Raw genomic sequence first — 69,670 nt, 5'->3', positions numbered from 1 at the left:
TAATATAACAGGGGGGAATCCATAGGGGATGGGTGGAGAAAGAGAGGGATAGATTATAAATTGACAACTACTAGGGCTGGGCAAAAGACCCGTGGAGGTTATCATACTCTTCTACTTTGTTTTGTATTTGGAATTCTCCATAATCACAAAATACAATAACAGAAACCTCGGTCAGCAAAGATGTCTTCTAGATGGGGTTACTTCTGGAAGAGAAGGGAAATGGCACTGTGGGTGCTTTAGCTCTATCTGTAGCCTTGTATTTACACACACACACACACACACACACACACACACACACACACCCCACGCAGAACTTTAGAAACATAGATAAGCAAAATCAGTCAAAATACAAAAATGTCACCACCATATATATAACACGCATGTGTGTGCATACATTCCTGCTGTGGTCTAGATGTTTATGTACCCCCCAGATTTGCAGCCTGGAAGTTAATACCCATGTGATTGTATTCAGAGGTGGGACTTTGGGATTGTCGTGAGAGCGCCACCTTCAAGTATGGGATTAGTGCCTTTATAAAGGGGTCGAGCAAGCTCCAGGCTCCTTCCAACAAGTGAGGAGACGAGTCTCGCCCATGACCCGCACAGACGGAGATGATCTGGGTTTAAAAGGGCTGGCTGCAACTTTGAACTAAGAAAGCGGCTAAAAATCACCCAACGCAGACAGAAGTTTTTCAAATCAAGGGCAGGATGGCTCTGCGACATTAAGGGTCAGCTTCCATGCTGGAAAAAGAGCACTGCCCAAGGTTCCTTTATCTTATAGCAGGGGGCATCAGAGGCAGGGATAAAGTCTCAGGGGTGGAGTCTTGCTTCCTGATGTCTTGTGGTCAGCAGGTTGATTGACATCTGGGCAGGTCACACCCGTCTCAGGTGGCGCGCGGGATCTTAGGCAGAGCTGGGGGGCAGGCGCACCTGCCTCATGTGATCAGACAGGGAGCCCGAGGTGCAGGCCTAGCCCCTCAAGAGGCCACGATGCACAATAGTTCACACACACAGCCCACGACAGCTCGTGACAAAGGACAGGCGCCATCTTGAAAGCTGTCAGCCCTCAGCAGACACAGACCCAGGGGCAGCTTGGTCTTGTGCTTCTCGTCTGCAGAACCTTGAGCATGTTTCCGTTGTCCATAAGTCACCCAGTCTCATGTCGTTGGTGACAGCAGCCCAAATGCGTGCAGACAATGCAAAATGAATGCATGTGACAGACACGTCTTCCAGGCAGTAGGTTCCCTCTTTCCGTTCCTGTAAAGGTTCACCTCATTCTTCATTTTCAAATTCCCCCGCTCACCCACAAATGTCCTCTAGAGCGGAACTGGGTACTCTGGGACCACCCCCCACATGTGGTTAGGACCTTTGGGTCTGCTGTAGACTGCCACAATCCCCTGTTCATGATCCTGGCGAGACTCCCCACATCTGGGTTGGCTCTTCAGTGGAGCACGCCCTGCTCCTTCCCCCACTGTGGCCCCCGACTTGCAATGGATTGGCTTATTTTTATGTATTTATTATTTTTACTTTATAATGGCATAAGAGACTATGCATTAGAAGGCGCACTGTGAATTTGGAATTCTCTTTCCCCGGACTAGCCACGGGCGATCCAACACTCTCTCCTCATGCTTGGCATTGCTGGTGGACAGCAGCTCCCGGTCACAATCAGGAGAGAAAACAATGGAGAGCGCCTACATTGTGCTGTTGCTAAGCCATGATGCTCCATGGATTAGGTACAGTCAGTGCATATTTGACTGGTGGTGTCAATTTACAATGGGTAGCCCCATTGTGATTTTTTTTCTGTCCTGGGGATGAAACCCAGGACTCCCACCTGCTAGGCAAACACTCTTACCCCTGAGCCATCATATGTTTTAAAGAGCATCTGTATTGCAAGGCGAGACTGGACGTCTGAGCCATTCAAGAGCAGGTGGACGTTGTGCAATACATCAAAAGCCACCGCACTGTGCCTTTGCTCAGGTGACCAGGCCTCAAACACCTCATTTATCCACCCAGCACCAAGTCAGCAGTGACCCGGGAATGGCCCAATCCTGCCATTGTGTGGTTCCGTGTCACCTTCATGACTAAGGCCATGAATACGGTGTCACTTTGACCCTACACCCATCTGGTTCCCACCCACCATCTGCCTAATGCAAGGGCACTGACTGAAAATTTTTGTCTGCATCAAACATTTTCTTGGTTCCTCTGAACCAAGTCATTAACTTAGGCAGTGACATGATATTTCTATTAAAAAGATCTGAGCCAGGTGCGGTGGCCCACGCCTGTAATCCCAGCGACTAGGGTGGCTGAGGCAGGAGGATCACAAGTTCAAAGCCAGCCTCAGCAGAAGCAAGGTGCTAAGCAACTCAGTGAGACCCTGTCTCTACAGAAAACACAAAATAGGGCTGGGGATGTGGCTCCGTGATCAAGTGCCTTTGAGTTCAATCCCTGGTACCAAAACCCCAAACCAAAAAAACAAAGATCTGAGGCACTTTTGGCAAAATAATAAATTTATTATATATGATCACCAGATGCATTCTAGATACATTATATATTATAGCTGACAGATTACTCTCTTGCTGTTCGGAAAACAAAATGTCAAAATGAAAAATAAAATCATTTTAAATATCACACAATTACAGAGGTCCTTGAGGATCAGGGCTGGACTTGAGGTACCTCCTCATTTCCCAGGGAAGCCCGTGTGGGCAGATCTATCTCCAAACCCTGTCTGAACCTAGGTGACCTTTAGCTTCAAGGCCTGGGTCCAGCCCTGCAGCTCGGAAGGCCCCGGAGGTCAAGTTCACCACCCAAGGCAGCTGCAATCTGGCTAGAAAGAGTTCAGAGTCCAGTGCAGGGCTTCCCCAAAAGGACAGCTAAGTCCCTGGAGCAGAAAGGAGAGGGGACAGGGCAGAGGGGGCTGTGCCGAACTGCTGGTGGGGGGAAGAGGGGCGAGAAGGCCCCCTCAGGCATCACCTGTGGGTCTCCATTGCGCAGTGCTGTGCCCACCCAAAGCAGCAGACTGATGGAAGACCAGGCTTCCAGTGGTTTCCAGAACCTGAATGCGCGGCCCAGAAGGACCCTGGCTGGACCCTGAAGTTCTCAGAGTGCTGGGGAGGTAGAAGCACTTGGTTAACAAGGGGTCCCAGCGCCTAGACGGCATGGTCAGGCTCTCTCACAAGGAAGGCGTCCCTGGTCTAGGACTGAGAGACCCGCAGGATCACGCTGGAGTTGGTCACACGGGCTCCATAGTGGCCAGCCCAGAACTGCGTGTCCTGCCCCCAGTGTTCAAAAGCCACAAAACGGACGCCTGTCTTGATGTTGGAGAACACATGGGTGACCTGTAGACAGAGGAAGGGGTTGGTACTGTTATGTGATGGCTGAGATGGGAGGCAGAACCTTCGGGAAGGTGGTATTTTCCAAAGATGGCAGCAACATTATCTACCCTCCTACAAGTTCTTCTAGAATCTCGCTACTCCTTCATTAATTGGTGGAATCCAATCCCCTTCTCCTGGGATTTGGGTGGGTTTGCTTAGAACCAAGAATTTGGTAGAAGTGATGCTGAGTAGATTTGGCCAAGTGACTTCCCAGGCTAAGTCAGAAAAGGTGACAGACTCACTTTTCTTGAACCTCACCCCTGAGCCACCATGGAAGCAGCCTGACTGCCCTGAGGCCGCCATACTGTGAGGAAGCCCAAAGCAGTCCAAGCCCAGAGACGCCAGGGAAGCTCCGGGAATCAATGAAAAAAGAGATTCTTGGCCAGTCACCAGTTGCCACCCACACACATCACCTGTCACCCTGTCCTTCAGCTCCAGGCCTCATCTGCAGGCCACTGTCTGAGCATGAGGGTCTGGAGCCAGCACGGCCCACCTCAGCCTTTCTCCAACTACTGACTCAGGAGATGTGAGAGGCAACAAAAGGACTGCTGTTGATTTTAAGTCACTAAGTTTTGGGGTGATTTGTTACATAGCAATAAGTAACCAGTATGGACCCCACCATCCTTTCCCTATCCCGTCAGACTCACCTGAAAACAGATATTGTTGTTCCACTGCTCAATGGGGTCAGGCACAGCAGAGAAGGTATCTAGAATGGTCTGGTCAGCGTCTAGAAGTTGGACAAGGAGTCGATACTTACAGCCACAGTCGTGTCTGGCTCCCCACCTGTGGAAGGAGAGAGCCCTTGAAGGCTGGACCAGCCCCTCCATCTCTCTGGGTGTCTGCCTGCTACCTGAAGGCCTTCCCCAAATATACAAATCCAGCTCCTCAATGTTCTTCTGAGCGACCTCTGGACCCCTGGAACGCTGTGTCTGAGAGGTGTCTTTGTTTGATGGAGACTTGAGGATACTAGTGTCATAGGGCAGGGGCGGGTCATGCCTATATAGCTACAGGTCACTCCAGAGTGGGAGCTGGTCACTCCAGAAAGACCAACAATGAGGCTTTGGTAGCTTTGAGTCAATGTCAATTGATCTGAAGGCTGAGATTAACCACACAGTCAGGCAGTGAATCGATAATGCCTATCAGATGAAGCCCCAATAAAAACTCTGTAGATGAAACTCGGTAAGCCTCCTGAGTTTCGCCATGAAACTCACGGTGAGAGTCCATGAGTCTTGTCATACATCAGTGCTGGGAGGGTGACAAGTACTAACGGCAGGGGAAAAGACGAAGGGAATTTCTGTTTTATTTTTTGGTACCAGGGATTGAACCCAGAGGCTCCTAACCACGGAGCCACATCCCCAAGCCCATTTTATTTTTAATTTTTTCTTTCATATTTTTTCTTTTTAATTTTTTTAATTGTCATTTATTTTTATGTGGTGCTAAGAATCGAACCCAATGCTTCACACATGCTAGGCAAGTACTCTACAGCTGAGTCACAACCCCAGCCCTTATTTTATTTTATTTTTTTTTGACATAGAGTCTTGCCAAGTGGCTTAGGACCTCACTAAGTTGCTGAGGCTGGCTTTGAACACATGATCCTCCTGTCTCAGCCTCCCGAGTTGCTGGGATTACAAGTTTGTGCCACCTCGCCTGGCCCTATGTGCTTCTTTTGACTGATTTTACTCTGTATCTTCCTTGCAATAAACCATAATTGTATAATAGTTTTCTGTGGGTCCTTTAAGTGAATTGGTGAGAGTGGTTTTGGGAGTCCTCTAAACGTGAAGCTGGTATTAGAAGTGAGGGTGGTCTTGGGGACAGTGCCTTCTAACTCTTGGCTTTAAATTCTCATAGACATTGATGCCTGGCACTCACCCTCAGAAACATGGTTTAATGGACATGCGGGAGTTTGAAAAGCCACCTGGGTGATGTGCAGAAAAATTTGGAACCCACTGATTCTTTCTTATTTATCTATCTATCTATTTATTTATTTATTTTTGTAGTACTGGGGGTGAGTGCTCTACCACTGAGTTACATCCTAACCCTATTTTGAGATAGGGTCTTGCTAAGTTGCTGAGGCTGGTGTTGAGATCCTCCTGCCTCAGCCTCCTGAGTTGCTGGGATTACAGGTGAGCACCCTGCTTCATTCTTTACAGTCAAATGATGTACCTGATCATAAGAGACAGGTATCACAATTTGACAAATAGTAGTTAAATAAAAAATAAAATTTATTGGAAACGTATCTCTTAGATAAGTTTCAGGTAGGGGTTATGTTGCCTTGACTATAAGTGAAATTGCTAAGACCCCAAATTCCAAAGTCAGTTGGCCTGGATCCCCATTAGTCTTTACATCTGGGGACCACAAACGACAGTGAGGACTTTTTTTTCCCCTTGTAAAGCTGAAGAAGGGGAACTGAGGAAGAGAGAGGGAAAAAACAACCACGATCTTTCCACCACAGACAGGATCTGCAGCAGATGAATTTCAGAATCGGCGATATACAGCCATAGAGACTATGGGGTTTGGCTTCCTTAGAATCACCTGAGTCATGTACCCGCCCCCAACCTTCATATACTTCTGTTTCAACAAGACTGAGCTGGGCCCAAGGCCCAGTACTGGATCCAATGGGATGTTTTCCAATCCAGACCCCTTTGGAGAGGAGGAAAGGGCTCCAGGGTAGGATCACCTCTTCCTCCCTGACCTGCAGTTCCCTTATCTGTAAGGGGTTGTTAGGAGCCCACATTGAGCTGCCCATCAAAGGCCAAGCCACAGGCCGCCAGTCTTAGACAGGGGCTGCTTGTTACCACACTCACCAGTCAGAGACACAGATCTCAATCCTGCCACTGTCCAGCAGTTCTGGCCACAGACCCTCCTCCTCCAGGTCCAAGACCTGCTTCTTGCGGCACCAACTAGGAACGTGGGAGAAGGGTCCATGAGAACGAGCAGATCTTTCTCCTCCCCCACCTCCCAATCCTTGGAGAGTAGGGGCTTTCACCGGAAGGAAGTTACGAAACAGGTTTGTGAAGGGGCCCCCGGCACAGTTCTCTTGTTTTCTTCTACCACCCAGCCATCTCCACCGTGCTGCACCATCCATTTCCGGAGGCCTTCTGTTAAATAAAAGGATGGTACTGGAGGCTGACACAGGAGGACTGCAAGTTTGAGACCAACCTGGGCAATTTAACGACCGTCCCAAATTAAAAAAAATTAAAAGGGCAGGGGATGCAGTTTAGTGAAGATGGAATCCCCAGAACCGGAAAAACAAACAAACAAACAAACAAACAAACAAAGCCTCCCAAACCCCTGAAGCCTGGGTCCAAGCACTTTCCCACGGGAGACAGCACTGCCTCGCCCCAGCCCGGCCCACAGCTCAGCGGACCTCGCCCCTTCCCACCAGCTCCCTGCAGGCCCCGCCCCCAGGCCCAGGCGGACCTCGCCCCTTCCCACGAGCTCCCTGCAGGCCCCGCCCCGCCCCGCCCCCAGGCGGACCTCGCCCCTTCCCACCCCCTCCCTGCAGGCCCCGCCCCCAGCGGACCCCGCCCCTCCAGCTCGCGGCCGGCGCTCCCACCCTGGCCGCAGGGGTTGCAGATGAGGTTGCGTCCCAAGGGTCTGCGCACGCAGAAGCGGCCCAGAGGACAAGGCCTGGCGTCACAAGCGGGGGGCAGGCAGTGGCGGACGAACGACGTCAGGGCGCGGCCAGCGGCGCCATGGTCCCGGGCCAGGATCAGGAGCCACAGGGCCTGGCCGTCCACCAGGGCGCGCCACTCCCGGCACACCCGGCGGCAGCGGGTGAGGAGCGTGCGCGGGGGCACGTGGCTCAGCACCACCAGGAGCAGCTCGGGTGGCAGTTGGCTCAGGTCCAGCGCCTCCTCGGGGTCCAGCTTCGGCCCGGGGACCCGGGTGGCCTGGCCCCTGGAGGCGGAGGCGCCCATGGTCCCCCGGCCGGAGCCAGCTGCGGCTGCGGGCGAGAAAGGGTCAGGGCGTCAGGGACCGGCAGCCTCCGCGGCGCGCCACCTCCGCCGGCCCCGCCCTGGCCGGGCGCGCGTCCGAACAGCCCCAAGCCCTCGGAGCCTCCCGCCCGCCCTTCGCACCCCCATGTGTCCCCAGGTCCCCACCCTCAGCCCCCTCCTCGCCAGCCCCCATCTCGCTCACAGGTCCCCGCCATCCAGCCCGCCCTAGTGGCCCGACTGTCCCCCGAGTCCTACTCCGGAGCCCGCCGATGTCCCTCGCGTGGGCCGCGCGGTGCGGCTCTCGGCCTCCCGCTCCCTTTTTACTCGCCGGCCCCTCCCCTCGGGCTGGCGCTCCTCTGCCGGCCGCGGTCCAATCCCCGGTGCCTTCCTCTCCAAACCCACCCCTTCCCGCAGGCTGCGGGCGGCAGGGGGACGACTCAGCCCCTGGGACACCGCAGACGCGGCCGGGAGCCGGCGGCGGGAATCCGGGCTCTGTCCCTCGCGATCCGCACCTTGCAATGTCCCTAATTCTGCAGAAGGCGCCTGGCACTGAGCAACCGCAGTTATTTCGGTCCAGCATGCGGGCAGGAGACCTCCTTGCGTTATCTCCTTTAAACTTTTCCATCACCTTTAAGGCGGGTCATGGTCATCCTCTTTCCCCAGGAAAAAAACAGACTCCAACCGCCAAAAATCAGCGTTCTAACCCCAAACACCAGACAGTCTTTAGGGACAGTCTCTCACTGCGGGCCCGCGTAGCAATCCCATGAAGTAGGCACTGCTCTGTTCCCATTTTACAGATGAGAAAACAGGCCCAACAGAAGCCAGGGGACTTGCCAGTGGTCACCAGACTAGTAGTGACAGAACTGGGAATTGAACCCCGCTGTCTAGCTCCAGAATCCCCGATTTTAACCCATGTATCAGCTCTGTTCAATAAGTTTTTAAATTTCTTTTTAGTTATTCATGACATCAGGATTCAGTTTTCCATAATTAAAAAAGCAGACTATGATTTGTTCAAATTTGGTTCCCAGTATTTCCCTTTCCCTTCTCTCTCCATCTTTCTGTTATTTACTTTTAGATTTTTTTTTTTTTTTATGAATGTCTTCTGGATATCCATGATGGTAAGACTCACTGTGGTGAGTGAGACATAGGAAAGTTAGGTCAGATTGATTCCTCGGTTCTTCCCTTATCCAGCCCCCCCCCCCATTCCCCTTCCTCTAGCCCAGGGGCTTTTTCTATTTTGATGGCGTCTCCCCTGCCCCTCCGCACTTTCTTGCTCTCCTTATTTTGGACTGGCTCCCACATATCAGAGAAGGCACTGGACCTTTGCCTCTCTGGGTCTGGCTTATTTCACTTACCATCACAGTCTCCTCAATCAAAGATACGATGAGTCATTTATGTCATTTTAAACACCAACAAACAAAACTGGACATGGATTCTTGGCCACATGGAACTTTCCTTCCAGAGGGAGAGGTATCGTGAACAAACAGACATAATAAGCGAATTATATAGCACTGGGGAAATTAAAAATAAGACCTCTGGCCAGTTCCCCCAAAATACTCTCCACAAATGTGGAAAAGAATGAAAGCTTTAAAAGTGAGTAGCATTGAGCCAGACCATAGAGGGCATCGGCCGTGAAGAACCAACTGGCAAGGAGTGAAGGACATCTGTGCTAGGCAGGGATCAAAGCTGCGGAAACCTAGCAGGGAAGGGGGGGGCCAGGGCAGGCGGAGTGTGGGGGGGGGCAGACCTCGGGTCAGCCCGCTTCTCTTCATCAGTATTTAGCGGCAGTCAATTGGTGGAACCCTAGCACGGCTCATTTTCGGAGCAGAAAATAGCGATGGGCTGAAGCAGTGGTCTGGGTTATTTAGGGTGGGGCAGGAGGGCGATTCCTGGGGTTCATTGTATTGGGGTCCTGCTGATCCCTTAGAGTGGAACAGGGATTTGAAGGACATTGGGACTGAAGGTAGATGCACTCAGTTCAAGACCCGTGGAAAGGATGGCCTGAGTTCTCTCTCACTCCCAAGCTTTTTTTTTTTGGTACCAGGGATTGAACCCAGGGGCACCTAACCACTGAGTCACATCCCCAGCCTTTTTATATATTTTATTAGAGACTGGGTCCCACTGAGTTCCTTAGGGCCTTGTGCTAAGTTGCTGAGGCTAGGTTTGAGTTCGTGATCCTCCTGCCTCAGCCTCCCAAGTTGCTGGGATTACAGGCGTGCTCCTGGCCTCACTCCAGTCTTCACACCAAGTGCAGAATAAAGCTGTGATGCCTTTGACTTAATATCTCCAGGAAGGAACTGGAATGAGAGAATGAGACTGTTGTGGGTCGCCACAAAAGGACGGTGTGTGCTTTCCTCCACCCCCACCGAGGGCCCGCAGAGCAGCTGAACAGCTTGGTTTAGTCACGAGGCCAAGGTGTCTGCAGGATGGCAGCATCCACAGCAATTCCTGGGGTAAACTAAGCACCCATTCCCCAAGGCCAGGTTTTGCGCAAGAAATAAAAAATCTTTTAAAATTGTGCCTCCAGCTGATGAAATATTTTAGGCAGAGTCTCAAAATAGCTGGGGCTATGGCTCCGTGGTGGAGACCCCTGGCTTCACTCCCTGCAACAAACAAACCAATATTGTCCCCGTGGGGGGGCTTGAGGAGGGAGGGAGCATGAGGAGGTCTCTCGAGGGCTGAAGGAAGGCTCTGCTCAGATCTTCTGGGCTCAGGACACATCACAGAAGAGAGTTTAAGGATGGGTCGGGTTTTGCCAGAGAGGACAAGCTTGACTAGGAAATGAAAGGTGATCTGCTCTCCAGGCAGTGTCCCTGCTAAGGTGACAGGGAGACACTGGCCAGGCTTAGGGTCAGGGTTTCTATTAGAGCATGGAATTAGGTGGGATAGGTCTGGCCTGGAGTGCTGAAGCCAGAATGAGACAGGCAGGCAGTGCAGACAGGTAAATCAGTCAGGAGGATCCAGGAGGCCAATTTTGAGTGAATCTGGCAAGTTGGAGACTGTCCCCTCCCGCCCCCGTAAGAAACAAGTAACCATGGAAAAAGGCATCCAGTTGCAGTTTGGTCAATTAGTGAGCTAACCTACCTCTGCAGGCCCAACAGAAGTATTGCAATTTATAGAAACAAAAGCTAGGAAATCTGCATATGTAGATGAGGTCGGCGGTGCTAGCTAGCTAGGTTATAACTGGTTTCATTGGCACCAAGTGGGGCAGATTTTCCGTTTCTCTTCTCAGTGTGGGAAAGCTGGGATGGAGAAATACTGGTTATCAGGAAACTGAGGACTCGGAGCTTTCCATTCCAAAGGGGGCTCTGTCACACTCCTATTATTCCATGTCCTGTGCATTCTCTTGGAGGAGGTGTCAAAAGACAAAATCATGACAAATTGCAGTGTCAAGATCTCTACTGGCCGTTTTTGCAAGTCTAGAACCTGGGAACGCCTCGGCCTATAAAACAGAATGGGTTTTCCCATCAGCTGAGCAGAGGACTTTGGTTGATAGGAGAGACGAAGTCCAGGAGTTCAGGAAAGTGAGGCAGACTGGTTGTTTCAAAGTTCCTTTTCTTGTAAAGCAGAGGGATTCCTGGATTTGGCCTTTCTCTATCACTTTCCCGATGACTGGGAAGGATAGATCACAACTCAGTGTCAGCTTGGTGACTTGGGACTTGGGCATGAGTGGCCCTGCTTTGGTTGGTCTCTGGAGCTCAATCCAGCCAATGGTCTCCTGTACCTTTTATTTCACAGAGGAAAGCTGTTAATCTGCACTTAGAACCCAACAATGTCAAAGGTGTTAACAGATGCTGAATTTTCTAGAAATGTAAATGCTAGGTTCACTGAATGAAGATTGTCCTTGGCTTTTCTTGGGACTTTTATCAGTTTTTGTTTTTTTTTTTCTGCTATGGTTTGGTCATGGTTTAAGTATGTCCCCTGAGGGTTTATGTTGATAAAAGAAAAATTATGAAATGTCTTAAATTTAATTATAAAGGGCCAGAGGATGAAAGGGAGGAGGTATGGGGGAGGATGATCTGTTAAAAAGCTATGGGCTGAACAGAGCCACATACACATTCTAGAATGTGTATTAAAAACTGAACTCGTTGGCTAGGTGTGGGGGTGCACGTCTGCAATCCCAGCCACAGGGGAGGCTGAGGCAGGAGGATCTCAAGTTCCAGGCCAGCCTAGGCTCTTTAGTCATTTACAATTTAGTAAGACCCTGTCTCAAATGAAATAGGCCAGGGATTTAGTTAGTGGTAGAGTACCCCTGGGTTTAATCCCTGACACTGCAAAAAAAACAACCCCCCCAATAAAAGAACAATAGAAAAACTTAATACATCCTATCACAACACCTTAATTCATCCTGTCATAACCCCAAATGATGCAGAAACAATTAATTGCTTCTTGTGGACTTCCCTCCTATCCCAAAGCTTTCCCCACTCTGTGTAACCATCCTTCTCATCTACAGATCTATAGTCAAAGTGGGCTCAATGTAAACATTTAAAATCTTCCTTCCCCAAATTTTCTTTTTATTATTAATTAATTAATTAATTAATTTTGGTACTGTGGATTAAACTCAGGGGCACTCGGTCACCAAGCCACATCCCCAAACCTATCTTGTATTTTATCAGAGACAGGGGCTCACTGAGTTGCTTAGCACCTCGCAGTTGCTGAGGCTGGCTTTGAACTCTCGATCCTCCTGCCTCAGCCTCCTGAGCCCCTGAGATTATGGCATGGGCCACCTCCATCATCCAAATTTTCATTTTTAAATACTCTGTTGTTTAGATCCAGTGGACACTTTCCCAACTGCTACATAACCTTCCTGCTGGGGCTGCAGAAACTTGTCCTAGGACTAGACTAGTCCCTTCTTTCTGGCTAGCGTCTGTAGAGGCTCAATAAATCTTTCTTTTCTTTTTTTCTTTTTTTGTACCAGGAATTGAACCCAGGGGTGCTTTACCACTGAACCACATCCCCAACCCTTTTTATTTTTAATATTCATTTTTTCTTTTTTTTTAATTGGTTGTTCAAAACATTACAAAGCTCTTGATATATCATATTTCATACATTATATTCAAGAGGGTTATGAACTCCCATTTTTACCCCAAATACAGATTGCAGAATCACATCCGTTACACATCCACATTTTTACATAATGCCATATTAGTGACTGTTGTATTCTGCTACCTTTCTTATTTTTAATTTTCAGACAGGGTCTCTCTAAGTTGCTTAGGGCCTAGATAAATTCCTGAGGTTACCCTCAAACTTGCAATCCTCCTGTCTCAGCCTCCAGAGCCATTGGGATTATAGATATGCAACACTGCATCTGGCTCAATAAACATTTTTTATTTCGGAAATCTCTCTGTCTCTCAAGAGTATCAGTTTAAGGCGGGTGAGGTAGTGCACGCCTCCAATCACCCTGCCTGGGGAGGTTGGGCAGGAGGATCACGAGTTCAAAGCCAGACTCAGCAACTAAGTGCTAGACCTCAGTGAGAGCCTGTCTCTAAATAAAATACAAAATAGGGCTGGGGACATGGCTCAGAGGTCGAGTGTCCCTGAGTTCAATCCCCACCCCCTTTCTTACCCCTGGAAAGGACTATTGGTCCTTTCCTATTTAACAATGTATTGAAATTTCATCGCCATGGCAAGGTATTAAGAAGGTGAAATCTTCTTAATGGTGGTGCACACCTGTAATCCCAGGGGCCCAGGAGGCCAAGGCAGGAGGATTGCAAATTCAAAACCAACCTCAGCAAAGCCAGCTTCTTTGGCACTTTTTCTGCACAACTTTTTTGACACAAAAAAGAGAGTTTAATCTCTGGTGCCAAAAAAAAAAGAAGGTGGAATCCGACTCTGTTTAGAGGTGGAGCCTTTGGGAGCTGATTAGATTAGATAAGGTTATCAGGGTGGAGCCCCCATGATTAAACTGCTGGCTTTATAAAAAGAGAAACCAGAGGACACAGGCATGTGCACATGCACACACACACACACACACCACATTTTCTGTTTCTTTTTTTATTTTTTAGTTGTAGATGGACACAATACCTTTGTTTTATTCATTTATTTTTATGTGGTGCTGAGGATTGAACCCAGGGCCTCACATGTGCTAGGCAAGTGCTCTGCCACTGAGCTACAGCCCCAGCCCACATTTTCTGTTTCTTGCCTTGTGATTTTCTGTGCAAGCAGCCAGCAAGAAGGCCATCACCATATGTGGGCTCCAGACCTTGGACCTCCAGAATGAAAGCCAAAACAAACTTCTTTTCTTTATAAAAGAACCCAGCCTCGGGTATTTCAATATGGTAATAGAAAACAGACTAATACATCCTTCCGTTCAGTAAAACATCTCATGTAGGCATACCAGCTGTGGGTTTTACAGAGTCGTTGCTTCAGGGATTCCACATAAAAGGGCAAACATTCTGGGGATATACTAAAAGCACAGGTTCAGAGTATTGAGGTCTGCATTTGGAACACATTCCCAGGAGGTGCCTGAGTCATAATCATATCAAAACAAGTCTCTCTTGCATGTTGATCTACACACCTATTCTTTGAAGTACAAATTTTCTCTCCTTTTATTTTGCCCTTAGCTATAGTTAGGTCATTTTATTAACATTTGAAGAATTACCCATGAAAACAGGTTTTGTTATTTAAGGACTTCATCTCAAGGTAGGAGAGGAGATGTGCGGAATTATTGGCTGGAAATCAAGGTCACTGGCTGGATCAACAAGGATGGTGAGGGAAAAGTGGGGTGGGGGGTGCAGGGCAGGATCCCTGCTGGAGGGGATGGGTGGGAGGCTGGAGGGAGAATCCTGCCTGTCTGGTTTGCAGAAGTAGAAAATTCCTGGACCTGGGGATTGGGAAGTAAGTGGGCCACACCCGTTGGCCCAGGGAGCTCTGTCTCCCCAGCTTCCCTGCCCCGAGCTTCTCCCCAGAGCCCACAGTTACCAGCCCGTGTGTCGTGTATGTGTGACTAGAAACACAACTAGGAATAGATGCTTCTGGGTTGCAAGGGTTGGAAGCAACAGTTAAACAGCATCCAACCTTTTCTGCTCTCAGAAGGCAGGGAAGGGGTTTGGAAAGAGGCCAGTGCCCGAGAGGAAGGACCCAAGGAACCAGCCCCGGGCAGGTGGGCTGCGGAGGTGGTGGTATATATTCAAACTCCTCCCCCAGAGAGTCAGTCAAGGAGCACCATCTTGGTGTGAGTCCCCTGGAGAGGAAGGAGACCCAGAGAACCTGAGTGTGAGATGGCTCAGTCCCCATGTGCAACCCAGCCTCCAGCACTCCCCAGCGCCTCAAACCAAACCAGGACCACAAAAGCCACACACTTTTTTTTTTTTTTTGGTACCCAGGATTGAACCCAGGGGCGCTTACCACTGAGCCACATCCCCAGTCCTTTTAAAATAGTTTTTTCATTTAGAGACAGGGCCTTGCTGAGTTGCTTAGAGCCTCACTAAGTTGCTGAGGCTGGCTTTGAACTCATGATCCTCCTGCCTCAGCCTCTCAAGTTGCTGGGATTACAGGTGTCCACCATGCCTGGCTGTTTTGTCTTTTGGAAGAAACCTCATGATCAATTTTCTTTTTTTTTTTTTTAAATATATCCTTCCACCCAATCCCCCATTGAGTTGTTTTTTTGTTTGTTTGTTTTGTTTTGGCACCAGGGTTTGAACCCAGAGGTGCTTAACCACTGAGCCACATCCTCAGCCCTTGTTTACATTTTATTTTGAGACCAGAGTCTGGCTAAATTACTTAAGGCCCAGCTAGATTGCTGAGGCTGACCTCAAACTCGCAATCCTCCTGCCTCAGCCTCCAGAGCCACTGGAATTACAGGCATGGCCCCTGCCCACCACTGGGTTATTTTAAAGCAATCCAGGATGCATCATCTCCTCTAAAACGATTTCAGCATATATCTTTAAAAGATAAAGATTCTGTCTCCCTCTTAAAATGTAACCACAATACGGTTGTCACAGAATTATTAGTGTTTTTTTTAACATATAGGATCACTTTACCAGCACATGGTCATGCTGGTGGCACTCCCAGGATGAAGAGGACGACTCCTAGGGGTGTCCTGCTTTGGACCCTCCCAGCCGTTCTGCAGGCTGTAGGTAAGGTGGTTTCCTTAGGCGGGAGGTCCCTGTTACCTCTGCCTCCTTGACCCACCGGGTTCTTTTCCAAGCCTGCTCCATGAGTTTCCCATTCTGATGGGCCAGTTTTATTATTTGTTTTATTTTACATATTTATTTATTCTTGTCGCGGTGCTGGAGATGAACCCAGGGCCTCACACATGCTGGGCCAGCGCTCCACCACTGAGCTACATCCCCAGTCCTGGGCCAGTGCTTTGCTCTTTAAAGCTTCTTATTTTGTTATGTTTAACCTTGAAAACTGGCTCTGATCAAACTTCTCGTAAGGTCCTGATTGTTGGTTGGTATGACTTCAATAGGAGGAAGCCCCTCTTTAGGGCAAAGAAGGTGTGTGGGTGGCTGTTTGGGGCGGCACAGTTTGTAATCCCAGCAGCTCAGGAGGCTGAGGCAGGAGGATCATGTGTTCAAAGCCAGCCTCAGCAATTTAGAGAGGCCCTAAGCAACTCAGTGAGACCCTGTCTCTAAATAAAATGCAAAACAAGGGCTCAGGTTGTGGCTCAGTGGTTAAGTGCCCCTGGGTTCCATCCTTGGTACCAGAAAAACAAAACAAAACAAAACAAAACAAAACTAATTTAGTTTAAGGCTCCTAACTGGTTTTTATTTGCCAGTCTGGAATCGGGCAACGCCTCACTCGCCAAGATGGAGTAATGGGATGAGCTGAGCAGAAGGGCTGGCTTTATAGGCAGGAAAGAGTTGAGCAAAGAGAAATGGAACAGAAAGCAGAGTGGTGGGTCAGGTTCCTCAGTTACTTTCCTTATTATTATTTTTTTATTGGTTATTCAAAACATTACAAAGATTGCAGAATCACATCGGTTACACATCCACATTTTTACATAATGCCCTAATAGTAACTGTTGTATTCTGCTACCTTTCCTATCCTCTACTATCCCCCCTCCCCTCCCCTCCCATCTTCTCTCTCTACCCCATCTACTGTAATTCATTTCTCTCCTTATTTTTTCCCATTCCCCTCACAACCTCTTATATGTAATTTTGTATAACAATGAGGGTCTCCCTCCATTTCCATGCAATTTCCCTTTTCTCTCCCTTTCCCTCCCACCTCATGACTCTGTTTAATGTTAATCTTTTCCTCCTGCTCTTCCTCCCTGCTCTGTTCTTAGTTGCTCTTATTATATCAAAGAAGACAGTTGACGTTTGTTTTTTAGGGATTGGCTAGCTTCACTTAGCATAATCTGCTCTAATGCCATCCATTTCCCTGCAAATTCCATTATTTTGTCATTTCTTAGTGCTGCGTAGTACTCCATTGTGTATAAATGCCACATTTTTTTAATCCATTCATCTATTGAGGGGCATCGGGGTTGGTTCCACAGTCTAGCTATTGTGAATAGTGCTGCTATGAACATCGATGTGGCAGTATCCCTGTAGTATGCTCTTTTAAGGTCTTCAGGGAATAGTCCGAGAAGGGCAATAGCTGGGTCAAATGGTGGTTCCATTCCCAGCTTTCCCAGGAATCTCCATACTGCTTTCCAAGTTACTTTCCTTGTAAAGGTGACAGCAGAGAGTTCCTTATCAGGACCAGGAAAACTGGCCTTTTGGAATTGGACTTTTATCTCTCTCTCTTTCTCTCTCTCCTGGAAGATCAGATAAACAACTTAGTTTCCATTCATGTTTCAGCGTGAGTGACTCCATTTTGATTTGGTCCACTGGGTCTGGGGCAGGAGCTAGGCGCAGACCGACAGCCACCTACCCACTTTATCTGACAGCTCCAATAAACCCGGAAAGGGCGCTCAGCCCCTTCAGTCCGCAGAAGAATGCAAACTGGAAGAAAGGATTACTCATACCTGGAATCTGGAATGGCTAAGAACACCGTCAACCAACAAACCCTCACTGTTGGTGAGAACATGGAACAACAGGCGACCTTTGAAAGGGTTTGTGGGAGCGGGTGACTGTCCTGTGCCTTGGAAAACTGCTAAGCAGCACCTACGGGAGGCAGGCCTGGCCGTGACCTTGGGGGCGCTCGGGGTGTACATGCGAGCTCCTCTGCACAGAGGACGGACAGGACAATGTCCACCGCAGTTTGCTTTCTCACAGTCTCAAATTGGAAGCCAGTAATGTCCTCCCACAGCAGATGGATCAGTCAACACTGTGGAGCCATGAGAAGGTTCCAGCTTCAGCTAAATACAGAATGGACGGACACTGGAGGCCGACAGTTAAGGAAATAAGTCAGACACAAAGGAGGAGCAGGATGGGTTTTTTTTTTTTTTTTTTGGGTACTGGGGATTGAACTCAGGGGCACTCGGCCACCAAGCCACATCCCCAGCCCTTTTGTGTGTTTTATTTGGAGACAGGGTCTCACTGAGTTGCTTAGGCCTTGCTAAGTTGCTGAGGCTGGTTCTGAACTCATGATCCTCCTGTCTCAGCCTCCAGGGCTGCTGGGATTGCACCCGGCACATGCTGTGATTTCCTTTAATATATTTAGGAAAAGAGTGATGTTAGGGGCCAGGATGATAGTTGTCCTGGGGACACTGGCTCACTGATGGCTAGAGACAGGCTCCGTTTGGCTTTTCTGTATGTATATGTGTGAGAAACAGAAGGTGTGGTGGTCCATTTTTAGGATGGAGTATTTAGCCTGAAATGTAAACTTGGGATGTACGAAAGGCAGGGGGAGGGGACATGGAGCAGAAGGGAAAGTCCCCAGTAGCTGCCATAGCCCACAATGTGGCAGATCCAAAGTCCAGGCCCTGAACAGCCCCTGGAGGTGGGAGGGGTCGGCCCGACCAGCAGGGACAGGGGTCTCTGTTAGGAAATAGTAACCTGGGGAAGGAAGTAAGAGCCAGGCTGGGGCTGGGGCTGGGGCTGGGGCGGGGCGTGGTGCCACTTCTGGTTTTGCCAGGTGGCTCTGGAGAAGTCCTCAGCACTCCAGGGACAATCTCCACTTATTTGTTCTGCGGCTATTTGGGACCTGGAGGGGGCCATTCTTTGCCCATGGGGCGACTGCTTCTGCTTGGGGGGCTGTGGTCTCTCAGGGGATGACCTTTGGCCTGGGGGGCTCCGTTTTTCTGCAGGCCCAGGACTGAGGACTTAAGGCGCCACTCCAGTGGGTCTGGGCAGGAAGTTGTCTAGGTGGCGGCTGGATGTCCCTGCAAATCCTGAGAATGCCGCCAGTACTGGGATCTCGGTGCCTTGGGCTTTGGATGACTCACAGGCCACACGCAGAGCCCAGCAGGGGCCTGACCCCAGGTCAAGACCCCAGACAGGACCAGCCCGGGCGGAGCCACGCTTCAACCCGCTCTTACCCGCCGCCGGGACCAGCAGGCCCAAGTGAAGGGTCAGGTCCCCTTTGTCCCTCTGGAGGTCCCTGAAACTCTTAGAACCTCTCAGAAGCGGAGTGAGAGGGGCTGTGGCTGTGGCCCAGTGTAGGGCGCTCCCCTAGCAAGAGTGAGGCCCTGGTTGGATTGGGAGCCCCGCAGAAGATACGTAAATAAATAAAATAAAGGTTCACGGACCACTAAAAATGTAGATATTAAAAAAAAAAAGTGGTGTTAGCAGAGGTTTCCCCACTTGGTACTTTTAATCCTGCAAATCAAGTCATTTTCTCAGAAAGAATGTGCCACAAGCTGCCGGAGGAGGACGCGAACGTGACTGTACTACCCCCTGGTCTCCACCTCCCCTAACCCGGGAAAGGGGAGGAAGCCTGCAGCCAGACTGCGCCTGCGCAGGCTCCTCCCCCTGCTGGGAAGACGCCCCGCCCCCTCCTGAATATGCAATATCCTGCCCCTCCCCAGCTTCAAGCTGGTACAATCTCCTCATTCACTGTAAATAAATGTCACTCTATGAGACCCTGTGCTTGGTGTCTGCTTCCTGATTCCCTCCTAGAGGCAGAGCCACTGAGCCTCTGACAGTGTTGGGAGGCCTGGGAGAGGACTGCAGGGCCGGGCCTCTTCCTCCTTCTCTCTCTCTCTCCATTTCCCAGCCAGGAGGTGAGCCCTGTGCCCGGGAGAGCACTCCTGCCTCAGTAAGCTGCCTCCCCACAGGCCCCAAAGCCAGGAAGCCATTAGATCATGGAGGGAAGGAAACAGCCAACACTGGGACCCATTTGTTTTCTCTTTATAAGTTGATCGTCTCAGGTATAATTCGTTACAGTAAGGAAAGGCCGACCTGGACCAACTGCAAAAGTAGTGTTTCCCTGACCCTCTCCCCTCCCCACGGAGCCCAACCCCATTTCTGCCTCCTCTGCCTCTCCCAAAACACAGGGAGGGTTTTCTGAGTTTTTCCCAGAGGTTCCCTTATCTGACTAGAGGAAACCCCTCCGGAAGGACTGAGCTGTCTGCAGCCCCATCCGGGCATTCCATGCAATGGGAAGGTCAGCCCTGAAGAAGAAGAAACTGAAAGCCATCACCCAGAACCCCGAGAACTTTGGCCTGTTCTTTGGGCGCTGCGGATCTTGGAATAAATCACTGAGTAAAGTTGCCTATGGCCCCACCCCTTCTGGGAACCAGGGCGCGGGGAAGCTTCTGTGGCTTTAGGATCTTGGGTGCCACTTCCCCTAGTGCTCCCTGTACCTGATAAAGGTGCTGCTTTTCCCCTGTCCCCTAGGGTCAGTATGTTTAGTGGCCTTCATGACCTACAGGGCAGAGGGAAGGAGGGAGGCCCCTCACCCCTACAGGTTTAAATATCTAAACTTCCACGTCAGGAGCCACCTGAGGGCTGGGTGAGGCCTGGGTGTGGACTGTGTGGCCCGCAGGAGCCCCTCGAGGGGACAGGCCTGGCTCCGGACCTCCCAGTCAGGGACTGATGGCCTGATGCCGGTGCCCCTCCCCCTGCAGCTCTGCCTGAGACCCCACCCAGCACTGAGATGGGCGTGGCCAGCCCAGATGTCAATCAACCTGCTGACACCAGACGTCCCCGCGAAGGCTCCGCCCTGGAAGCCGTATCCCCTGCGGTGTCCCCACCACAGAAGAAAGAAGATGCGGGCTCGCGCTCTTTTCCAGCGGAGAAGCTGACCCCTAAGGTCGCAGAGCATCCCTCTCTTGATTTGAGAAGGACTCTCAGTGTCGCCTGGTTCTGAGCTTAACGTCGCAGCCGGCTCTTCCGAACCAGGTCGCCTCCCCCGCGCGGGTCGTTGGCAGACTGCCACCAAGATCCAGGGGTTCCACCTCTTGGTTTCTCCCCCTCGAAATGAGAACAGGGTCCTGAACAGCCACGCCCTGCTCCGGGGAGGACCTCGGTCCAGCAGGGGCAGCAGCCAGGGGTCCACCAGCAGGTGACCACGAAACTGGAACGTCTAAAGAGGAGTCGGCCTTGAGTGGAAGGAGATCGGGACAGGCGACAGCAAGGGTGAGCCTGGAGGCCGTTACTGTGTCTGAGCCAGATTCTGTCCCCTGTGAGGAACTTAGAGGACTGAGTTGACAGAGACCCAAACTGGGCCCGGGCGGGAGGGGGCAGGGGGCGGTGCTGGCTGATGGGGCTGGAGTTTCAGTTCTTCAGGGGGAAGAGTTCTAGAAAGTGACGTCAACACCCGAAAACGGTAAAAATGGTCAATTTTATCTTATCTGGATTCGACCATGGTTAAAACTCTTAACCGCAAAAGATCAACAATGACATTTTTCTATAAGCAACGATAGCTTTAAGGTAGCGCAGCATAAACCCAATAAAAAATGAGCGATGCTCTATGAGAAAATGTATGAACTTTACCAAAGAGCACAGAAGGAGAGCTCGGTGGACTGAATGGACAGAGCGGTGCCTGGGTGACCTGGTGATATTGTGACACAAGGACACGAGGTCCTCCCCCCCACATGGACAGATCCAGAAAGCAATCCTCAGTACCAACGTCAAGGTGCAGGTTGTGACCACGCCCTGCCATTTATATAAAATTTATATAGAAGCACACGCAGCAGTGCGGTGTCATAAACGTGGGGCACTTACCCCAAGAGGACCACTCTACCTGAAATGTGTACCCTGTCCATTTATCTCGGGACAGTGGGTATGCCCTGGTGGGGGTGGGAGAAGAGAAGGTGCTGTGGTTTGGATTAGAATGTCTCCCAAGGGTGTTTAAGGCTTGGAACCTTTGAGAGGTGGGGCTTAATAGGAGGTCTTTAGGTCACCCCCTTGAAGGCAATTGTGGAGCCTGACCCCATCTTCCTTCTCTTTCTGCTTCCTGTCCAGGAGTTGAGCAGTTCTGTGACACCACGCTGTGATGAGCTGCTCCACCACAGGCCCGATGCCTCAGGACCACGGCGCCATGGAGTGAAATCTCCATGGCGGTGAGACACCATCAGTCTTTTCTCTGTATAAGTTAATGATCTCAGGTATTTGGTTATAGTAACAGAAAGCTGACTCACCCAGAGTGTTCGGTTTATGTCTCTGGAACTTTATTTATTTTAGAAAAAGAAAGCAGAAAAATATGTTAAAATGTTGATCATATTCAATCTGAATGTTAGATCCATAGGTATCTCTAGAATATTATTTTTGGTCATTTTCTGTAGTTTATACTTGAAGAGAAGAAATATATTGTTTTTCTCTAACCCTCATATGTTTGTATGGGATAAAACTCTTGAAACAAAAGGCAGATTAACAACGAGAAAACCAAATAAGCTTATTATATTCAGTGCTCATTTTGCAGGAGAAACTTCAGTTCATTATGATTATGACTATTGTTACTGGAGATTGAACCCTGGGGGTCTCAACCATTGAGCCCTATCCTCAGCCCCTTTTTTTTTTTTTTTTTTTTGAGACACGATCTTACTAAGTTGCTGAGGCTGGCCTCAAATTTGCTATACTCTTGCCTCAGCCTCCCAAGTTGCTGGGATTACAGATCATGGAGGCCACTAAACATACTGACCCTAGGGGACAGGAGAAAAGCAGCACCTTTATCAGGTACAGGGAGCACTAGTGGGAAGTGGCACCCAAGATCCTAAAGCCACAGAAGCTTCCCCCACGCCCTGGTTCCCAGAAGGGGTGGGGCCATAGGCAATTTTACTTAGTGATTTTTTTCAAGATCCGCAGCGCCCAAAGAACAGGCCAAAGTTCTCGGGGTTCTGGGTGATGGCTTTCAGTTTCTTCTTCTTCAGGGCTGACCTTCCCATTGCATGGAATGCCCGGATGGGGCTCCAGACAGCTCAGTCCTTCTGGAGGGGTTTCCTCTAGTCAGATAAGGGAACCTCTGGGAAAAACTCAGAAAACCCTCCCTGTGTTTTGGGAGAGGCAGAGGAGGCAGAAATGGGGTTGGGCTCCGTGGGGAGGGGAGAGGGTCAGGGAAAAACTACTTTTGCAGTTGGTCCAGGTCGGCCTTTCCTTACTGTAACGAATTATACCTGAGACGATCAACTTATAAAGAGAAAACAAATGGGTCCCAATGTTGGCTGTTTCCTTCCCTCCATGATCTAATGGCTTCCTGGCTTTGGGGCCTGTGGGGAGGCAGCTTACTGTGGCAGGAGTGCTCTCCCGGGCACAGGGCTCACCTCCTGGCTGGGAAATGGAGAGAGAGAGAGAAGGAGGAAGAGGCCAGGTCCCTGCAGTCCTCTCCCAGGCCTCCCAACACTGTCAGAGGCTCAGTGGCTCTGCCTCTAGGAGGGAATCAGGAAGCAGACACCAAGCACAGGGCCTCATAGAGTGACATTTATTTGCAGTGAATGAGGAGACAGAGGGAAATCGCTTCCCAAATTGTACCTCCCTGAAGCTGGGGAGGGGCAGGACATTTGGATGGTGATGCATATTCAGGAGGGGGCGGGGCGTCTTCCCAGCAGGGGGAGGAGCCTGCGCAGGCGCAGTCTGGCTGCAGGCTTCCTCCCCCTTCACCACACCTGCATGGAGCCTCAGTTCCAAAGTAACCCAAAGCTGGGCACATGCCTAATCCCGTGGCTCAGGAGGCTGAGGTAGGGGGATCACGAGTTCAAAGCCAGCCTCAGCAGCTCAGGAAGGCCCTAAGCAACTCTCTAAATAAAATACAAAAAAGGTCTGGGGATGTGGCTCAGTGATGTTTCTTGGTTCAATCCCCAGGACAAAAAAAAAAAAAAAGTAACTCAAAGCAGTGGCTTCGGGTCCCACCTTAAGTAGTATTTAAATAACAGTATTTTAAAGAGCAATAAATCAATCTTAAGCACAGTGTCCACTCAGCTCCAGAGACAGGAGCACTGTGGGGAGGAGTAAATTCTGTTCCCAGATCTGAGCTAATAAGCAAGTGACACAGGACATCTCTGTCTTTAGATGGGCGAGGGGAGGGAGGTGGGGGCCTTTGTTCTTGTGAATTGCTGTCCTGCTGGGGGCACGCAGGGGAAAGGACTTAACTATCTTCAGTTCCACAGTCCTCAAGATTTTAGGGAGAAATATTTTGGTGTCTGCTGAAGTTTGGGTCCTAAGTGTCTCCCAGAGACCCACGTGTTGGGAGCTTGTCCCCAGCAAGGCACGAGGGGGGGGTGGTGGCATCTCTACGAGGTGGGGCCTCATAGACGGGTCAGAGCAGGACTGACCCTTGGTCCCCAAGTTACTGGGGAAGTGCCCTTGAAGGGACAGTGGGAAGCCCTCTTCCTCTGCATCTCTTTCATCTCCCAGCCGAGATGAGCAGTCCCACCCTGCAGCGCTCCTACCCTGATGCTCTGCCTGTGGGAGGCTCAAAAGCAACGGGGACAGGGCTGGGGCTGGGGCTCAGGGGCAGAGCACTTGCCTAGCACGTGTGAGGTGCTGGGTTCCATCCTCAGCACCGCATATCAATAAATGAATAAAATAAATGTCCATCAACAACTAAAAAATATATATATATTTACATATTTTTAAAAATCAGGTCATTCAAAAAAAGCCATGAGGCCAGGCCCTCGGGGACTAAAAGTTCCCAAACTGTGAGCCACAATAACCCTCTTCTCTTGTAAGTTGATTCTCTCAGGTCATCTGTTACGGTGTCGGAAAGCTGACTAACACAGATTCCTTTATACTTAAAAATAGGTAACACTCAAAATAACCTCAGGAGTGCTCCTGGGGATGAGAACCAGCTCAGAGTCCTCAGACTGACTCATCTCTTCTGAGTGCTAGGAGGTCCCTGGAGCTGGCTGGCAGGTGCTCTCAACTAACCTCCTCGAGGTATCACACCTGCGCTGGTGCGTTCTGACCCTGCCCCGGGAGAGAGCAGGGATTCAGTGTGGGCCGCTGACCTGGAACCTTGGGGTTTGCAGAGTGGGTAGAGAAAGATGGTGCCTACAGCAGGCAGGAGTGTCCAGTTCCCAGGGGAGGTGAGTCCTCAAGGCCAGCAGGACTGACCCCCGAAGCCAGGACAGAACAGGCCCGGATCGTTAGTTCTGCTCACCAGCTATTTCCACTTTCTGTCCGAATTCTTGCCCTCATGAACCTGAACCTCCTGAACAGCCCTTGGACACCAATACCACTAACTCCATTTTACAGATAAAAACCCCAACAAACCAAGACACAGCAAAGTTAGCAAAAGTCCCCAGGTTCCACTCTGGCTTCTCAGTCTACACTTGTAACAACTCCGTGAGGCCCAGAAGGAGTCAGGAATGACCTGTTCCAGAATGTTCTGAATCGGTACTTTGATTTTAAGCTGCAAGCTCGTGAGCAACTGGATCCAGCAAGGACTCTCTGGCCGCCCTTTCCTCCCTTCAGCAAGTTGTAAAAATTCTTATGAGAAAGCTGCCTCCCCTGGGCCAGCTCTAGAAGGTGACACTTAGCACGAGTGACTGAGAATCGGTGCTGCAGTGGGTGTGGGTAGGTGAACCCCCCTCCCCCCACTAGCCTTGCACCCCTCCATTGGCCTCCTAGGGGCCCCCTGAATTCCCATCCTTAGCCCACGCTCCTCTGTCTTGTGATTTCTTCACAGAATGTATCATTCTTTTTGCAAAAAGTACAAAAGTTTCGGCTCCATCCGTTTCTTGAGGTTCCTACTGTCTCGTGTGGGTGCCCAAGGAAAACCTGTGTTTTCCTCCTGTCAATCTGCCCTGCATCGATTTGCTTCCTAGCCCCAGCCAAGGACCGAACTTGAAAACTGAAACAGGTGGAGGGGTGATTAAGTCTGTGCTAAGGTCTTGGATTTCTGGTGGGGAAGGCCCCAGGCCCCAGGGGACCTGCTTCCACTTAAACCTCCTGTCAATGACACTGTCTCCTTTGTCCAGTGACCAGATGAGCCAACAGCAAGGAGGAACCAGCTCAGGTGCAGCCCTCGGGAATCCAGGTCTGGCTCCATCACCAGAGGTGGGCTGCGGCCTTCCCATCTGTGAAACGGGAGAGTAGCAATTCCTCAATTGAGGGGGGGTAAGAGATCTGATGGAAGGAGGCGGATAAGATGTTCAGGCAAGACCCTGGGGTGAGAGGCAGAGGGGCTCGGGGAGCCCAGCTGTCCTCCGAGGGTCACCTCAGTGACGGTATATACCAGGGACAGAATTCCCACCAGAAGCTGGCTTCCCCGGGCCACCAGACCACCACCACCGAGAGAGCAGTTCTTTCACTGGGGCATCACGGTGCCAGTGTGGGGGACAGGGACCCTGGATCCGGAGGCGGAGCACCCAGAGCCACCCCTGCTGAGCTGGGCCAGTCGCTGGTCTTCTGACAGAAGCTCACGTTCTTCCTGGGTTCAACACAGGACACCCCTGTTTGTTTCTGAGCCGGGCAACGACTTCCTGGCGGAGCTCATAACTGTCATTACGTGGCCGAACCACGCAGCACCTAGTTCAACGGAACCATGACACCACGAGGAAGTGACAGTCACTCGCATTCCACAAGCATTTATTGACCACCAAATATTTGCCAGGCCCTGGGCAAGAGAGAGCAAACAAACTGTCGGTGGTTGATAAATATGGGGTGAGGGGTTGCAGTTTCAGGCAGGGCTGTCGGGGAAGGCTGCACTGAGAGGCTGACTTCGCAGCTGAGATCTGGAAGGGATAAAGGATTAAACCATATTGATATCTGGGGAAGAGGTAGTGCAAAGGCCCTGTGGCAGGAGCCAGGAGCAAGAAGACCCATAGGGCTGGAGCAAAATGGAGAGTGGTAGGAATAATACTTGGAGAGGTGAGGAGGCAGTGGGGGCATCCTGGGCCATAGGGGTGACTATGGGAGGATTCTGAGTAGGGGAGAACTTGATCTGATTCAAATGTTGATACTGAAGTAGACCAAGTACCCCCCACTTCACAAAAGACTCTTACCATAATTAAGCTTTTCCAAAGACCCTCCCCATAGGGACTGGGGAGATAGCTCAGTTGGTAGAGGGCTGGCTTTGCATGCACTGAGGCCCTGGGTTCAATCCCAGCACCACACACACACACACACACACACACACACACACACACAACAAAACAAAACAAAAAACTAGAAAACCCTCCCCTTAAGTACACTTCTTGTCTCTAGGATTTCACAAAGAGTTTCAACAAGAGTTCACAGGATCCTGCAGAGAGCTCAGGGTGGTTGGGAGCTTTCTTGTTCATGCCAGGTTTACAGAAAGAAGGTGTGATGCATTCTGTCTCAGAGACAGCTTGTTGCTATGCTGAGATACTATCTCTGGTTTCTTGGTAAAAACGTGTGAAACCTCTGATTAGCCTAAGAATGTGGGACAAAGAGTAATTGTCATGTACCTGCCGATGGGTGTCATGTCACCGCCCTCCTCTCCTGAGTGTAAATCTCCAAGGATTCCCAGACTTGGGGACCAGAGACTTTTCAGGCATTAGCTGCCCAGCGTCAATACACCTGCTTCCTGGAAATCCCTGAGTGCCCGCCTCCTGGTCCCATCGACACTGTGACTCACAATAGATACACACGGTGCTCGGTGCTCAGTCTTTTCTTTCCCCTGTTCCCACACACACAACCCCTGTGACTCTTGGAATCTCCACAGTGATGAGGTGATGTGTCTTTGTGTTTTGGGGGTTTTGGTGCTGGGGATTTGTCGGGAGCCGCTCTGGAAATACACGCCCTTACGTCCTGAGCAAGAGATGCTGAGCCATGATCACGCCCCACAATAACTTGGGGAGAAGCCATTCAAATGAGGCCAGGGGTCAGGTTTCAGGGGTTGCGTCTTGATGTCTGCTGTCCGCTGGTTGACTGACCTCTATCATGGTTGTGCTTTCTTTGCCATTTTCCTAAGTGACTGGAATAGTCAGGTTTTGTGAACCCAGCATTAGGTCCCCAGCCAGGGTAGATGGCGATGCTTTTCATTTAGAGACAGGGTCTCACTGAGTTGCTTAGGGACTCACTGAGTTGAACTTGGGATCCTCCTGCCTCAGCCTCCTGAGCCACTGGGATTACGGTGTGTGCCATCATGCCTGGCTGATGAGTGTCATTTTGCGTGTGAATGAGGTGTCTCAGGCTGGGGCTTGTGGGCCTCAGGATGGGGGCTGGTTGCCAGGGAAACCAATGTGTGATCGGAAGGTGGAACTTTCAGACCCCCAACCCCTGCACCTCCCTAACAAATGAGTGAGGGCAGAGGGGCTGAAGATCAAATTGATGAACTGCTAATGTGTGCCCCAAAGGTTCATAGGCTGGGAACCTAGCCTCCTAATCCATATGCTAATGGTATTTGGATGTGGGGTCTTTGGGAAGTAATTAGGTTTAGATGAGGTCGTAAAGATGGGGCCTCCCACGATGGCATTAGTGACTACATAAGGAAAGAAGAGACCTGGGCTAGCATGCGTGTTCTGTCTCCCCTGTGATGCTGGGCACCATGTTACGACACAGCAGAGAGGCCCTCACCGGAATCCAGAACCATGAACCAAATAAACTTCTATCTTGACCCATTATCCGGTCTCAGGTATTTTGTTATAGCAACAGAAAATGGATTAAGACATAAACCCATGCGGGTGACATGAGGCCTCCATAAAAATCCAACTGCACAGGGTTGGGAGGACTTCCAGGCAGGGAACATAAGGAGGGTCCTGGACGGTGGCGGGTCTAGATGGGACACAGAATTTCTATGCCCCTTTCCCCACACCTCACCCGAAGCATCTCCTCATCTGTGTCCTTTGTAATTTCCTTCATAACAAACGAGTGAGTGGAGGTCAAGTGCTTCTCTGAGGTCTGTGAGTGTCTGCCACAGGATAGAATCCAAGCAGGTCATTGTGGTGTTTTTAGTCACTTTTTCACAGCTGTGACGAAAAGACTCAACCAGAACAACGGTAGAGTGTCGCAATCTTCAGGACTGAAACCCTCAGGGTCACTCCAGGTGAACTGGGCTGCACGAAATCGTCACACAGAGACAGAGATACCTTTTTCTTTGGGTCCTGTGGCATCTCCTCTGACCTTAGGGGTGAAAGACAGACAGAGAGCACGTGCTGACCCTTTTATTGGGGAGAAGCCATTCACATGAGGCAAGGGGTCAGATTTCAGGGGCTGAGTCTAGCTTCCTGATGTCTGCTGTCAGCAGGTGACTGACATCTAGGAAGGCCACACCCAAAGGCAGAGCAAGAGCAGGGGACACAAAAAGGGAGTTTCCTTGGAACATTCTATCCCAAACAGGGCAAAGGGGTAGGATTACAAAAGAACAGGTGAGTGTCGCTCAACCCCAGGGGTATGGCTCCTCAGAAGACTGGCCTTGCTATGGGGGGGGAGGGGGAGGGAGAGACAGGAGTCACCGTTCATGGCACTACCCCTGGGACAAGTGACCTTTCAGACGGCCTGCTGCATCAGCATTGGAAGGTGGGGTAACTCCATGAGCTCCCCACAGTAGAGGGGGAAAAGTTTATTTGGGGGCTCAGGGTTTCAGAGGTCTCAGTCCATAGACAGCAGGTGACATTCCCGGGGGCTTAAGGTGACTGGAACATCCTGGTGGAAGAGTGTGGTGGAGGGAAGCGGCTCACGGGATGATCAGGAAGGAGAGAGGGAGAGGGAGAGAGCAGGGCGGGGTCTCCAGGGGCCCGACCCCATGTGCACCCAAAGCCACGCCCCACGCCCCCTCCTGCAGCCGCGCCCCGCTCCAGGTCCCACTCAGTGACTCCCACAGGTGACTCGGTCACTGAAAGGTTGAGGCTCTCCCCACTCACCCCTTCTCCCCATCCTCCTGCCTGGCCCACACAGGAGCTCTGGGGGTCACCTCCCCTCCAAACCCTGACGCGTGGGAACCTCCACTGGAGGCCCTGGGAGGCCCAGGTAGCTGGCAGGAGGACGCCGTTGACTTGGGGTCGACTTGGGGGACCTCCGCGGGTGCCCGCTGCAGAGTCGCTTGGTGTGAGGGGAGGGCCCCCTCCTGAGAAGTCACCCAGGGGGGAAGGAGGACCTGCCTGGGGGCTCCCACCTGCCCACAGGTGTCCATGGCCCCGCCCACGACACCTGGGAACAGCCGGGGGCGGGGCACACACAGGAAGCTGCTCGGGATCCGCGGGGCGACCCGGTGGGCTGGGCCGGGACAGGGGCGATCCACTAAGGGACAGGGTGTGGGGTGCAGGGTCCCCGAGATGGGTTTGGGGAGCTCAGGGCGGTTGTGTGAAGCCCCGTCTGTGCCAACAGCGCCCTGGGGGATCTGGTGACAGAACTCATGGGGCCCAGTGGGGCTAGGGACCCCTCCGTGAAGATGTAGAGCCACCCAGAGAGGCGACGGACTTGAGTGTCCACTTAGGAACCTGGGCACGTCAAAGTCTCCCAAGTGACCAAGCACCAACTCTTCATGTCCTTTATTGTCAAATGTGTCATTTCCCGGCTAATTTAATGTCCCTCAGCAGGCAGGAGAGATGGTGACACTGTTAAGCTTCATGCTCTTCTTGCTCTGCCAATCTCTGAAGCCATTTATTTAAATGCTGGCGACCTAGGTGCCCCGAGGCGCCCCCCTGCTGTGCCATCCCTGAGTACCAGCCTCCAGAGACTCTGGAAGGTTTCTCTGGGCTTGGTTGATGGGGATCCCCAAGGTAAGACTTCACCCGAGTAATATGAGTGAGAATTTTTCTGGTCGTGTTAAATAATCATGTTTGGAATTGTGTGGTACAAACGTAGAACCACCCATATTCCACTCGGGCTGTTTTACCCTCTTTAGGCCGTAAGCCCTGCATGTCTAGTCCTTCCACATTGACCTTGCCTCTGCCTTTGACCCACCAGTCCCCAGTGAGGATGAGAGAAGTCAATAGCGTGGCCTTGTGTCTGCCCTCCCCCAGCTCAGCTGAAGATTGGTGATAGATCTTCTGTCACCATCATCTGGAAAGGCCTTGGTGTTGGGGAATCACGGTTTGAAAGTCTCTGGAGGAGAGAGGCTGTGTTAGTCAGTTTCCTGTTACTATAATAAAATACCCGAGATAATTAACTTATACAAGGAAAAGGTTCCTCTGACTCATGGTTTCGGAGATTTCAGTCTAAGATCCGATGGATGCATTGCTTTTAGGCTCTGAGGGGGCTGCCGGGTGGTAGTAGGATGTGGTGGAGCAAAACGGCTCACCTCATGGCTAGGGAGCAAGAGAGAGGAAGGAGGAAGAGGCCAAGGTTCCACAGCTTCCTGTGAGGGCAGGCCCCTGTGCCCTAAAACCTCCCAGGCCTCCCCTCCTAACAGTCTGAACATCCCCCAATAGTGCCGAGCCGGGGACCAAGCCTTTAACACGTGAGCATTGGGGGGCATCCAAGATCCACATGACAGCCAGGCACAGTGGCACACGCCTGTCATCCCAGCTGCTCGGGAGGCTGAGCAGGAGGATCAGGAGTTCAAAGCCAGCCTCAGCAACATGGTGAGGCGCTAAGAACTCAGGAGACCCTGTCTCTGAATAAAACATAAAAGAGGACTGGGGATGGGGCTCAGCGGGTAAGTGCCCCTGGGTTCAATCTCCACCCCCCAAAAAAGATCCAAATGATATCAGAGGCCTCGTAATTTACCAGTTATGGGGAAGAAACTGGCAGGTCCTTAAGAGCCATGTGTCTCTTCCTGGCAGCAGGAGCTACAGGCCATGCACAGTTTCCGTGGTGGAAATAAAGGGATCTTCATCTACAGCAGGGAAAGGTGTAGACAGCTTCTCCTTCACATCGTCACCTCTGGTAAATCTGTTTCCCAAGTAGTTAGCTTCAGCCTTGGACATGAAGGACAGCCAGATTCTCAGATCACAGATCCGGTTCAGAGGAACCAGAACCGAGCCCATGTGTTTATATCTGCATTTTATCAGGCAGCACAAGCAGATTTTGATGATGCCTCACTCAGGCTGCAGGTTGTTATGTTTTAAGTAATAAAACTCAGTCTTCCTTCACGGGATTTAAAAATAAAATACAAGCTGGGCGTGGTGGCGCCCGCCTGTCATGCCAGCGGCTGGGGAGGCTGAGGCAGGAGGATCCAGAGTTGAAGGCCAGCCTCAGCAATTTCGAAAGGCACTAAGCAACGGAAAACAACCAACAACAAAACAATCAGGAGCCCTTGGGGGAGAGGCCAGGAGGGTCTGACAGTTGGCTTGGAACTGGGCAGGGGGTGAAGAGGCTGTCCTGGCTGCCTGCTGGTGGCCTGTGCGGGTAGTGGACCCCTGTGCTGCCTGCACCCCTCAGGTCGTCTGGAGGCGGCCCGGTGAGGACAGGGCACAGGGCAGCAGGTGGACTCTCAGTGACCTAGATCGCTGGCCTCTCCCTGTGAGCAAGTAGGGGCGTCCAGAGCCAGCCTGGCCGTGCATTCTGGTGGCTGGTCAGTGGGGCCATCCCTTGCAGGCTGCTGTCCCAGAACTGGGGTCCCGTCCTGGAGTCGTGTGGTGCTTCCAGCCAGCCATGCCGAGAGCGGATGGCACCCTAAAGGGAACCGGGAGGCCCCAGAGAGCCTGTGGCCCTGGCTGGACCCAGTTCCTGGGCGGGAACCTCAAATCCTAAGGAAATCCCTACAAAATCCAGCCCCGCCCCCACCTGCACCGAGGACGCTCCCGCTGGGTCCCCAGAGAGGAGTTCCCAGGAGACCCCGCGACCGCGTGGCAGAGGCAGGGAAATCAGGCTTCATTTCGGGGAAACTGAGGCTCGGAAAAGTGAAACCCAGGGCGCAGGGCAAGGGTGCAAAGCCACTTCACCTGGTGACCCCAGGCGAAGCCCCCTGCCCCGGGTCCCCGTGAGACCCCTCACCAGTCGGGCTGCTGGGCTCCCCTTAGGGAGACACAGGAGGCTGGGGAGGCCTTGAGGGGAGGGGACAGGTCTCTGTCCCCTGGGAGGCCAGGCCCTCTGAGGCTCCAACCCCTTCCTGTCTGGACCTGGTCCTTGGGGCAGGGGAGCTGAAGGTCCCCTGTCTGTCCCCGGGCGCAGGGCTCCTTCCTGCTCACTCCCGCGTATCTGCTCTGCTCAGGACAGCGCCCCGGGGACCCCAGCTCAGCCCCCTGCACAAGCCCGCGGGACAGGTGTCCAAGGAAAGTGTCACCTTACCCGGGGACACCGGGAAGCAGTCCCTATCAGCCCATCGGTACCTCCAGGACTCCGGGGCCAGGAGCAGGCAGCGTGGTCCCTGTGGTGCTGTCGAGGGCCACCTCCCTGTGGACTGAGCCCCAGGCTGGAAGGGGCAGCAGCTCCAGGCCGCCAGGTCAAGCCACGGCCACAGCCTCTCCAGCCTCTCGGCAGACCCCAGGTCCAGCCCCGCGCAGCCGGGGCCGCACCTGCCCAGCCCCGCCCCCCGCCGCGGCCGCCCCGCCCTGTCGACGCCACCCTGACCCCCAGGACCCACCCCGTGTTCTGCCGCCAGAGGGCGCCTGTGAGCAGCTGCGTCAGATCACTCCTCCGCTCAGAGCCCTCCCAGGGTGTCATCCTGCTGAGTAAAAGACAAGTCTTCCCTGTGACCCACAAGGCCACACATGACCTGCCCGTCACCTCTCTGACCCAGTGGCCTCCCACTTGCTCCCTTGCTCACCTGCTGCAGCTACTCCTTGTGATTCTGTGACCACCTCAGGCGTGTTCCCACCCCAGGGCCTTTGCATCGGCTCCTCCCTCTTCATGGAATACTCTCCCTCAGATCTCCTCATGGCTCCCTCTTTCCCCTGCTCCAAGTCTTTGCTCCAGTGGCACCTTCTGGGCCCAGGCTCCCCCTGACGGCAGCCTTGGCTGTCACTACCTGTCCTTTCTGTCTCCCTTACCCTGCTGGGCTTCCTGGACGTCTCCACCAGCTCCGTCTCAGGATCTCAAGGAATCGCCATTGAGTGTGGCCACCCTCCCACGATTCCCCACGAGGGCTGGTTGACTCCCTGGCCCTGTTGGTGCTCTGTGCCTGGCGGCCTCCAGGGAGTGCTGACATTCCCTGGCTGGTGGCCACATCACACCAAGTCCCGCCCCCAGCACAGTGCCTTTGCCTTGTCTGGACTGAACCTCTCTCTGACCCGCATTTAAAGACACTTGCAGGGCTGGGGACACAGCTCAGCTGGCAGAGTGCTGCCTGGCATGCACCAGGGCCTGGGCTCCGTCCCCAGCACCACCACCACAACAAAGATGCTTGCTGTGACAGGGCCACCTGATGACCCAAAATCTCCTGTCCCCATCCATCCACTCATCCCTGCAAAGATCCCATTTCCCTGGATCAGTGCATTTACAGGTGACAGGGATCAGGCTCCGTCTCTTCTGGTTGCCATAACAAAATGCTCCCACCAGGTGACGTTTGAACAAACGAAGTTTATTGTCATAGAGTTAAAGACTTCAAATCTAGACAGGTGCAGATTTGGGCTCTGGAGAAGGCCACTTGCTCACAGTGTCTTTTCCCGGGTCCTCACCTGGTAAGGGAGATTTCCTTTATGATGTCACCAGTCCCATCAGGAAGGCTCCGCCCCCATGACAAGTCAACTCTCAAAGGCTCCACCCCCAATACCATCATCTTGGCTGTTGGGATTTCTATGTATGAATTTTGCAGAAAATGTAAATATCCAAGCCAGAGTGGACCCAGACCTATTTGGGGCCATTATTTAGTCCACGAATATTCAGGCCCTGACAGATAGTTATTGGCATTAAAAATAGTTCCAGCCAGACATGGTAGCACAGGAGGCTGAGGCAGGAGGATCACAAGTTCATAGCCAGCCTCAGCAACTTAGGGAGGCCCTAAGCCACTCAGTGAGACCCTGTCTCAATTTTCTTTAAAGGGCTGGGATGTGGCTCAGTGGTTAAGCACCCCCAAGTTCATGCCCAGTACAAAAAAAAAAAAAAAAGTTCCAGAATAGATCTTTAGGGATGGGGATCTGGGACTCACCTGCTCCAGGTGAGTTGGGTTTAAAGGTGCCCTCCACCCTGGTGCCATGTTAGGGGACGTGGTGTCGCACAACATACAGAAACAAAACCATTACTTGATTGTCTCCTGTGGTCACCTGCCACTAACAGGCTCATTCCACTCTACGCTGCTGTCCTTGTCCGTCCCTGCGGGTGCTAGGCCTGCGCTCCACCACTGGGTCCCCTCAGCCCCAGTTCTCCCTGTTATCCCAGGACGCAGGGCTGGCCCGTCAGATCCGAGCATGGAGGGTGCCCCACTGAGCACCCACAGGGTGGAGCCTGGCCCAGCTCACGGTCAGTCCTGGTCCCTGTCCTCTCCCTTGGCGGGACTAGCCCGGGAACGGGCGCCCCACCCAGCTCTGTCCAGTGGGGCGCAAGGAGGTGTTTAAGGGACGATTTTGGAAGAATTCAGAGTAAAGGATCCCAGGTTCCCAGCTGAGAGTGAGGATCTGTGTTCACCCGAACCTGTCACCCGCCGCCCTGGGGAGGGCAGATTGACGGCCACAAAGAGGGAGGTAAATGGCGGGATGAGGGGTTTCCTTTAGGAACATAAGTCGCGGGACACCTGGCCTGGTGACTCCTTACATTGGGAAATCGCGGGGGCTGTCGGATGGGCAGTCGCAGAGCCAGCGGAGGGTCCTTTGTGGCTGCGACTGGTGCAGCACGACACAGGGTCTCCTGCAGGGGCGACAGGCGACGGAGAAAATCAGAGACAAGGAACCTCAGAGCGTTATTGCGCGGAGCTGGTGCAGGCGGACGGTGCCTGCTGATGGAGGGGAGTGGCCCAGGGCTGGCTCCGCGGCTTACCCCCCAGGGCCTCCAGTCAAGCCTCGGGAGTGATCGAGAGGCTTCTCTGTGCACTCAGAGGTCACAGGGCTAGAAGCGTTTTTGCGGCTGCCCCGCTGTTGCAGTGCCGGGGGCTCCTGCTGTCACCCTGCTGCCCCCGGGAAGCCCACTGTCCTGGGTCATCTGATCACTGTGAGCGCCGGAGGTGAGGCTGTTAGCATCCTTGGCTCGGCTTCTTGGCGAGGAATGTTCCCCAGATGGGAGTTCAACAATCTGACGCTGCAGGGTCAGCCGACGACGGGGCTCACCCCTCTCCACCCAGGACCCTTTCCTATAACCAAACAACCGAGGCCGTCGGCTTTGCGAAGAAAACAGGTCTGTTGTGGCTCACGGTTCTGCAGGCCCAAGACCCAGGGGCCGGGTCTGTCGATGGCTGTGTGACTCAGCTTTTGGTCACTGTGAGCAAAACCCCCGACAAGAACAACTTAGAGGAGGGAGAGTTGATCCTAAAAGCGTCGGGGGCTCAGGGTTTCAGAGCCCTGCGCTCGGGTGAGGAGCTCCCGGGTGTCAGGGGAGGGAAGCGCTCAGGCCCTGGCGGCTGGGAAGCAGGGAGGTGGGGTGCAGGGAGGTGGGGTGCGGTGGGGGCAGGAGAAACCCTTCAGGGCACACCCCGTGACCTACTTCCCTCCCCTGGGCCGCACCTCCCAGGAGTCCGCCCGCCGGCAGGGGGTTAACCCAGGTGAGTCCCAGCGCTCAGGTGCAGTGGCGCCTTAGGCTCCGCCCAGGCACCTTGCTGCACCTGCTTTTCCTTTTACACCAATTAATCAAAGCGCTGCCCTTTTCCCAGGATGGACCCTGGTTCATTCATGAGGCTGCGCACAGAGCTCCACCCGCTGGCCCTGAAGTCGCCCTGGACAGACAGAGCGGCTTTTAAGGCGAATCAAGTCGAAACTTCAAGAAAAATATTCAGCGAACAAGAGTCAAGCCACCATGAAGGCTGCGAGGTTCTCTGGGCCCCCCCCCCCCCAGCCGAGGTTCAGGACGCCTGGCCCAGGAGACACCCTGCGCCCGTTCCCTCGGGGGTGACTTGTCGCTGACCAGCTCTGGCCTCAGTTTCCTCACCTGGGAAATGGGAATGGCGAATGGGAAGTCGACTGCGCGGCCCTTGAGCACCGAATGGGGGAAGAGAGAGAGAGGCCCGGTGCTGGATGGTGTGGGGGACCATCAGACAGGACCCGAGGGCTGTGAAGAAACCCACCCTGGGCTCCCCACAAAGGCAGTCTCCTGGGAAGTGAAAGTGCCTGTGGAGGGGGTTGAAAGGCACAGACAGCCCCCACCCTGAACGGCTGTTTTTTGGTACCAGGGATTGAACCCAACCCAGAGGCGCTTAACCACTGAACCACGTCCCCAGCCCTTTTAATTTTGAGACAGGGTCTTGCTGAGTTGCTGAGGCTGGCCTCAAAGTTATATATAATTAAAAAAAAATAACAGAAATAATGTCAGCACAGTGGCCCACACCTCTAATCCCAGCAGCTGAGAGGCTGAGGCAGGAGGATCACGAGTTTGAGGCCAGCCTCAGCAACTTAGTGAGGCCCTAAGCGACTCAGTGAGACCCTGTCTCTAAATAACCATATAAAAAAGGGCTGTAGATGGGGCTCAGTGGTTAAGCTCCCCTGGGTTCAATCCCTGGTTCCCTGGTACAAAAAAAAAAAAAAGATAAAAGAAATAATATTGGAAAATGCCAGGCATGGTGGTGCGGCTCTGGAATCCCAGCGGCTTGGGAGGATCACAAGTTGGAGGCCAGCCTCAGCAACTTAGCAAGACCATCTGCCCCAAGGCCCTCCCACTGTGCTTCCCGGTGCTGTCTGGGGGGGGTTCTTTCTGCAACAGACGCTGGATGGAGATAGAGTCATGCAGGAAGTGCTGGAGGTCATCTTTGAACGCGGAGGCGACACCTTCCAAGATGAGATGCCATCGTGCTGGAGGTGACAGAAGAGGAAATGGGCAGAGGTGTCCCTCGGTGCTATTGCTGAGCCACCGTCCTGACCCACAAGTGGCCCCCCCTCAACCCTCCCGACTTTGAGTGATAATAAATGTCCTCATGGCAGAAGGCTCTTGGCACTGGGTCTCCTTTCACTGGAGCCCAAAACACCTTGGGTGTTCTGCTGGGGTCACCAAGACCACCCTTGGGTTTGGTGAGTCACTAGAAGGACTTGTGGATCTCACGGTTCTAATTCTCTACATTGAAACAATGTGAAACCCATCAGAAAAGGGAAGAGGGACATCGGGTACAGTCCAGAGGAAGCAAGCACCAGCTTCCAGAATCTTCCCCTGAAATCGCCTAAGAGGCACTTACATTCTCCATCCACAATATGTGACAACACAGGAGAGGCATTTTGAACCTGGGAGTCCAGGATTCTTATTGGGAGTTGGTTACAAAAGAACTGACTGCAGTTACTGAAGCTCCAGCAGCCCTGGAAGGAGAGCAGATATGCACCCACAAGATACCTTGTTTGACCAAACGACCCGGCCAAACTAGTTGTATGAGTCCATTTTCTGTTACTAGAACAAAACACCTGGGGTGGGACCCTTTATAAAGAAAAGAGGTTGATTTAGATCACAGTTCTGGAGATTCAAGAGCATGGCACCAGCATCTGCTCAGTTGTGGCCAAGACCTCTCAGGCGCATCCCAACGTGGGGGGTGGCACCACTGCAGGGTTGTGTGTGTGTGAAACGGAGAGAGCATGTGGTGAGATAGGAGCTAGAGGGACCCAGGGGCTCGGCTTTCTCTTTTTATAACAACGCACTCTGGCGGACACTAGCAGGGGTCCCACGAGGGCTTCATTCATCCCTTTCAAGGGTTCCCATGACTTCATTAAATCTCATAAGGCCACGCCCCTTAGAGGCTCCCCACCCGGCCATCACCACCTTAGCCACCAACCGCAGCCTGGGTGCCCTGCAGTTCAAGGCCCAAGTGTGCAGCACGTGCTTAGGAGGGCATTGGAGGAGCTCAGTTCCGGGCACCAGCCAAGGAACACGGGGCCCTCTAGGAACGAGCAGGGACCTTGCTGAGTCAACTCTTCTCTGTACGAGTGACATCATTGCCCTCATTTTTTTTTCTTGGAGGAAATGGAGATCTGGAGATTAAGAAATGTTCCAGGGCCAGGGTGTGGCTCAGTGGTAGGGCAGCACCTGGAAAGCGAGGCCCTCACTAGAGCTGGTACCATGCTGCCTGGGCTTTCAAGCCTCCCAAACTCAGATAAAACCTCTTTTCTTCACAAGGTTCTCAGACTCAGGTATTTCATTACAGTAACAGAAAACACACTGATATGCCAGGGGAAGTTTTTGTTGTTGTTGTTGTTGTCCCAGTGATTAGGAAAAGTCACCAGCACTTCCTGGGCAGGGAACCAGGATGCTAGAGGTTCCAGGAGGCATCCCATGGTGCCCCAGACAGGCAGTCCCATACTGTGTGCCACTGGCCATGGCTGTAGGTAGCCCAACCCTGAACTCCATTTTACACATAAACAAATATTTGACTTTCTGGAAGGTAGCTACTGGGTGAAAACAAGAGAAGCCTGTTCATGGGTCATGATTTAGGTGCCTGCACACAGGCAGGACAGTGCCCGTCTGTCTTCATTTGTGATGGTGCCGTCAGCATTCGGGAACATTCTGCCTCCAGCACCGATTCCCAAGCCCCGTGTGATGTCTTGGAGCTTAATCAGGCTCAGTCTTCTCAATGTTTTTCTATAAATTACTTTCCTCTTATTCTTCCATTATTACAATAAAGGACATTATCTTGATTTCAAAAAAAAAGTGAGGTGTGGGTACGTGACCATTAACCATAAACTGTACTTCAGGGTGATAAAAGCAACATAAAATATTTATTGTAACATAATTTATAATGATAAAAATCAGGGCATCAGTTGCCCCAGGGCCTGAGTGATGGCAAAAGGAACAGGGCCATTTAAGCAGGTGTATTTTTTAAAATATTTTTTTTTTAGTTGTAGATGGACACAATTTCTTTATTTTTTATTTTATTTTTATGTGGTGCTGAGGATTGAACCCAGGGCCTCACACATGGGAGGCAGATGCTCTCCCACTGAGTGCACCCCAGCCCTGTTTTGTATTTTATTTAGAGACAGGGTCTCACTGAGTTGCTTAGCACCTCCCTGTTGCTGAGGCTGGCTTTGGACTCCGATCCTCCTGTCTCAGCCTCCAGAGCTGCTGGGATTACAGGCGTGCCAAGCAGGTGTATTTTATGGTGATTGTAAGATAAATTATAGCTCACTCAAGTGGAATAAAACATTAATTTTAAAATATCTGTATAGAAATTTTAAAAGTGTGTGTTAGAAGAAAGAAATGTGGATCTGATGAGGTCCAGAACTGCGTCTGGGCCCTGGGTTTTACACACACACACACACACACACACACACACACACACACCCAATCTCAGTAGTGCCCCTATTAGGGATGATAGGACATAATGAATTTTGCATGAATTATACAAAACTTTCAATTCTGTAATAGATACATTTGTGTGTCTGTCTGTCTGTCTGAGTTTTGCTGGTCTGTGATGGAAATACGTTTCTTGTTTGAAACTGTCGTAGTCTAATATATGTTTTATTTTTTGGTACCAGGGATGGAGCCCAGAGGTGCTCATCCACCAGGCCCCAGCCCCAGCCCTTGTTAATTTTTATCTAGAGGCAGGGTTCACTAGATTGCTTAGGGCCTTCCTACGTTGTGGAGGCTGGCCTCGAACTTGCCACCCTGAGCCTCCCTAGCCACTGGGATGTACAGGCCTGTGCCACGGCACCCAGCTCAATACATTTTTTAAACACCCTAAAATAGTAGTTGCCCAACTTCCAAACATGCTCCCCATCTCCCGGCAGCACGCCCACCAGGACCGGGGGGAAGGAAGCCCCTCACACACTCTCCCTGGGGACGCCTGGTTCCCCAGCCTCAGCCAGGATCCAGTTGTCATGGTTTACCTGGAAGCCCGCCAGTTAGGAGCTTGTGTTCTAGGGCCCACGGGGGAGGAGGAGAAGGCAGAAGTCGTCAAGTTGTCATCGTCTTGACAAGTTCATCGCCATGTCTCCGTGTGACGGCCCAGGAGGACAGGGACAGAACTGGGGAATACCATGGCGTCGCGTGTCCGGGGCTGGCGGTGCCTCCACCTGCATCAGGTCTGAACCTGCACCTCACAGACCGGGGAGGCGAGGAGCGATCCCCCCAGGAAAGAACGCAGCGGATGTGAACAGGTCGTCCATAGAGAAGGACATTAATGGCGATCACGGTATCCGAGTGAGCGAGGAGCTGCCTGGCAGTAAAATAAGTGCAGCTTCAAACCACACTGAGCCAGGCACACGCCGGGGCCCACACCTGGAATCCCAGCGGCTCAGGAGGCTGAGGCAGGAGGACCGCAAGTTCAAAGCCAGCCTCAGCCATGGCGAGGTGCTAAGCAACTCAGCGAGACCCTGTCTCTAAATAAAATACAAAAAAAGGGCTGGGGATGTGGCTCAGTGGCTGAGTGCCCCTGAGTTCAATCCCTGGCACCAAACAAACAAACAAAAAAAAAAAAAAAAAACACTAAAAAATGGGATTCCTGTGTGGCATGGGGGCGCACAGGGATTGGGAGGCTGAGGCAGGAGGATTGTGGGTTCAAAGCCAAACTCAGCAACTTAGCGAGGCCCTGAGCGACTGTCTATCCTATGAACCACTGCAGCCACCTGTCCCCGGTGCCTCTGCTGGGTCCCTACCCCACCGTCTGTTCTCCTGGCGCCCAAAGAGCACAAGGAGACAAGTTGTCGTGAAGGTGCAGAGCTCTGGGGGTGGAGAGCTCTCACCAGCTTCCGGGGGCCACGGGGACAGAGAGTGATGATCACAGCAAAAGGCCAAGGAGCAGGCGGTCCCTGACCTCTCAGGAGCAATGTTGCAGACCGGGGTGGGGGGCGATGCTTGCAGAATTCCGAGAGAAACTGGTTTTTACGCCTGGATTTTCTACTCAGCCAAACTGTCAATCAGGATGGCAGGGTCTGAGTGTGCAAGGCTCACCCACTTCCCTCCCAGGAACTGTTCCCAGGAAGTGACAGGCAGGACGAGCTCGCCACGAGGGAGCATCACCCGAGAGGAAGGACGGGCCCAGGGCACAGGGGACCTGACGCACAGAGGTGACAGGGGAATCCCCGCCTGGGGCTGGGCATCCGGCTCCGACCCCAGGACTCGGTGAACACGGGCCACGCTCTTGGGCCCCAGGTGACCTTGGGTGACCTGGACTTGTCCTGACTCGGGCGCCCTGGGGACACCGTTCCCTCCCACAGCTGCTGCTGGGCCGACCCTGGGAGGGAAAAGGGAGAAACCCCAGCTGACAGGGACCCCCGGGGTGGCCAGCCATGTGCCTTCTGGGATCACTCACGCTCTAGCCCACAGATTGTTCCAGAAGGCGTGCGTGTGCGTGCACTCCCAGGGACACGGGTCCCAGGCTTGACTTGGGTTTGGTTCTGCTCATTGTCTCCTAGAGGCTGTCCCTCAAGAGTGGCCAGAGGCTGTCCCTTAAGAGTGACCAGACTACCCTCCCCCCCACCCACCCACACACAGGGCTCTTCTCTCTGAGCCACCGGATCTGGGCTCCGTGGCGCCCGCCCAGAATCCCAGAGGTTTGGCAGCCTCCACAACTCAGTGAGGCCCAAGTAACTTAGAGACCCGGCCTCTAACTGAAAAATAAAGAGGCCCAGGGATGTGGCTCAGTGGTTAAGGGCCCCTGAATTCTAACCCTGGTACCAAAGTAATAATGATGATAATAATAATGATGATGCCCAACCATCAGCGCAGAGTCTCCTGCAAACCCATCGCTCCTTCCCCTGTGATCCAGTGGTCATGCTCCTTGGTGTTCACCCGGGAGCCGGACACTTATGGCCGCAAAAACCTACAAATGGGGCTGGGGCTGTGCTCAGTGGAGAGCACTTGCCCAGCACGCGTGGGCCCTGGGTTGGATCCTTGGCACCACGTGAAAATGAACAAATAAAATGATGGTGTTGTGTCCATCTACAGCTAGATTTTTTTTTTAAACTTCACAAATGGATGTTCATAGGAGTCATTGTCTTCTTCTTCTTCTTCTTCTTCTTTCCTCCTCCTCCCCCTCCTCCTTCTCCTCCTCCTCCTCCTCCTCCTCCTCCTCCTCCTCCTCCTATTTTTGAGCTGTCAATGGACCCTTATTGTCCACTATTTCACGTGGTGCTGAGGTTGAATGCTTTCTTCTTCATGGTGGAAGCAACCCCATGTGCTCCAGTGGGTGAGTGGATAGACAGACAGTGGGACTTCCAGAGAGTGAAGGAGTGGTGACCTCAAGGGGCATGAAGACACCCAGTGGAAGAGGCCGGTCTGAAAGGGACTCCCTCTACTATGACATCCCGGAAAGGACGAAGGTGAAAGGGGGCAGTGGCCGCCGATGGTCGGGGTGGGTGGCGGGAGGGTGGGACTGAGGGGCAGCAGAGCCGTTCTGTGGGGTCCCCGAGGGTGGACACGGGTCATCAGACGTTCGTGGAGACCCACAGAATGAACGGGAGTGGACGCCATGCGGACAGACGGCACCCACGGGCCGTTCTGGGGGCTCTGCGAGTGACAGGGGACCTCAACACAAAACGACTCTAAGAAAACGACGACTTTAGAAAAATCACAAAGAAACCTGACGTGGAAGATGGGTGAGATCCAAAAATAGTCGGGAGTCTTCTTAATAACCTGATAGCAGTGTGACTTTCTCAGTTTTGACACATGTGTCGCGTTCCGCGAGGTGTCAACGTGCGCGGGGAGGCTGCGCGGGGAGGCTGCGAGGGGAGCGTGGGATTCTTCGCGTGTCTTTACGCATCTGTGGCCAATCTAAAGCCCATCCCAGGAGGAGGCCAGAGAAGGGCTCAGTCCATGTCGCGCAAATCCACATCCACGGGTGAGCTGGGAAGAGAAGCCAGAGCTGGCGCCCCCCTGTCACCCCAAAGCCCTGGAGGCCGAGGCAGGAGGATCAGGAGTTCAAAGCCGGCCTCAGCCCTTTAGCCAGGCGCTGAGCCACTCGGGGAGACCCTGTCTCTAAGTAAAAAATTTAAAAAGGGCTGGGGATGTGGTCCCTAGTACCAGAAAAATAGGAAAACAAAAATCGAGAAGCATGAGTAATTGACTAAATGTCACCATAATGGATACAGGGACTTGGGAGGGACTGGTAGAAGTCCTGCTTCCTTACGGAGGAAATACGCAGGCTTTAAAATTGCTGTTCCCCCACTGCACCCCGGGCTTCTCCGCTCTGTTCCACATGGGGTGGAAAAGACAATAAAACCTTGGGACAGTGTCTCAGGATGCTTGGTTGTCACCTAGGTGCAAGGCGACACTCCCAGGGAGTGTGCACACAGGGGACGCCTCAGTCCTGTGCTCCCTGGGAAAGCCCTTCCCTCCCAGACACAACCGACTCCCCAGGGCTGTTCCACCCAGTGAGCACACGGGGTCTCTGTTCCTTCTCAGACGGATCCCCTTCCCCAGCGGCCAGGGTCCCAGCATGGACAGCTGATCGTTCTGTTTTAGGGTGTTGGGGAGCAAACCCAGGGCCTTGCACATGCCGGGCAAGTGTGTACCACTGAGCCACAGCCCCAGTTCTTTTAAATTTTATTATTATTATTATTATTACTTTATTTTTATTTTTTTGAGGCAGGATCTCACTAAGTGGCCCAGGCTGGTCTCAATCGCTTTGCCTCAGCTGCCTGAGTAGCTGGGGTGACAGGTGTGCCACCCCGTCCGGCTCAGGCATATCTCCTTTGAAGATGTCATAGATCCTAAATGCAAGCCAGCCGGGTTCTCTGGTGTCTGCATTTTCTAAGACTCATCCAAACTAGTGTCCAGTGGCCCACGCCAAGGCCGGAGGGAAACCCAGAAGTTCGCGGGCAGCTTACTCAGAGACAGGAACTCTGTGCTGGCTTCCTGCACCTGTGAACTGGGTGCATCCCAATCCCCGCCTCACGGCCCTGCTATGAGGATGTGTGAAGCCCTGGGAGCAGCGGCGAGCGCCGAGCGTCCTGGGAATGTTGTCTAAAAAAGACACTTAAAGAGATTTTAAAAAGGTAACTTTTTTATTTGTTTATTTTTGTGTGGTGCTGAGGATCGAACCCAGTGCCTCACTCATGCCAGGCGGGCACTCACCACTGAGCTCCAGTCTGTGCCCTAAAAAGGTAATTTTTAATGATTCCTATTGACTTTAGAATCCTCCACCAGCTGGGGGTAGCAGTGTCACAGTCCTAGTCATCCCAGTGGCTCAGGAGGCTGAGGCAGGAGGATCTCGAGTTCAAAGCCAGCCTTCACAACGTTGAGGCTCTAAGCAACTCAGGGAGACCCTGTCTCTAAATAAAATACAAAATAGGGCTGGGGATGTGGCTCAGTGGTTGAGTACCCCTGAGTTCAATCCCTGATACTAAAAAAAAAATCAATCAATCAATCAATAAAAAGGGCAGGGGGTGTGGCTGAGTGATGAAGAGCCCCTGGGTTCAATCCCAGTAGCCTCCCCCCCCAAAAAAAAAGCCCTCCACACCCTTGACTTGATTCCAGTGGAGAACGCAGCCAAGCCAACACCGAGGTGACAAGAATAAGGGCAAACATTATGAAATAGCTCTTATTTGTGGAGGCTTACTCCATCCTGGGCCTCAATTCCAGGTCTCCTGGAAACTTCTTCCTCACCCAGGACAGGGCAGGGCTGGGAGATGCCCCTGAACTTGAGGCCTGAAGTCCAGGATGCAACGGCAGACTCTCCAGACACAGAGACACTTTAGGGACAGTGGAGCGCGGTGGCTCCGGAGCCAAGCCGGCTCTTACTCACAGTGTGAGCTCGGGTGAGTGAGCTTCTCTGAGCCTCGGTTTCCTCTTCTGGGAAAGGAATTCCCAGGAGAGCGGAGGCCTCCCCCGTCACGCACCCGTGAGCGCTGGGTCTGTCACGGAGGCTTCTGAGCTCCGGGTGAGTCACTCTTCCTTCCTGCTGTAATTGGGAGCAGGGTGGCATGTCCCCGGAGGTGAGCTGTGCCCTGGGCACGCCCCTCACCTCCGGTAGCTCACGGCCCCTGATGCAAGACGGCACACACAGTCAGGATGAAATCATGGAGCCCAGAGTTTGGCACAGAAGGAAATGGATCTGTCCCCGCCTCCTCCTCCCTATCCCAACCAGAGGAGGACCGGCTACGGTCACTAGTCACAATCACCCCTGGTGGGGAAGGTGACCTTGGAGGACAGCAAATAAAGAATACGTTCATAGCCAGGCTTGGTGGCACTGGTCTGTAATCCCAGCACCTCAGGAGGCTGAAGCAGGAGGATCACAAGTTTCAGGCTAGCCTCAGCCATTTAGTGAGGCCCTAAGCAACTTAGTGAGACTCTGCCTCAAAACAAAAAGTACAGAAAGAAATGGGGGTGTAGTACCCCACACCAGGTACCACCCAGCCCCTTTTATTTATTTATTTTTTAAATTTTAAGACAGGGTCTCACTAAATGGCTAGTGCTGGCCTCAAACTTTCGATCCTCCCGCCTCAGCCTCTTGAGCAGCTGGGGTTATAGGTGTGCACCACGTGGCCTATCATTTATTTTCAGTTTCTCCCAAGAACACTCGCACCCCAGGCTTTCAAATCAGGCCCACCAGGCTCCTACTCCTGCCTGGTGACCTTAGGTAGACGGCCCAGTCTCTCTAGCCTCGGTTTCCCCATCTACAAAGTGGGGTTGCTAACGAGGGTGCAGCATCAGTGCAATTGTTCATGCAGAGCACTTAGAATGCCCAGTGCCGTGGTGCACACCTGCAATCCCAGCAGCTTGAGAGGCTGAGGTAGGAGGATCACAAGATTGAGGCCAGCCTTAACAACTTTGTGAAACCCTGTCTCAAAATGAAAATAAGATGGGCCAAGTGTGTAGCGCTGTGGTAGAGCACCTCTGGGTTCCATCCCCCGTGCAAAAGTAAGACCTAAAACACCAAACCCCCAAACACTTAGAAGGACGAACAGCACACGGAGTGCTCCAGACACGGTGGACACGGAGGATTCTTCCCCAGGGGGACCCCAAGACCTGTCAGTCCAATGTGAGTCCCAGAGGTACGTGCCACCTTTCCTCCTGGCAGAAAGCTGTCTCCCCACACTCACGTCCTTCGCACCCCACCAGGTCAGTGGCCTGAAGTCACACGGATTTCTAGGCTTGTCCAGCCTCAGTTTCCTCATCTATAAAATGGGCTCCTAAAGTCTGCATCACAGGGCTCGGGAGTGCAGCTCAGAGCACTTGCCTCACACGCATGAGGCCCTGAGTCCCGTTCCCAGCGCCACACACTAAAATCATACCCAAAATAATCAGGTCATTGTTGGCCCTTTAAATGGCCCATTCACACACAGAGCGCCCGGCTCGCACCTCGGGTTGGCTGCTGCCCTGGCTTTTCCATCAGGACTGTCACCAGCAACAGCTGTGTGGAGGTCCTCAGGGGGGTTTCCCAGAATTTTATTATGAACATTTCCAAATGTGTGGGGGCAAAGGCTTTTGCTGGGCACCGTGGCGCACGCCTGTGATCCCAGCGGCTCCGGAGGCTGAGGCAGGAGGATCGTGAGTTCAAAACCAGCCTCAGCAAAAGTGAGGCCCTAGCAACTCAGGGAGACCCTGTCTCTAAATAAAACACAAACGAGGTCTGGGGATGGGGCTCAGTGGTTGAGTGTCCCTGAGTTCATTCCCCAGGACCAAAAAAAAAAACAGACTTTCACAAGGGACACACACTTACCTACCACCTGGATTCTATCATTAACATTGTAGTATTGTTGCTTTATCCCACATCTATTGATTCCTCTGAGTATCCAACAATTCATCTTATTTTGTTAGGGTGAATTTCCAAATCGCAGAAAAATCTATTAAGATTTTTTTCAAGCAGGGTCAGGTACACTTTCCTGTCATCCTAGTAGCTCAGGAGGCTGAGGCAGGAGGATAGCAAGATCAAAGCCAGCCTCGGCAACTTAGGGAGGCCCTGAGCAACTTAGCAAGACCCTGTCTCAAAATCAAAAATAAAAAAGGCCTGGGATGTGGCTCATTGGTTAAGTGCCCCTGGGTTCAATCTCTGGTGAGATAAATGTGTGTTTTTTTTTTCAAGGACTCAGTTTATACCCAGTGCTATTTTGAGCACTGTTCTCAGTTGATGCCATCCACCCATCTATTAGTCTAAATCTCTCCTCAACTCTCTCTCGTATGTCAAGCATGCCGAATGGTATATCATCCCCACTTCACAGATGAGAAGACTGAGGCACAGAGAGGCAAAGGGCTATCATTTGCTGAGCTCTTCTTTGTGCCGCACCCTGAGTTACGGATGCTGTATCTTTCCAACAATGGTTGAGGTGGGCACTGCTCTAGCCATTCTAGACACAGGACACCGAGGCTACGAGAAGGGCAGGCCCTCCCCCAAGGTCACAGTATCCAGGAGTGTCAGGACAAGTCAGTTCCCTGAGCCACGAAACCTCCTCTGCTCTTTCTCCTTCTAACTATGAAGTCATAAAAGGATATTTTTTTTTCATAATTAAAAATAATTTAAAAAGTGAAGTCTCCCTTAAGAAAGTTGGTTCACTTTAAAATAAATGTCAGCCAAGAGCGTTTACTCTGAGAAAAATTAAAATCCCTACCTCACACCACACACAAAAGTCACTTCCAGGTGGATTGCCAGCCGACATGGAAGGCAACAGGGTAAAGCTCTAGGAAAATAACGTAAGAGAACGTGGGCACAGTGGCGCACACCCGTGATCCCAGCAGCTCAGGAGGCTGAGGCAGGAGGACCGCGAGTTCAAGGCCAGCCTCCGCAACTTAGCAAGGCCCTGAGCAACTTACCGAGACCCTTTCTCAAAATAAAAGATGAAAAGGGCCAAGGATGTGGCTCAGTGGTGAAGTGCCCCTGGGTTCCATCCCCAGTACCATGAAAAGAAAGAAAGAAAGAGGCATCAACAGCACATAAGCTGACAGATGGCTCGTATCCAGAACATGTAAAAATGGACAACTCAACAGAAACCAGCCGAGACACTCGAACCAGCACCTCACAGAAAAAACAAAAGGACAGACAGAGGGCCAGTGTGGAAAAGAAAGACCTTCTATGTCCTGACTCATGGGAAACGCAAATTAAAATGACAGTGAGCTGCCACCTCACGCCCACCAGGATGACTTAAAGAGAGACAGCCGACAATGCCAACGTTGTCCTGGAGGGCCCAAAGCGATGGAAATGTCCCCAGGGGGCTGGTGGGAGAGAGATTGTTACAATGACTTTGGTATCCACTAGAGATGGACGGACATAGACCACGGGACTCAGGCATTCTGTCCAGGAGAAGTGTGTGTGTGTGTGTGTGTGTGTGTGTGTGTGTGTGTTCACCCACAGAATCGGCTCTAGAATGTTAAGAACAGCAGCAAACACGGATCCCCACTGCCTGGTGGATAGGTAAATAGACCAGGGAACACGCACACAATGGATACTACTTGGCCACCAGGAGGAATGGATTGCATTTATCAGCCCAACCCAGATGAATTTCACAACAGTCATGCCGCCGGAGAGAAGTCAGCCCACGAGTCCACACTGCGCATTTCTATCTGGTACCCTGTGCAAAAGAAAAAAAAGGCAAAAATGGAACTACCGTGGATCGGGAGGCATCCCTAGGTAGGAGAAGCAAAGTCAGGTCAACGTCAGCAAAGTAGGTTTCTCCACATGGAGGGAGAGAGTAGTACCTGGGAAGGGTCAGGAGGGGGCTGGGGAGGTGGAATTTCTGCCTGGATGATTGTCACACAGGTGTGCTCACCTTATTGTACTCATTCAATGGGACACTTATGTTTTGGGTTCTTTTCTGTCTGTATGCCATATTTCATCATTTAAAAAAGTTTAACTGGGCACGGTGGCACAGGCCTGTAATCCCAGTGACTTGGGAGGCTGAGGCTAGAGGATCGTGAGTTCAAGGCCAGCCTCAGCAACTTATCAAAACCCTAAGCAATTTAGTGAGACCCTGTCTCAAAATGAAAAATAAAAAGGGCTGGGGGGGGTGTGTCTCAGCAAAGTGCCTCTGGGTTCAATCCCCAGTACCAAAAAAAAAAAAAAAGAAAAAGAAAAAGAAAGTTTAAATGAATTAGAAAAGTAGGCTCAAGTGGTGGTGATGAGTTGTCTGGGGTTTAGCCATAATTGGAAGGGATGTAGGATACTTGCTCTGTGCTAGGCACTGCTCCAAGTGTTTCATATCTATTCCTTTATTTAATCCGACCACAATCCTTTGAGGTAGTTACTGTTATCATCCCCACTTAACAGATGGGGAAACTGAGGCATCATGAGGCTAAATCACTTGCCTAAGGCAGTCCTGCCCTAGCTCTCTGGCCCCAGAGTAGATGCTCTGGTCACCACCCCAAGATTATAGCAAGACCTGGGGGCGAGTCCCACTCCACCACACAAGGCCCAGCCAGTGACTCTAATGGGGCCCTTGAACTTGGGCTGGCGGGTGGACTTCCAGGGCCACAAGTGCTTGGATAGGAGAAAAAAAAACACCCTTCATCGAGTTTGCTTTTATTATCCTTAAACTGGATAGCCTTAAAATGCGGTCTGGAATCTCTATGGGTTCCCCAAGATCTTTTTTAAGGGTTCATTTGTTCATAATGATATAAAATGTCTTTGTCTCTTTCATTCTTCAAAGGCTCCCAGACCTGTGACGAGACCGTCCCTCCGAGGGCTTTTGGGATGTGTGCATGCCTGTGCTTATTTTATTTCTTTCTCTCTTTTAGTTTTCTACAGAGTCAATAGTAACAGACGTGACCACCATAGAAAAAAGTTCATAAGTTTTCAGAGTGACACTTCTGAGAGCCTCTGCTGTCCTTAAACTTCAGCGCGTCCTCCTGGGGTGAGGGACTCGGGGACCACGGGATTATTTGCAGGCTTTGTCCTTCGAGGAACTGACAGGGGGTTTTGAATCTATTACAGCCATTAGGGCGTCTCAGACGTCTTCCATGCGCATCAAAACTTCTAAGTCACCTTATTCCTTTGGGCCTGCCACCCGAGTGACGTTAAATGCATTAATAAATAAACACATGACATATTTGTTTTAAAAATATTTGTCTGTCTGTAATCAGCATGGTGTCTCTGGAACTCTCTGTGTTTGGTTTACACGTGTAAAAACATGATCTTGAGAAGGGCTGGCCAGCTTGCCACAGGCGCTTTTAGCACAATGACAGTTAAGAATCTGTCCTCCCGGAGACCATCAGAAAAATAAATAAATAAAACAAGGGGTGAAGTCATGACGGAGGCCACAGTAGTGGTGGTTTAGAGGTTCTTGAGTCTGAGATGCTTTTCTTTATATTTTAAGGTGCTAGGGGCACCGTGTAGGTGGGTGCAGAGGGTGGGGGCCCAAACCTGCAGAAGATTCCTCTGCAGTTCAAGTCTCAAGTTGCCTGTCTAGGATTCTGGGTGCTGGTCAGCCACAGAAACCCCCACTCTGAACTTACAAAGAGGGGAGTGAGGTCATTGTAGCTGCAGACAAGAAGGGGTACAGAGGGGCTGGGGAGATGGCTCAGTTGGTCGAGTGCTTGCCTCGCATGCCCAAGGCCCTGGGTTCAATCCCCAGCACCCCAAGAAAAGGGGGGTGTGGATCTTTTCTGCATATTTTGGTGACAAACAGCCCCAACATTCAAATAGCTCACAAAGGTTTGCGGAATTCACGAATTCATACTAGTAAAAATACCAGGCTTAGGATGCACTTGAACCCTCTGCCATCCCTGGCACCGCAAAAACCGAACCTATATCTGGTTTGTATCCAGTCCTTACTGAGCCAGGCCGGATTTCCAGCATCAACTTGTTTAGTTCGCACAGCAGCCCAGGGGTTATGAACTATTATCACCTCCTTTTTACAGGTGAGAAAACAGAAGTTCAGAGAAGTTGAGTAACTCCCTAGTGCGCACAGCTCAGAGGCGGCACTGACATTCCAAGGGGGTCTGAGGAGGAGTCTGCGCACTAAGTTCAGAAAGGGAAGAAGCCCCAAGGAATTTCGACAAAGATGTCGCCGGCTGGGCTGGAGCGGCCGGGGATTCCCCGGTGCCCACCCACCTGGGTACCTGGGGACCGGGCATGGGGGGGGCGGGTGTATGTACCTGGGGCTCCGCAGCTGGGCGGTGGGGTGCGTGGGGGGACCTTACCTGTCCCGGAGCTAACCCCGTGTCCGGCTGGGAGTAGTGGCGACTGCGTGCTGTGCCTTTCTGGGTCCTCTTTCCTGTGCCCCACCCTGGGGGGCGGGCGGGCGTGGGGCGCCTGGGACCGGCCCGACCTGTGGGACCCGGGGCCCCAGCTGTCTGGGGAGCCGGTCACCCCGAGGCAACCAGTCCTTCCGGGGCTGGGACGACTGTGGGCGGCGGGAACCCAGCTGGGCGCCTGCAAGCTCTGCAAGCTCATAAATAGTGCGGCGACACTGGTGGCTGGGACCAGCGTGCGTGCAGCCGGCGCCCGCGAGGGTGAGCCGGGGTCCCCGAGGGCGTCCCGGTCCCAGCCGCCAGCCTTCGGGGGGACGGCTTCAGCCCCGATCAGCCCCAGATTGTCCCCGGGGAACCGGAGAGAGCCCTGGGGACAGAGAGGGAGGACGGAGAGGGCCGGGTGACCGCTGGGGGGAGGACGGAGGCGGGAGGACAGCGGCACCAAGGCAGGATGGGGTGCCGGGGCCCGGGGAGAGGCTGGCTTGGTGAGCGACCCGGTGATGGAGCGAGGGAGAGGGTCACTGAGACCGAAATGGAAGGCTGAGGACAGGGCCAGCGGCGGGGTCCCTGGGGACGGGTGGGACACTAGGAATCTGGGCAATAAGGCCGAGGAGGCTGCGTGGCTCGAGGCTGGGGATGGGGGGCCAGGGCACCCCCCGCGCTGGGCGCCACCCTGTCCCCAGCCCCCTCCAGCTGTGAGCTAGGGCCGAGCGCGCCCGGGCGACGGGCGGTCCAGGGTTCAAATCCTCCCGGCTCCACCACGTCCTGGCCCTGCCACTGAGTCACCCGGTTGCTCAGTGTCCTCTCGGTGATAGGACGGCGCTCGCCGCGGCCACCTCCTCCTAGGAATGCGGGAGGCGTCCCGGGTGCCCCTGTGCTCAGTGCCCAGCGCGTCGCCAGGCTCAGAGCCTCGCGCTCGGCTCCCGCTGACGGGTCTCCTCTGCCTCCAGCATCTGGATCACCAGCGCCTCGGAGGACCCCCTGCCACCCTCCCTCCGCCCAGAGGAGGGGCCGGCCGACGCCACTGCCCTGCGGGAGCCCCTTCTCTCCACCCTGCTCCCTCCCGCGGCCCCTGCCTGCCCGCCCCGTCCCCAGCGTCCCCCTACCATGAGCCCCCGCCGTGGCTGCTGCGCCTGCTGCTGGCTCCTCCTCCTCTCCTTGGGAGTCCAGCGGGCCCCAGGATACCCCAGCGCTGCCCCAGAGCAAGTCCATCTGTCCTACCCAGGTAAGTGTCCAGGGGTCCTGGCCATGAGTCTCCAGTGAGGTGCTTCCTTGGCTGGGGGGCAGGAAATCTGCGCTGGGTGCTGTGGACCCGGAGGCTGCTGGCTGTTTCCTCCCGGGCCTCAGTGGTCTATCTCTGTGAAATGGGTCTACCAGCGGCCGCCTCTGGCTGTGTGGGAAATGACGCCGGTGTCCACCCCATCCTGGGTGCTCTCCTGCTCTCCAAAGGGGGCTGCTGCTGCCCGTGCTCACCGTGTCGCTGCTGTATCTTCGGGACCTGGTGTGTTAGTGTACAGTGGGCCCTAAGATCCATTGTGGAGGAAACTTCTAATCCCCTCCCCCCCCAAAAAAAAGTGCTGGGATTGAACCTAAGGCCTCCACCACTGAGCCACATCACCAGCCTTTTTTTTTTTTTTTTTTGAGACAGGGTCTCTCCTGCCTCAGCCTCCTGAGTGGCTGGGACTACAGGCATGTGCTTCCTCACCAACTCCTCCTTATCCTGAGTGGAGCAGTCTCAGGGGCACCTGTCTATAATCCCAGAGACTCGGGAGGCTGAGACAGGAGGATCTCACGTTCCAGGCCAGCCTGGGGCTCAGTCCCTGGGCATCAAATCCTGGTACCAAAAATAATTAATTAATTTTAAAAAGGAAATGTGTGAAATCTTGTAATCTGGACCTTCTGCATCCATACCACCTGGTTTTGAATCTCAGTTTTGCTACTTACCTGCTGTGTAGTCTTGGGCAAGTGACTTAACCTCTCTGGACTCGGACTCCTCATCTGGACAATGGAGTAATAGGAGAATGACTTTGTGGTGAGTCCCCGTGGAGTGGCCGAAGTGAGCCTGGCATGCAGCAGTGATTGGCGCACGTTTTTGTCTCAGGACAATGCTGAAGATGGTTGAGAACCTGGGAGAGCTTTAGTTTACATGAGCTATGTCTATCAGCATTCACCAAACTAGAAATGGGAACTGCAGCTGGGGCTTGGCTCCGTGGTAGAGCGCTTGCCTAGCACATGCGCCCCTTTGGTTCCCCCCCAAAGCTGAGACATTTAAAAATATTTATTAAGTCATTTAAAATGAATAAGAACAAACACCTTCTATATTAGTATAAATGACTTTTTTTTTTTTTTTGGTACTGGGGATTGAACTCAGGGGCACTTAGCCACTGAGCCACATCCCAGCCCTATTTCATATTTTATTCAGAGACAGTGTTTTTCTGAGTTGCTCAGAGCCTCGTTAAACTGTTGAGGCTGACTTTGAACTGCAACCTTCCTGCCTCAGCCTTCTGAGCTGCTGGGATTATAGGCATGAGCCAGGGGGGATACGGGCATGTACCACCGCACCTGGCTAAGTGACATTCTTAATGAAAAAAAAATCCAGAAAATTCTATTTTGCCAAAAAAGAAATATAATAAGGATGAGGACAGTGGAATTGACTTAAATCTTTTATTCTTTTTCTTTCTTTTTTCTTTTCTTTTTGTGGTATTAGGAATTGAACCCAGAGGTGCTCTACCACTGAGTGACATCCCAATCCTTTATTATTATTATTATTATTATCATTATTATTATTATTTTGAGAAAGGACCTTACTAACTTGCCTAGGCTGGATTCAAATTTGCAGTCCTCCTGCCGCAGGCCCCCAGTAGCACGGATCCCAGGCGCGCCACTGTTCCCAACTAGATTTACACCTTTTAAAAGTCTGGCTGCACAGGTGACAACCAGATTCTCCCTCAATCTACTCCTCTCCCAGTTTTTGGTGGCGCCTTGGTGCGGATGATGTAGGTGAAGGAGATCTGGTCTCCCCAGGCCTGTGGCTGACACAGGGAGGAAGAGTTCAGTAGGAGTTTCAGATAATTGTGGCTAGTTTTTCTTTGATGCTGCACCAAAACACAACAGAAGTTTTTAAAAATTTATTTAGTCTTCAATGAACACACAGTACCTTTATTTATTTTTATGTGGCACTGAGGAGCAAACCCAGTGCCCCGCACACTGGAGGCAAGCGCTTTACCACTGAGCTACAGCCCCAGCCCCAAGTTTTTCCTTATTTTGAATAAAAATTTAGAAAGGATTTTATTTTGAAGTAATTGGAGACTTTCAAAAGAGTTTCAAGGGGTGTCTGGACTTCTTCTCTGCCCTGCATCCATCTTCCCCTTGGGGGACTCTCTGCCATCACCCCAGCACTGTCAAGGCTCAGGCATGCCCCTGGGTGCCATGTCGTTAGTGGACTTTTGGGCAACTTTTAATCCACAACCCCAGCCCCTCCCGGCATCTATTTCTACCCGTGATGGTTCCTCAGTCTTTTGTTTTTAAGTCCTTGACTCCCCTAAGCCCTGCTTTTTCCTGCTTGAGACAGACTCTCACTATGTTGCCCAGGCTGGCTTTGAACTCCCGGGCTCAACCGATCCTCCTGCCTCAGTTTCCCCAGTAGCTGGGACTAAATACGACACCACTGCACCTGGCTCCTTGACACTTTTTTTTTTTTTTTTTTTTTGGTGCCAGGGATTGAACTCAGGGAGCCACACCCCCAGCCCTATTTTGTATTTTTTTAAAATCTAGAGACAAGGTCTCCCTGAATTGCTAATCACCTTGCCATTGCTGAGGCTGCCTTTGAACTTGGGATCCTCCGGTCTCAGCCTCCTGAGCCGCTGGGATTCCCAGCATGCACCACTGCGCCTGGCTCAGGTTAATCTTTTAACTAATTTATTTTGAAAGTCATATATAAATGTTGTATTTAGGATGTTTGAATCTGAACCTCAGAATGGTCTGTAGATTTTTTTTTTTCATTGAGACATAACATCTGGATATCTTTAAGGGGCACATTGTGAGAATTTGATACATGTATATAATGTATAATCATCAAATCAGGATAATAAGCACCTTCATTTCTTTAATGATGACTATCATAATCTATCATAATTTTAGATTTAACAGTGGTTTCCAAAAATATCACAGAGAATTCCCATTCCCCACCCCCACTCATTCCCTGTCTGTGAGCACCTTGTGTAATCATGGTACAATGATAAAAACCTTTTTTTTTTTTTTTTTTTTTTTGACAAAAACCAATGCAGGCTCTTCCTGCATTCCAATTCCAGATTATATGATCTGGAGTCAGACTCTTCAGTTTACTTCTTTATAAAATAAGAGTGACAACAGGGACTACATAACAGCCATAACAGCTTTATAACAGGACCTATACTCAACCTATACTTGCTCCAGAAAAATGGAGCCAGGCACAGCTGGGTGCATATTTAGTCCCAGCTACCTGGGAGGCTGAGGCAGGAGGATTGCTCAAGCCCAGGAGTTGGAGGCCAGCCTGGGCAACATAGCAAGCTCAAAATAATTTAAATTAAATTAAATTAAAAAAAAAAACACCAAACAAGACAACCAAACAGGAAACCAAGGCGTACAGGGCCCTGGACCTGCTGCAGGCCTGGTTCTGAGTTCACGAACTCCCCGAAGTCTGTGCTGTTGCAGGATCCAGTCCCTGATCTCATGCTACATTTTGTGGCTCCGCCTCCTGAGCCCCGTCTAATCTGTCAGTTTCTCGCTCCTCTGTGTTTGTGATCTGGGTATTTTTGAGTAGGATCAGGTATTTTGCAAGATGCCCCTCATTCTGAGTTTGTCTGGTGTCTCCTGATGGTGAAGGAGGTTGTGGATTTCTAGGGGCCCTTTCTCTGTTGGGTAGCAGAGGGTCCCTGATGTGGGCGTGGCTTTGGGCTGCCGCTGCTGCTGTTGACCTTGACAGCTTGGTTAAGGAGACAGAGGCCTGCTGGCTTTCTCCACCGTAAAGTCATTATTCTCCTCTTCACAGTTAATAAATGGCTTGAGGGAGCAGCTCAAGACTCAGAAATCCTATTCTCCCCCAGTGTTCACCCACTAATTTTAGTATCAATCAGTGGATTTTGTCTGCAATAATTATTAGTGTGGGCTTGCCTAACTGTGATAATTTTCTCATTCTCTCTTTCCACCTAATTGAACTGTTAGTATAAGGAGGAGCGGTCCCTCCCTCCTCCGTTTATTCAATTATTTATTCCTATCATGGACTCATGGGTATTTCTTATTTTTCTTTTCCTTTTTCTTTTTGTGTTTTTGTTTTGTTTTGTTTCGTTCTGAGGATTAAACTCAGGGGCACTTAGCCACGGAGTCACATCCACAGCCCTATTTTATATTTTATTTAGAGACAAGGTGTTTCTGAGTTGCCCAGGGCCTTGCTAAGTTGCTGAGGCTGGTTTTGAATTCGAGATCCTCCTGCCTCAGCCTCCCAAGCTGCTGGGATTTTAGACGTGCACCACTGCGCCTGGCTCATGGATCTTTATTTTATTCCATAAGTGAATTCCAATGCTATTGTTAATTATTCTTCGGCTCACGGTGTCCTGGATTTGGTCCTTTGAGATTGCTCCTGATTGGCGTCTGTGTTCTTTCTTTCTAACCCCCCCCCCCCCGTCTCGTTTTGAGCGGTTCCTCAGTTTCTGACACCATAAATGATTTCCTGCCCCTTCCTGGGAATTACCTATTCTCCAGCGAGTCCAAACTCCTTTTACTGGAGAATGGGTATTTAGACACCAGTCTCAGGACCAGGTGTGCTCACTGGGCCTGGGGTGTCACTGGTTCATCCTTCTCAATAAGCAGAGCAAGGCGGTCCCTGGGGACAAACACGCACATCTAGACGTCTGTATTTGTGTCAATATCCACACCACGAGCTCCTGCTGATACCTCTGATTTCCACCTAATGCCGGGGTTTAACTGAACCAACCCCTTTCCTTACTTGCAATCTCTTTCTCCAGCACCGAGGAGCCTGACTCTCCCACCCACGAGCCTGTTCCATCTTAGTGCATATGAAGCAGCCTCAGCAAGGACACCGGTCCCCAGGCCCCATTATTCTCCTCCCCTACTCCCTTGAGTGTGTTGTACTAGTCATTTTTTGATGTCACAAGGGCCATGTGTTAGTGTTTATATTTCATATTGGGTTCCTTCCACACGCTGCGTGGGCTTATTTATTTATTTACTCATAGTATTTCTTTTTTTAGTTGTAGTTGGACCCAATACCTTTATTCCCTTCATTTATTTATATGTGGTGCTGAGGATCGAACCCAGGGCCTTGCATGTGCTAGGCGAGTGCTCTACCGCTGAGCCACAATCCCAGCTCAGATCATACTCTTATGCCATTTTTTTAAGAATTTAATTGTATGTCCTGGAAATCATGCCATGACAGTGCATAGATCTTCTTCTTCTTTGTGTGTTGTACTAAAGATTGAATCCAGGGCCTAGCACATGCTGAGCAAGCACTCCACCACTGAGCCACATCCCCAGCTCTATTTATCTTTTGAGACAGGGTCTCACCAAGTTGCTGAGGCTGGACTCAAACTTATGATCCTCCTGCCTCAGCCTCCTGAGCCTCTGGGACTACAGACAGGCATCGCAGCGCCAGCTCCTCATTCACGTTTGCCTCACTGCGTGGGTGGTGTTGAGACTCCCTCCCATCCATTGGCATTTAGGTTGTTTCTGGAAGTTTACAATGACAACGAGTGCTGCCACCGCTGACCCTGTGCACGCACACTTTGGTGTGCTGGAGGAAGAGCCCAGTCCGCAACATTATGCCAGACCATCTGGTATTTTGACGCCTTGACTTGGTTGCTGACATTTAAGAATTGGAAGCTACCACTTAAAAACCCGAATTTGCATATCTATCTATATTGTATGCTCCCGGGAGATAAAAGAAATCTCTGTGTAAAGATTCACTCTAGAAGTCCATAGGTTTGGTGGCACCCCGCCAGTTCCTGCCTGGCAGCTCTCCAGAGCTGAGCCACCGCTGTCCCTCTTTGGAGAGGACGGGTTCCACAGTTTGAGCATGCTCCGATGCCTGCGGCCTTACAGCTGGCCCTTGTCCCCATTTATATCACCTCCCTGGCCTCCAGACATCTGCGTTGGCATCTCTCGGATGGCATCACGTGTGTGCAATGTTTAGTTAGCACAGAGCCATGCACAGAGAAGAATATTGATAACGATACTCATTTAACCCTGACTGTATCAGGCATTGTTTCAAGTGCTTGGCTTCCAGTCTCAGTAGCCACCAGTGATTGGTTCTAGAACCTTCTATGAACACCAAAGCCTGCTGATGCTCATGCCCAAGTCATCCAGTGGCACAGTCTTTGCACATAACCTCTGTGCCTCTACCCGTGCACTTTAACTCCTCCCTAGATCACGTACAATACCTAACACAACACAAATGATTACTCACTGAGTTGTTCGGGAAACCAGGCCAAGGGAAGACACTCTGTGTGTTTACTACTGATTCATTATTTCCCCCCGGGAATATTTTGAACCCACAGTTAGTTGAGGGTCAAAACGGATGTGGAAATCGCGGACAAGGAAGGCTAATTTATTTTAAAATATATATTTTTAATATCAATGGACCTTTATCATATTTATTTATATGTGGTGCCGAGCATGGAACCCAGGGCCTCACACATGCTAGACAAGGGCTCTATTAGATATATTAAATATATAAGTGCTCTATTTATTATATAGATTAAACTTATTTTTAGTATTTATTTTTTAGTCATAGGTAGATGCAATATCTTTACTTATTTCTGTGTGGTGCAGAGGAGCGAACCAGTGCGCCACCACGGAGCCAGTCCCCAGCCCCCTGTACATCTATTTTTTCATCTAAGCTTCCTAACGACCTGGCAGGGGACCTGGAATCGTCACTCGGTTTACACCCAGGGGAACCGGGGCTGGGGCGGCGCGGCGCCCTGGTGTTGTACCTGGGCAGCTCCCGGGTCCTGAGCCGACGGCTCTGCCCGCGCCCCTCGTGCCACCGCCCAGGCCCCTGACCCGTGCCCTCCGGCAGGTGAGCCGGGCTCCATGACGGTGACCTGGACCACGTGGGTCCCCGCGCCGTCCGAAGTGCAGTTCGGGCTGCAGCCGTCGGGTCCCCTCCCGCTGCGGGCGCGGGGCAGCGCGCGGCCCTTCGTGGACGGCGGCATCCTGCGGAGGACGCTCTACATGCACCGGGTGACGCTGCGCGGGCTGCTGCCGGGGGTGCAGTACGGTGAGCGCCCCGAAGGCGGGGGTCCCCGAGGGCTGGAGGCCCCGGGCGGGGACGGGAGCGCACCGATGATGCCCACGGGCCGTGGCCGGGCGGGCTGGTGACCCTGCCCACGCGCCCCCCTCGCCGGGCACAGGGACGGAGCCGAGGAGCGCAGGGGCGGTGCGCTGACCGTGGCCTTTCTCGTCCCCGCAGTTTACCGCTGTGGCAGCGCCCAGGGCTGGAGCCGGCGGTTCCGCTTCCGAGCCCTGAAGAACGGGGTCCACTGGAGCCCCCGCCTGGCTGTGTTTGGGGACCTGGGGGCCGACAACCCCAAGGCCTTCCCCCGGCTGCGCAGAGACACCCAGCAGGGCCTGTTCGACGCCGTTCTCCATGTGGGTGAGGCATCGGCCCGGGCGCTGGGGACGCAGGGGCGCCCGGGAGAGGGACAGGGAGGAGGCTGGCCAGGAGGTGGTGTCCGAGGGTCACCAGCCTGCCCAGGTCACAGTCCCAGCTCGGCCCTGTAGGGTGAGAGATTTTTCCCTGTATAATAATGAAAATAGGTCGGGCCTGGTGGCCCGCAGGTCACCCCACCGACTCAGGAGGCCGAGGCAGGAGAATCGCAAGTTCAAAGCAGCCTCAGCAAGTTAGTGAGGCCCTAAGCAGCTCGGCCAGACCCTGTCTCTAAATAAAATATTTAAAAAGGGCCTAGGAATCCACAGCAAGCCAAGGTGCTGCCCCCAAGTCACCGTCCCTCGGGGGTCAGGGCTGGAAGATGGCGTGGGCCCTGCGTGGTTCACAGCACCAGCTCTGCAGTCGCGTCCCCTGATTGGACTCCTGGGTCTCACTCCCCAGCCGTGTGGCCCGGAGCCTCAGTTTCCCCATTTGTCACGGGGACAGTACGACACCCCCGTCTGGGGATGTTTGGAGGTCGGAGTGACCGGGTGTGCGAGGCATTTGGAGCCGAGCTTGGTACACGATCATCCCCAAACTCTATGTGTACTGATGTCATTGTTGATCTGGGAGGGGACAAGTGGCAGACAGAGATAAGGGCTGGCGTGATCGTCCTGAGGGGGCTCGGGGACCAGAGCATGTGCGGTGGGTTGGGCTAGGGATCTGGGAGCGGGGATGACTCGGGGCCAGGGGTGTCGCAGCTCCCCGCAGCCACCCTGAACCACCAGGTCGGCTCTCGGTTCTGGCCAAAGCAGAGCCCCGTTGGTCCTGACTCTCTCCCTGCCGCTTGGCCCCCAGGAGACTTTGCCTACAACATGGATCAGGACAATGCACGCGTCGGGGACAGGTTCATGCGGCTCATTGAACCTGTGGCCGCCAGCTTGCCGTACATGACGTGCCCGGGGAATCACGAAGAACGCTAGTGAGGATCGAGGGCCGTGGGGGTGGCCAGGGCTGGGTCAGTGAAAATGCTTCGTCCTTCTTAGTGTCTCACCTTAGTTCCTCATGCTGCTGTGTCCCATTTGTAGTGTCCAAAAAACAGGAGATGAGGGGTGGGCTGGGAGCTGGACTTTGGGTCTGACAGTGCAGAGTTGGGCTTGGGGCTGCAGCTCCCAGACCCTCACCCTCACCCTCTGACTTGCTTTTTTCTAGCAACTTCTCTAACTACAAGGCCCGATTTAGTATGCCAGGGGACAATGAAGGCCTGTGGTACAGGTGATCTGGGGAGAGCTGGCGGGTTGGCCTCGTTCCCCTGAAGGACCAGAGGTGCAGAGGAGACCCCCAGCTCTGACCCCTGCCCTTTGACCCCCCAGCTGGGACCTGGGCCCCGCCCACATCATCTCCTTCTCCACCGAGGTGTATTTCTTCCTGCATTACGGCCGCCACCTGGTCCAGAGGCAGTTCCGCTGGCTGGAGAGCGACCTCCAGGTAGGTGGGTGGAGGCCCCGTGGTGCCCGGGCCGGTCTCCTCTCTTCCTCGGCCTCACCCGGGCCCTTCTCTCTAGAAAGCCAACAAGAACCGGGCGGCGAGGCCATGGATCATCACCATGGGCCACCGGCCCATGTACTGCTCCAACGCCGACCTGGACGACTGCAGGTGGCATGAAAGCAAGGTGGGGACCCTCCGGGGACAGAGCGGGGCAGGGTGGGCAGCCAGGTGGCACCGCAGCCTGGGTCCCCCTCACCGCCTGCGCATCCCCCCAGGTCCGCAAAGGCCTCCACGGCAGGCTGTACGGGCTGGAGGACCTCTTCTACAGTCACGGTGAGTGACCTTGCTGCCCCTGGCCTGCCCCGCCCGCCCGCCCCACCCAGGGCCCTGACCCCGTCTTCCCGCGTCAGGAGTGGACCTGCAGATCTGGGCTCACGAACACTCCTATGAGCGACTGTGGCCAATTTACAACTACCAGGTGAGGCTGCTGGACAGACGCCCAGGACCCTCGGGCTGAGGTCAGTGTGGTCACAGCCCCTGGACACGCCCCCCTCCTGTCCCTTCTCCAGGTGTTCAATGGCAGCCTGAAGTTTCCCTACACCAACCCGCGAGGCCCTGTCCACATCATCACAGGATCCGCGGTGAGCCCCCGGGGACGGGGCCTTGCTCTCTCCCCTTGGGATATATATATATATTTCTTTTCTTTTCTTTTTTTTTCCTGGTACTGGGGATTGGACCCAGGAAGGCTCTTCCTCTGAGCCACATTCCTCAGCCTTTTTTTTTAAATTTTAAAACAGAATCTCACTAAATTGCTGAGGCTGGCCTCGAACTTGCCATCCTCCTGCCTCAGCCTCCTAAATCGCTGGGATTACAGGCGTGCACCACCGTGCCCCGCAAGAGGGCTTATTTTTAAAGTCGATTCTTACAAGCGAATAAGATCAAAGTCAGACTCACTGGGGATCAAAATTCAAACGGTGCAGAGGGCAGGAGGTGAGCCTTGGCCGCCACGCCCCCCCTGCTGTTCTCAGCCGGGTCTCTTGGGTGGCATTTGAAGCTGTCCCTGCATATAGAAATGAGTAATGTCGAGACTGAGATGTGTTCTTGGATTGACACTTTGCAAAGAGGACCTGGATCACGCTCAGACCCGGGGTTCTCAGTCTTGGTGCACATCAGCCTTACCCAGGGAGCTTTTACAACTCAAAGCCTGGGCCCGCCCCAGACAAAACACGGGTCTTTGAGGGCGGGACCCTGACCTCAGACACACCTTGGAGCCACCACCTGGAAGAGGAAACAGCCGGTTACCAGGGTCTGCTGGCTTCTCGTCCTCCTCCCAGCCTCGGCCCACAGTGGTCACTATTCTGACCTTCCCCAGCAGGGATGCTTTTTTGTCTCATTTGATTGATGGATGGACAGAGTGCTGGGACTGAACCCAGCAGCCTGTACTACACTCTGAGCTCCATTTATTATGTTCCGACACACAGTCTTGCCAAGTTGCCAAGGCTGGCCTTGAGCTTGCCATCCTCCTGCCTCAGCCTCCCAGGTCGCTGAACTGGGCTCCTTTCATTTCCGATTGTGACGTGATCTCGGACGTTCGGGCTGAGAAGTTGCAAACATGACAGAGGATGTTCCGTGTGCCCTTCGCCGAGATTCCCCAAATTTGAACCCTTAGCCTCATTTGTGTTAATCTTACCCCCTCTCCTCTTAAGTCCTATTTTTAGATCCATTCAAGAGTACACTGCAGGACCGGGCTGGGGCTCAGGGGTGGAGCGCGTGCCTGGCACGGGTGAGGCCCTGGGTTCCATCCCCAGCACCCCGTAAATATAAATAAGTAAAGGTTTTATGTTCATCTACAACTTAAAAAAAAAAAGAAAGTTGCAGACATGAATTCCTTTTACCCACCTGTGTTTCCTTTAACCGAGGACATTCTCTCTCATCACTCAGCGTGATGAGCAAAGTCAAGTCGTTAACATGGGTAACACGCTGTCACCCAACCTACGGCCTGATTCAGATGAGCCAGTCAAGGCCAAATAATCCTTCCCCAGCCCAGACCTGGGCCGTGGTCACGCGTTGTGTTTAGGTGGTTTTCTCTTTAGCTGCCTTTAATTGGGGACATTTCTCCACTCTCTCTCCATCTTTTGACATTGACAATTTTGAAGATTCTGTGACATTGCTTTGTAGCATATCCTTCAACTCGGGTTTGTCCAACGTTTGCCCAGGATTAGATCAAGGTTCTGCGTGGGGGGGGGGTAGGAAGAAAGTAGCAGGGATTGAACTTGGGGGCCCTCCACCACTGAGCCCCACCCCCAGCCCTACTTTGCATTTTATTTAGAGACAGGGGCTCACTGAGTTGCTCAGCACCTCCCTTTTGCCGAGGCTGGCTTTGAACTCGAGATCCTCCTGCCTCAGCCTCCTGAGCCGCTGGGATGACAGGCGTAGGCCTCGGTGCCTGCGAGGTCATGCATTTTTGGGTCACAACAGCAACCCCGGGTTGTCGGTGGGTCCTTCCAGGAAGCAGCGAGCCTCTTGGACTTCTCTGAGCCTCCTGTTTCCCAATTGGGCATGCGGCCTGGTCTGAGTGGCTGCTGGCTCTGGCTTCAATCACTTGTCACCAAACGGGGTTCAAAATGGTGATCATTTTGAGTCTCCCTCCTCTCCGCCTGTGGAGGCTGCTCCTCTCCTGCACGGACTCTTCCTGCGCCTCGGGCCTGGGGTCTTAGCAAGCTCTCTCAGAGGGTCCCCTGTGTCCGGGGGAGACCCACCGATTTCTTCTATTCTTCAAATGGCTTCTGCCTTTCCATGTGCGTCTCCCCTGCTCTGCGGTGGTCACCCCGGGAGGTATCTAACTGAGGGGCCCGGGGCACCTGGGAGGCTGCCGTTGGGACACAGCCGGAGGGAGGCTGGCCAGGCCCACGCGACCCCAGAACACGGCTGTCAACTGGCTTTGTCTCCCTGGGGGCAGCAGGGCCTGGCCTCTGACCCGCTCTTCCCCTGCAGGGCTGTGAGGAGCGGCTGACCCCCTTCAGCATCTCCCCGGGGCCCTGGAGCGCCCTGCGTGTGAAGGAGTATGGGTACACCCGGCTGCACATCCTCAACGGGACCCACGTCCACATCCAGCAGGTGTCTGACGACCAGGTCAGTGAGGGACGAGTCGTTAGGACCTGGAACTCAGGAATGAATAAGTCTCAGAGCTCGGGAGGCTGAGGCAGGAGGATCTGGAGTTCAAAGCCGGCCTCGGCAAAAGTGAGGCCCTAAGCAGCTCAGTGAGCCCCTGTCTCTAAGTAAAATGCCAACTAGGGTGGGGATGGGGTCAGTGGTCGAGGGCCCCTGAGGTCAATCCCCAGGACCAAAAATAAATAAGTAAATAGAATAAGATAAACACTAGAGCTGGAAATCCTGGGTTCAAATCCTGCCTCTGCCTCTGGCAGCCCTGTCCTGTTGCTCCCCTCACCAAGTACAGCCGGGAGCTCCGCTCAGACTCACACGCCTCGGGCCACACAGGCGGGGTGTGCTGGGATATACCGGGGCCTGGACTCCAGGATTGGGGCTCTTTTAAAAAATCATTTTTGGTCCTGGAGATGGAACCCAGGTGCCTTACCACTGAGCTACGTCCTTTTTATTCTTATTTTGAGACTGGGTCTTGGTGAGTTGTTTGGGGCCTCACTAAATTGCTGAGGCTGGCCTCTGACTTGTGATCCTCCTGCCTTAGCCTTCACAGTCATTGGGATCACAGGTGTGCGCCACGGTGCCTGGAGTTGAGACTGTGTTCTTAATAACAGCCGCCTCCGCGTCCCCAGTGCTTGTCACATCTGGGCTCCCCTTTGCCCCTGTACAAACATCTCATTTAATCCCCACATTGTCCATGACAGAGGTTCTACCACTACCGTCTTTCTCTTTCCCTGGACTGGGGATGGAGCCCAGGGCTTCACACACGCTCACAAGCTCTCTCCCACTGAGCCACTTCCCCGCCCTCAACTCTACTTTTCAAATGAGGAAAATATCAGCTCAGAGAGGTGCAGCAATTTTTCCAGGGCCACCCAGCCCACCAGGGGCAGGGCAGGCGCTGAGCACAGGCCGCTGGCCCTGGGTCCAGGCTTTCAGCCCTCAGAGCCTTCCCTGATTCTGTCCTTGGCAGGATGGGAAGATCGTGGATGACGTCTGGGTGGTGAGACCCCTGGTTGGCCGGAGGATGTACCACTAGGGATGGTGGCCACTGTCATCGGGCACTTGCCGCGGTGGACGGTACGATTGGCCATTGCTGTGACTGGGTGGGGAGGAGTCAGGCGGGTCCTGGCTCCCCTACCCTCCAGAGGCCCTGTGTGTCGTGATGGGGCTGGAGTGTGGGAGCCTGGCTGCAGGGGGACCCGCGTGACAGTGGAGCTGGCCCGGGTCTCGCCTGGCACAGACCCCCTCCTGGGTAGCATCGGGCACCGGCCTCGGGAATAAAAGGCTCCCAGCTGTGGCTCTGGGACAGGGGTCTGTGAGGGTGACCAGGGACAGGAACTCGAGCCCGTCACCTCCCCCGAGCCCTGCCCGCTCTCTGGAGACTGCTCTCCCGCTGGACTGTCACCCTGGGCCCGGGCAGAGCCAGGGCTGCTCCCAGGCAGCTGCACACAGACTCATGACATGAATGAAGGTCGCCACGCGTCCGGCTCTGGCCAGGGGACGCTGGGGACAGCGATGAGCCAGCCCCAGTCCTGCCCACTGGCAGCCCACAGGCAGCAGGGGGACCGTCACCAACCCAAGTGACCAACGAGGAACGGGGGGACACCATGGAGGGACCAGGGCTGCGAGGTCTCGGCTCAAGGCTGAGCCGGTGTCCCCTGGGGGCCTGGCATGTCCCGTCCCGGGCTGGGTGAGGCTGGGGGCGTGCCTGGGCCGTGGCGTCCACAGAGGGCAAGGGCCTGGCACTGAGGCCAGATGGCAGTTGGATTCAAGTCTCAGCTGTGGTGAAGTGTCACCCCTTTCTCCACTGAGAAGTCCCACCTGGGCCTCTCCAGACGTCCCCACCACGGCTGACTAGGGCTGTCAGCAGAAGAGTCTCTGCAAAAGAGTCCAGTGGAGATCAACTTCCCGTTTTCCTGTCGCCCTGTTTACTTGGTCACTGGCCAGAAGATACCAGCCCTCCAGGTGCTGGACACCCTGTTACTAGTTTTTCACAAACATGTATCCAGTAGAGTACTTTGTAGAAATGTGCAAACAAGGCCTCTGGCCTGGGGCTGGGCTTCACAGAGATGTCTACATTCCTAAGAGGAGAGAAGTTACCACTGGGCTCCATGGTAACGGCTGGCAGGGGAGGAAGGAGAGGGGAGGAGAAGCCCCCGCCTTCTCAGGTGCTGTCCTTGAAGGGTTAACTTGCCCAGAACAGTGAGAGGAAAAGCTGCTTTATGTGAACTTCTGCAGACTGGGAACTTCGGAGCCCCTCCCCTGACATGCTGGGTATAAAACTCCTGAACTTGGGGTTCAGGGGGTTGATTGATGACAGCAGAAACTGTGCCCCCTGAACCTGGCTGCAGCCAAATAAAACTGTGTCCCGCTGTCCCCGGTGCCCTGCCCCGTCTGTCCCCACAACAGGAGCACTTCCTGTGTGACTGGGGGCAAGTGACCCACCCTCTCTGAACCTCTGTTTCTTCATTTGTAAATAAGAATGATATTAAACGCGTGTGACAGTCCTGTATTCCCAAGTCCTCTTTTTCTCGAGCCCCGGGTCCGATTAGCTGTGAATTCTGTGGACTTTGCTTTTCAAATGTACCCAGACTCTCTCCAGTTCTGCCACCTGCCAGCCCTGACCCTGGTCTTGTCTCTATTCACCTCCTGCCCACACCTGGGGCTCCTGCTCTCTCCTGTCCCTGCAGTTCACCATCCACAGCCAAAGGGACCCGGAGCGCCTGGGTCGGCCATGTTCGCTCCGGCTCAGAGCTGGTCCTGAGGTTTGCTGTAGTAAATGTGAGCCACAGTCCTCCCGTGGCCCATGCGCCCCCCCCCCAGGCCAGGATGCTGTCCCCAGGTATCCACAGGGTCCCCTCCCTTCAGGGCTCTGCTCAGCAGTCCCTGATCACTGGGTCACAGGGCCCCCAGCTGGGGTGTGGCTCACTGGGTCCTGTCCCCAGCACTGCCAAGTAGGAAGACAAAGCAGCCCCCACATCTCCCACCCCGCTTCCTCTACCTTCTTGAGCACGCTTAGATCCTGTGACCCACCGTCCAGACCCATTTCACTTATTTTTGGTCCCCTCCATCACCCCTAGGCCACGGGACAGTGTGCGGTTATCCTGGTGCGTAGTAGGTGCTCAGTAAACTGCCCGACCGCCTGGAGGAGGACTGAGAACCACGGGTACAAGCCAGCACCTGGCCCAGGAAGCGCATGACAAAGAGCAGGAATGACAGTGATTTAGGCGACTCACCAAAGGCCCAGCCCCTGGGAGCTCCCACGGCTGGGTGCGTGGGAGGCGGGGAGGCAGGGAGGCAGGGAGGCCAGCGGGTGGGCACCTCCGCACATGCGCAGGAGGCTCCAGGTAGCAGGCAGGAGACCCGGGCTTCCTCAGGGCGGAGGGAGCGGGGCTTTGGAAGGTGCACAGATGGCCTGCGACGGCTCAGAGGACCAGGAGGGTTTGTGACCTGCTTTTCCTGCCTCATGAAATTCACATGGCCACACTGTCTGTCGCCTTTGTTTTTGCTGTCAGTGCGGGAAGAGGGGGGCGCATGTGCATCCAGGCAATCACTGAGCTTCGCCCTCCTCCTCCTCCTCCTCCTCCTCCTCCTCCTCCTCCTCCTCCTCCCCTCCTCCTCCTCCTCCTCCTCCTCCTCCTCCTCCTCCTCCTTCTTCTCTCTCTCTCTCTCTCTCTCTCTCTCTTAATTTTGAGCCAGGCTCATTAAGTTTCTTAGGGCCTCACTAAGTTGCTGAGGCCAGCCTCCAACTTCTGATCCTCCTGCCTCGGCCTCTTGAGTTGGCGGGATTACAGCTGTGGGCCACCACGGCCCCCAAAGTCAGCTCCTTCATTTTCTTTATTTATTTTAAAATATTTATTTTTGAGTTGTAGTTGGACACAATACCTTTATTTTATTTACTTATTTTTAGGTGCTGCTGAGGATGGAACCCAGGGCCTCCCACGTGCTAGGAGAGCACCCTACCGCTGAGCCCCAGCCCCAGCCCCAGCCCCAGCCCCTTCATTTTAAAAAATGAACTTTAGTCTTTCGAAACAGTCTACAGAAAAGTCGCAAAGACAGTAGGTCACCCCCAAACCCCCACCCAGCTCCCCCTTCATTGAAGTCTCAGTGTCTCGTCTGGTTGTAATGAACCAGTGGACAGGACCCGGGTGAGAGGCCAGCCCAGGAGGCTGGGCCAGAGGAGGCCGTCTTAGCAGGCCTCTGACTGTAGGGTCCCATCAAGGCTCTGGGAAGGGAGTGTCACCAGGGCTCTGTGGCAGCCAGAGTGGGCTCACTGTTGCCTGTGGGGGGCGGGGGGAGGTTAGGGGCCAGGCCCAGGAGGAAGCTCTGGGGGATGGAGAGGTTCTCTCTCTGGTGCTGGGGATGGAACCCAGGACCCCACAAGGGGGAGGCAGGCACCGTGCCCCGGAGCCACACCTTGGGGACTAGGCGCTCTTTTCACGGCTGCCTAGATGTGTTGATTGACTTGGAGTTTTTCTTTTTAATTCTGCCCATCACTTCACTTTATATTACGTGATTTATTGATTCCTATATTTATCATGGATCAACCAAGCATTTATGGTCTGAAAAAAAAAGAGAGAGAGACAGAGAGAAGTGGTTAGAAGCCCAGACCCTCCAAGCCAGGCTGCCTGTGTGGCTCTGGAGAAGTGACTTACCCTCTCTGTGCCTTGTTTGCACATTTGTAGAACGGAGATGACAATAATGCTGAGAGAGGCTGTGGGGGGCGAAGGAGGCTGTGCGCACTAGGTGCTCAGCACGGGCGGGGCCTGTGACGGGGAAGGCTCAGGGAGCGTTCACGGTTGTCACTACCCAACACGCGGGGCTCCCCGATGGCGTCAAGGGGTGTGTTCACGAGTGTGAGCCTCTTCAGGGCCTCGGTGTGGAAGTCGGACGCCCTTCCTGTTCCAG

At 52.8% G+C, this 69,670-nt stretch overlaps 2 protein-coding genes across 3 annotated transcripts; one reads left to right on the top strand and one right to left on the bottom strand.

Moving 5' to 3' along the window:
• Positions 1-2,522: 2,522 nt before the first annotated feature.
• On the bottom strand, positions 2,523-7,631 carry Fbxo27 (F-box protein 27). 2 transcript variants are annotated; one of them, XM_026412154.2, is made up of 6 exons: positions 7,562-7,631; positions 6,925-7,314; positions 6,355-6,466; positions 6,173-6,268; positions 4,016-4,151; positions 2,523-3,332 (listed from the first exon to the last, which is right to left on the bottom strand). In XM_026412154.2, exons 2-6 carry the CDS (start codon positions 7,286-7,288, stop codon positions 3,189-3,191), a joined length of 852 nt encoding a protein of 283 aa, XP_026267939.1. In that variant the 5' UTR covers positions 7,289-7,314; positions 7,562-7,631; the 3' UTR covers positions 2,523-3,188. The 2 variants fall into 2 exon arrangements, with proteins under 2 accessions (XP_026267939.1, XP_026267938.1); XM_026412153.2 differs by lacking the exon at positions 7,562-7,631 and adding an exon at positions 7,509-7,527.
• Positions 7,632-19,733: 12,102 nt separating this feature from the next.
• Acp7 (acid phosphatase 7, tartrate resistant (putative)) lies at positions 19,734-65,798 on the top strand. Its single transcript, XM_077792811.1, has 15 exons — positions 19,734-19,839; positions 20,205-20,389; positions 20,508-20,641; positions 52,425-52,699; positions 59,543-59,743; positions 59,936-60,118; positions 60,971-61,094; positions 61,325-61,387; positions 61,486-61,600; positions 61,677-61,784; positions 61,876-61,933; positions 62,011-62,078; positions 62,170-62,241; positions 64,595-64,732; positions 65,733-65,798. The coding sequence occupies exons 1-15, from the start codon at positions 19,734-19,736 to the stop codon at positions 65,796-65,798; spliced, it is 1,896 nt and encodes a 631-aa protein (XP_077648937.1).
• Positions 65,799-69,670: the final 3,872 nt, after the last annotated feature.

This window comes from Urocitellus parryii, chromosome 15 (genome assembly GCF_045843805.1).
Source record: "Urocitellus parryii isolate mUroPar1 chromosome 15, mUroPar1.hap1, whole genome shotgun sequence".
NCBI classification, from domain to species: Eukaryota; Metazoa; Chordata; class Mammalia; order Rodentia; family Sciuridae; genus Urocitellus; species Urocitellus parryii.
Note: the sequence above shows the minus strand (reverse complement) of the source record. Positions and strands in the feature narration are given on the sequence as shown.

Excerpts from the sequence above, each read along its gene's own strand:
- Fbxo27 (XM_026412153.2), bottom strand. Across the intron at positions 6,269-6,354 it reads TGTTTCGTAACTTCCTTCCG|TTGGTGCCGCAAGAAGCAGG; the intron begins GTGAAAGCCCCT and ends CCACGTTCCTAG. Across the intron at positions 4,152-6,172 it reads GAGATCTGTGTCTCTGACTG|GTGGGGAGCCAGACACGACT; the intron begins GTGAGTGTGGTA and ends CTCCTTCCACAG.
- Acp7 (XM_077792811.1), top strand. The coding sequence starts at position 19,734 with ATGGGAAGGTCAGCCCTGAAGAAGAAGAAACTGAAAGCCATCACCCAG. Across the intron at positions 59,744-59,935 it reads GCTGCCGGGGGTGCAGTACG|TTTACCGCTGTGGCAGCGCC; the intron begins GTGAGCGCCCCG and ends TCGTCCCCGCAG. Across the intron at positions 61,934-62,010 it reads GGACCTCTTCTACAGTCACG|GAGTGGACCTGCAGATCTGG; the intron begins GTGAGTGACCTT and ends TTCCCGCGTCAG.